General features: G+C 46.9%; 1 protein-coding gene across 1 annotated transcript; it reads right to left on the bottom strand.

Moving 5' to 3' along the window:
- Positions 1-18,686: 18,686 nt before the first annotated feature.
- On the bottom strand, positions 18,687-43,358 carry TNNI3 (troponin I3, cardiac type). Its single transcript, XM_073657778.1, has 7 exons — positions 43,204-43,358; positions 42,898-42,939; positions 41,710-41,841; positions 39,013-39,102; positions 20,568-20,753; positions 19,443-19,548; positions 18,687-18,860 (listed from the first exon to the last, which is right to left on the bottom strand). Exons 1-6 carry the CDS (start codon positions 43,276-43,278, stop codon positions 19,447-19,449), a joined length of 627 nt encoding a protein of 208 aa, XP_073513879.1. The 5' UTR covers positions 43,279-43,358; the 3' UTR covers positions 18,687-18,860; positions 19,443-19,446.
- Positions 43,359-72,089: the final 28,731 nt, after the last annotated feature.

Raw genomic sequence — 72,089 nt, 5'->3', positions numbered from 1 at the left:
AGGTCAGTATAGAAGGACTAATAGAACAAGTCCCACACACTGCTAGAAGCCCAAATATTTTTTCAGAGCTAAATGAAGAAAAAAATTATTTTTAATTTGCAACCTGATGGAGGTCAGTATAGATGGACTAATAGACCAAGTCCCACACACTGCTAGAAGCCCAAATATTTTTTCAGAGCTAGATGCAGAAAAAAATTATTTTTAATTTGCAACCTGATGGAGGTCAGTATAGATGGACTAATAGACCAAGTCCCACACACTGCTAGAAGCCCAAATATTTTTTCAGAGCTAGATGCAGAAAAAAATTATTTTTAATTTGCAACCTGATGGAGGTCAGTATAGATGGACTAATAGACCAAGTCCCACACACCGCTAGAAGCCCAACTATTTTTTCAGAGCTAGATGCAGAAAAAAATTATATTCAATTTGCAACCTGCTGGAGGTCAGTATAGAAGGACTAATAGAACAAGTCCCACACACTGCTAGAAGCCCAAATATTTTTTCAGAGCTAAATGAAGAAAAAAATTATTTTTAATTTGCAACCTGATGGAGGTCAGTATAGATGGACTAATAGACCAAGTCCCACACACTGCTAGAAGCCCAAATATTTTTTCAGAGCTAGATGCAGAAAAAAATTATTTTTAATTTGCAACCTGATGGAGGTCAGTATAGATGGACTAATAGACCAAGTCCCACACACTGCTAGAAGCCCAAATATTTTTTCAGAGCTAGATGCAGAAAAAAATTATTTTTAATTTGCAACCTGATGGAGGTCAGTATAGATGGACTAATAGACCAAGTCCCACACACTGCTAGAAGCCCAAATATTTTTTCAGAGCTAGATGCAGAAAAAAATTATTTTTAATTTGCAACCTGATGGAGGTCAGTATAGATGGACTAATAGACCAAGTCCCACACACCGCTAGAAGCCCAAATATTTTTTCAGAGCTAGATGCAGAAAAAAATTATATTCAATTTGCAACCTGCTGGAGGTCAGTATAGAAGGACTAATAGAACAAGTCCCACACACTGCTAGAAGCCCAAATATTTTTTCAGAGCTAAATGAAGAAAAAAATTATTTTTAATTTGCAACCTGATGGAGGTCAGTATAGATGGACTAATAGACCAAGTCCCACACACAGCTAGAAGCCCAAATATTTTTTCAGAGCTAGATGCAGAAAAAAATTATATTCAGTTTGCAACCTGATAGAGGTCAGTATAGATGGACTAATAGAATGATGCTATGCCCAAAAGATTTTACTTCACTAGGTGCAGTAAAAAAATTGGTATTCTATACACAGGTGTTATATCTTGCAACACAGATAGGCTACTCCACTGACTAACACACTCTGCAATAGGCCAAAAAGGATTAGCTTTGCTAGATTCAGCCAAATGCTGTGAAAAAAACTTGCACAGCACTGGCACAGACCTGCCTGGCAAAAACTGATAGGAACTGATGTAACCTAGTCCTGAAAAGGACTCCAATTACAATTAGTCTTTACTCCCACAATCTATCTATTTAAGAGCACAGACCTCCCTGATAAAAGTCGTAGGAAATGCTGTAACCTAGTCCTTAAAAGGACTGCAATCACAACTATTCCCTACTCCCAAGCTATCTGTATATTTGTGCGAAAATTGGCTTGAAATTAACAAGGTATAGCGCACACAGCAACAGCGGTGCCGTCTAACACGCAGCTGCAGCAGTGAGAAAATGGTGGCGACGGGGAAAATGGCTTGGTCTTATAGGGCAAGGACATGTGACATACACTGCCAATGACACATGCCCTTGCTTGTGTGAAAAAAAGCACTTCGCTCCGTGTGTGCGCTGCTGATAGGCTGACAGATTGCACCTCCCCACTGCAAATGCGGGAAAGAGAAAAAAAAATGGAGATCTTCATTGTTCCTGCAGAGATCCATCCCCTGCCCCTCCCCCCACCCCGCTGTACACTCAAACTGCGTATTAACATTAATTTTCATCATTACTGAGAAAAAATCCAGTTATGATTTTGGTGCACGAACAGTTATCGAACATAACCTCGAACAGCCGAATTTTTCTCAAATTGTTCGTGTTCGCCGAACGGCTCGAACACCGCCCAAAACAGCTCGAATTTGAGATTGGCGAACAGTTCGAGTAGAACAACGCTCATCTCTACTCATTACTAATCCTAGGATGTTCAAGTACAATATGCGCAGAGATCATACCTATTATACCTCATCGCGATTCAGAGGCCAGTAAACATTTGAGACTTAGAGATGACAAATGTTTTTATTAGGAGCAGATATAAACTTTTAAAGTGGGTGATAACATGAAGAAAAGTTCCTGTGTTGACACCCCCTATGGGGCAGGGATTGGTTATTACTACATTGCCCCTTATGAATTATATATAAAGAATAATTACAGACATCCGCACCAGTAAAGGTAATGAAGTGAATCTCCTGTCTCTGTCAGTTACTCCTGCTGCGCCATCTCTTCTGCACTACAACGCCCAGCATCACCATCTGCACATACACTGCCCTGGGGCTGTGCTCTGCCTGTGGAGAGCCCCACCAACCCAGCTGCCCTAACACCTGTCCCGGAGGTCTGCAGCAGCGCTGGTACCCGTTACCAGAAACCACAGGTGGCGTCACGAGACAAAAACTGTTACCAACCAAAAAACCCTTTTTCAAGAGAGACCCCAGAGTACGGGCCCGGGAGTCGACTGCCGTGACATCCTAAACAAGGTAAAAGACCCGGGTACCGAGTCCCCTATATGCCCCTGGGCGAGACACTCTCTTCCTGGCGTCACAAACAGGAGTTCGTGCCCGTTGCCAGTGGGTACTGTGTGCCGTAATTGAGCTGTGTTTAAACTGTGGTGAATATCGCCGCCATTACCGTGTCGCCGCGCGGGAAGAAGAGGGGCGTAACCACGGGAACCAGAGAGGCATGACTGTTGGTAGCGCGCGAAGCCCAGGCCCCGCCTCACTCCTCGACGCCGAACCAAGAAGCGTCAGGTCCTGTAAGGAGACCGTCGTCAAACGTGCGCTCTGACGTCAGCTGCGAGGGAGACGCAAGGTCCTGGAAAGAGACCGTCGCCTGCGGAGCTGCGGCCTACCCGATCAAAAGTAAAGGAGGTAGGCTAAGGTTCACTAGTGGGGCGCAACCATGGCCGACGACCAGCAAAACGCCGGAGCACCGGTTAACGCTCCTGATGCTCAACTCGCGCCCGGCCCTGCTCAGGCCGGAGCAGCCGCCCCACCAGCAGGGGTCGCGATTCCAGTCATGCCCATGGCCCTGCCGTACATCCCCGGAGCAAAATGGCTTCCCCAGTATGATGGCGAACCAGACACCCTGTCAGGATTCAAAAGGAAAATATGCGGTGTACTGGATATGTACTCAATGACTGGTAAACAGAGAGCCGCTGTTGTGCTGGGGCAATTGACTGGTGCCGCAGAGCGGGAAGTTGAAATCTGGCCAGCCGCAGACCAGGAATCAGTATCCATTATATTTAAGAGACTGCAAACTGTCTTTGAAAACCGCACTGAGACAGATTTCCGGATGAGGTTCTACCACTGTATCCAGAAACCTGAGGACAGTATCCGGGACTATGCCTGGCATCTACAAGAGGCACTGCGGACCCTGAAACAGGTTAGTCCAGCCAGCATACATGATGAGGACAAAATGCTGACAGAACAATTCATCCGGGGGTTAAGGTCCCAGGAGGAGAGCAGAACCGTACGGTGGTGGGCCTTAGATCATCCAAATGCCACCTTTGACACCCTGAAGGACATGGCTATTAAGGGTCTGCAGCCCCTGGAACCATCAGATACTGCTATCCAGCGTTACCAGGGTGGGGCTGTAGCACCCCGAGGGCTCGGTTGCTACAGAGGTATTGCACCTCATCCAGATGTGCGATATCTCACTTCCAGGTAAGGATGGAGTGTGGTTCAGGACCCCGACACCTGCATGCATTACACCACATTTCCGGGGGGCAGGGCGACCGATATGCTCCAAGTAGAGCACGACAGTCCCTGTCCCTGGCTGGAGTGGGGGGAGGGAACACCGAGGAAGGGGGGACCCTGTAGTGCATAGGAGGGAGAGGGCAGTTCCTGGGTGCACCTAGAGGAAGGTATAAAAGGTGGGCACCATCTTAGTTCAGTGAGTCAGAGAGAAGAAGTTCAGTCAGTAAGAGGAGAGGACAGGGAGCAGAGGCTCAGACCGAGGTCTGCTCCGCAGGCAGGCCTGGGAGAGGCCGGAGCCTGGAGGAAGGAGAAGGAAGGAAGGAAGAGGAGCGGAGGAGGCTCCAGGAACAAGGAAAGAAGGGACCCCAGGGGTGTGTACTGGCGAGTCACCACCGCACGCCCGAATCTACCTGCGTAGAAGGGTCAGGCCAAAGGGGGAGACCGGTCCCCGAAACTAGTGGAGGCGGGGAACTACCCTCAGCTAGAAACCGGAGGCTGTGACATTTCATGTGGCGCAGCCCCTCGCTACACCCGCTAGGAAGGCACCATATAGGGTCAGGGAAACTGGCGCCAAGGTTTACCAGAGAAGGCCCGAGGCAGCCAGACAGAAGCGAGGTCACTGGCGGGGTATGACAGGCCAGAGAAAGGACACACAAAGGGGGTCCTGTGAAACGCTCCAAAGTTATCTGGGAGTAGGCCGAGCCCCTCACCTGGTGAACACAGTGCGACGTGGGACGTTATGACCAGCTGTAGTAACGTGGATAAAGAACTGTGAGTAAATACCCTGGACTGCATTTCAGGACTCTGTGTCGTTACTGCTGCTCCCGCGCACCATCACCCCCAACATCCGCACTTGCTGCCCTGAGGCTATACTCCTCCCGTGGGGAGTTATACTACACTCTGCTGCACCCACAACACCAGCCTCAGCGGTCTGCCCTGCAGCGGCGGTTCACTCTGACCACAATCCACGGGTGGCGTAGTCGGACATTTAATCATAAAAACCACATAAATAGACTGCCACTGGTTTGACCACCCTGAGCACGGGACCGGGTCACCGCCACAGTGACTACAACCCCCAGCATCCACAAAAAGGCCCGGTTCCGGGTTCCCCACACGGTCCAGGGGGCGCGTCAGGGCCACCCCAGTGCCCACAGCACCCACTGCTCCTTCATTAACGGCTGAAACAAAAATGCAAACAGTGCCCCCTAGCGAGCTGGACAGCCTGCGCTCTGAAGTGCGTCAGCTAAGTAAAACCCTGGCCACTGTCCTGAGCACCCTGCAGCTACAGACGGAGCCCGAGCCGGAAGGAAGGATCCTACTCGCCGACTGTCCTGAGGATGTCCCCTGGATGAGGAGAAGAAGGAGGACAAAGCCACCCCGTAGGAGGACAACGCCACCCCGTGGGAGGACCAACGACCAACGTCGCCCTCCAAGAGAATTCGTCTGCTACCGTTGCCACAAGGCAGGCCATACCACCCGGACCTGTCCTTTAAACAGGCAAACCCTGAGGCCGAGTGCCGACACCCAGGAGTAGACCAACCAGGCCCATCAAGCTGGTACCACCGGTTTGTAGGAGGAAGGCTTTTCCTGTCCATCGTGCTGGACGGTATAGCAACACCTGCACTACTGGACACCGGGTCGCAGGTAACCAACATACCTGACATCCTCTACAAAAGGTACTGGTCCCTAGATGAACTCCATCCGCCAGCCCCAAATCTCTCTGTGTATGCATCCAATGGCCTTCCTCTTAACCTAGTAGGGGTTAAGGATGTGACAGTGAAGGTGGGGAGAGCGGAACTAAAGGACCAAGGGCTGATTGTAGTGGAGTCTAACCCTGGTGATACAGACTTGTATATGATACTTGGTACAAATGTAGTTGGTAACTGTTTGGGAGAAGTGTTGTTTTTACTCCAACAGATGGCTGACACTGCCAAACCGGGGCAGAGGAAGGTGCTCCAGAAGGAAATTTGCGCCCTCCTGTACAAGAAACAGGTAAAACTAACAGGTGGTGAGATTGGTAATGTACGGGTGACAGATCCGATACCCATTGTGATTCTCCCAATGAGTGAAATGCTGATTTGGTGTAGGGCAGCAATCGGTCTCAAGGGACGGAACTACCAGGCGGTAGTGGAGCCCATTAGCTCAGAGCACAGTCCTACACTCCTAACTGCTAGAGGGGTAGTTGATGTACGCAATGGAAGGGTACCCGTACGCCTCCTAAATTGTGGGGAGGAGGAAGTTATATTGCCACGATACGCCACTGTTGCCAGATTGTATACTGTGAATAATGATGCCATACACACAGTGGAATCCTTGACCCCACCAGATACAGTGGAGGACAATGACTCCGAAGCTCAGCTGGAGGAATGGTGTCAACAGCTCCATGTTGGGACTGACGCCACTCCTGTCCATCAGAAACACGGTGTTTACAGAGTGGTTCAGGAATATGAACAAGTGTTTAGTAAACACCCACTTGATTTTGGAAGGGTTAAAGGTGTACAACACCACATACCCACCGGTAACCACCCATTAAGGAGCGTTACAGACCCATACCACCAACACATTACCAAAAAGCCAAAGAAATGGTGCATTACATGAAAAAGGCAGGGGTAGTAAGGGATAGCTGCAGCCCCTGGGCAGCTCCCCTGGTCCTGGTCAGAAAGAAGGACGGTAGCATGAGGATGTGTGTAGATTATAGACAAATTAATCGAATAACACATAAAGATGCATACCCTTTGCCCCGTATAGAGGAATCCCTGGCTGCACTAAAATCTGCCAATTGTTTCTCTACATTGGATCTCACTAGCGGGTACTGGCAAGTCTCTGTTGCTGAGGAAGACCTGGAGCAGACAGCTTTCACCACCCCGATGGGATTTTGTGAATTCAACAGCATGCCGTTTGGACTCTGCAATGCACCCGGAACGTTCCAGAGGTTGATGGAGTGTTGCTTGGGACACCGGAACTTTGAGACAGTGAGACAGTGCAACCGGCATGGATTTATATAGTGTGACCCGAGAGAGTGGTAAAAATAAAAAATAAATGTATACTTTACCCTCTGATGGCCCGCGCTGTCCTGCTCAATCCCTTCTCCCTCGCCGGCAACTTTGAATTGAAAGACCTGCCGACGTCAGCGTCACGTGACCCGTCACATGACTCTGACGTCAGCGCAGGTCCTTCAACTCACTGCAAAGTGCCGGGAACCAAGCAGGAGCGCTGCGCGGGCCGACAGAAGGTAAGTATACATTTATTTTTTATTTTATTCTTTTTTTACAGCTTTTTTAATGGTACCTGGGTGTGGATGAGACTCTCCTCTCCTCCACACCCGGGTACCATCCGCACATTAGAACGCGCCAATAGCGCAAGTACAAATGCAGTCTTGCAGAATTGGCGCGTTCTAATGCAAGTCAATGGCGGCGAAAACGCAGCGTTTACGCAAAATTAATTGACATGCTGCGGATTTTTGAGCGCAGCGTTTACGCTGCGGAAAAATCCGCATCATGGGCACAGCACATGCAGATTTCAATTGGGGAACATTACTGCCCTTCTACCATGCGTTTTTAATGCGTTTCCGCAACTGCAAAAACGCAGCGGAATGGCATTAAAAACGCAACGTGTGAACTCAGCCTTACCTACACGTAGACCTGAAAGGTTAACGGATAGTGTATGCACAAACACCAGTACCACCCCAGTGCTACGAATGTCCACATGCAGCACACAAGGCCAAATCCCTGCCAGGTATAGGGAATAAGTACAAAGTGCCTACATTGTAAATACCCAGTTGGGTAATGCCTACTGTTATTTATTGTGTGAACTGCAAATAAAATCTGCTCATTTAGTTACCCGTAAGGGTATAAAGACTTGTAGGCCGAGGACTATGAGCAGCCAAAAACTGTCCCTGTAAATAGTTGCACTTATCAAAGTGCCCCCTTATTTGTTTCATAAAAGACCACTGAACAAAAACCCATTTGGCGTGGCCGAAGACATGGTCCAACACCTAGATCACTTATGCCCTGTAGCCACGCCCAGGGCCTACGTTGAGGGTTTTCAGGCGGGTCCCTCATGCTCCTGTTGTTATACCTTCATCAGTGGAATGGACACCTGGTGACGGGACTTATTGTAACATTATTATTGTTGCTGTTATTATTATTGTTGTTACCTGTTTTAAAATGCTTCAGTCCAGGAGTACTGAATTGAACTAGGGGGGAATGTGGCACCCTGCTACAACAGGTACCACAGGACCCAAAAGGGTGCATGGATGGACTTCTCCACAATAGGCCCTCATTACAAACAGACACCTCCACCCTTCCACCTCATACCACCAGAGGGAGCCCTGTTAGGGATATATATATATATGGAGGGTGGAGTCAGGCAGTTCAGTTTAGTCTGAGGAGAATGTGCTGGCACTTAGACCAGTGAAGAAGCAGCACGGCTGCTGCTGTATTGAGGGCCCCGAGTGTGGCCAAGGCAAGGAGAGAGGAGAAAGGAGTTAAGGGGGCAGAGGAGCATCATAGGCTCACCCCAAGACATAATCAGGACACCGGGTCCACGCCTACAGGGTCCTCTATACCCAGTAGGGATTACCGGCATACCAGGAGGATTACAGATCCCTGGTCGACCTGAAGCTAAACCCTTTACAGGACTAGGAACAATGAAGGCCCCGGCGTCCAGGGATAGTTGTTGCCAGAGAAAAGTCCTACTACCATGCGACAGGTGAGAGAACGACACAACACAGAAGCTAGGCCCAGTTGCAGGCTGGCCAGGAGCTTAGAGAGAGGGAGAAACGGACCAGGAGGCCTTATACCCGCTCACTGGGGAGAGTTCAGAAGTGCACTCTTTCTACCGAGTACCCTGGACCGTACCTGACATCCGCACCAGTAAAGGTACTGAAGTGAATCTCCTGTATCTGTCAGTTACTCCTGCTGCACCATCTCTTCTGCACTCCAACGCCCAGCACCACCATGTGCACCCACACTGCCCTGGGGCTGTGCTCTGCCTGTGGAGAGCCGCACCAACCCGCTGCCCTAACACCTGCCCTGGAGGTCTGCAGCAACGCTGGTACCCGTTACCAGAAAGCACAGGTGGCGTCACGAGACAAAAACTGTTACCAACCAAAAAACCCCTTTTTCAAGAGAGACCCCAGAGTACGGGCCCGGGAGCCGACTGCCGTGACATCCTAAAAAGGTAAAAGGCCCGGGTACCGAGTCCCCTATATCCCCCTGGGCGAGACACTAATATCCTCGCAGCAGCACTCACTCTGCATGATATAAAGAGAGGAAAATACTTTACCGGACGACTGCAAATGATTTTAACTGACAATCAGTTTGCAATCAACAGAGGTGAAGGGTTGTCAGCAATTGACAGCGTCTTTCAAGAAGCCCCTATCACCAGGACAGGAATCTGACGACTATGTAGCAACCATTGCATCTGTGTATTGTGCTGTCATTGTTATAGCCCATGGAGGGGTGAAAGGTTCTGTCAAGTAACATTGTTTAAAAACCACCAGGATGAGTCTGTAACTAGAATCCCTGCAGCTGCCGGCGAGAGGATAAATTTAGCTTCTAGGGTGGATTCTGACAATGTTGGAGGATTATTCAAATCCATGGAGCTTAGCTTCACTTACCCACACCTGGCCCAGGCTATAAGTCCTTCCAATACAATCACACATCAGTGAAGCTTATTGGGTGGGAGTCATTGGGAAGGCATGAGGGATTCATCATTTTATCAAATGCAGAACATTTCCATTTATGAAGGTGTGAAATAAGGTTACACTGCTATGTAATTCTATACCATATCGTACCCTCTGTATAGTTCATAAAATAGTGAGTATTTGCAAATTACATGCTGTAAAAATGAGCTATGACATGTTTTTTCATTGCATGGACCACCTGGTGTTCAGAGTGTATAGCCACATGCAGGACCATGTAGTGAGCTGCAGGTCACACAGGCTCTGGAGCGCTACCCACATTCAGTTTTCTGCTTTCTCTTCGCCAATAGGACAGAAATCGGACTGCACTCACATGTCATCTGAGTGCAGCCCAATGATTTCCACGCACTTGTTCACTTGCATGACCGAGTGCAATCCGAATATCAAATTCAGGCATGCAGCAATTTTTTTTCCCCAGACCGAGGAAAAAATCTGACATGTGCACAGCCCCATAGACTAACATTGGTCCGGGTGCGATCCAATAATACGGCCGTCTGCACCTGTTTTTCCCTGCACAGCAATAGGCTATGTTCATACATGGCGTTTTTGTTGCAGTTTTTTTTTTTCCTGCAAAAAAGAAGCAGTGTTTTACTGGACCAGAAAAAGCTACAAGATTTCAGAAATCCCATGCACACACAGCTTCTTTTTTTTTTTCTGATTGAATTTGAGCACAGCAATATTTTTTACCCATTGAAAGTACTGCAGAAACGCTGCAAAAACTCAGCATAACATTTGTGCTGTTTTTTGGCATAGTTTTTGGTGAATAAAACGAAGTTTACTAACATAGACAAATCACACAGAATCCGCAGACAAAAAATGCAACAAATACGCAGCAAAGTTTTTGTAGGCAGAGTATTAGTGTCACTTGCTGCAATGAATGTTGGGCAAAGGAAAAGCTTTATAAGGATTAGTCAATAAGGTTGAAAAATGACAAATGTCCATCAAATTCAGCTGAGAGATCAAAAAATATAAAGGGAAGGGGTGTAAGGACAACCATAATGATTGATCCAGTCTGCTGAAAAGAGCAAATTTTCCCTCCTGATCCCGTCTGTCGAGCCACTGGATCATCATTCAGAACAAGAATCTTCTACAAGCACATAATTATATGTTATGTTCTTCTAAAAAAGCAGCTAAGCCTTTTTGTGAAACCGTTTTCTGCTCTGAAGATGCTCTATAGTTTACAAGTCATTGGCAGCGTTCATAAGACACCTGCGCATCTTTTTGAGCATTTTTGCTTACATTTTTCATTGTTGAATGAAGTTAAAAAAACACATCTGGAAAACGCTGGTAAAAAAAATGAGCCACAAAAAACGATGAAAAAATTAAAAAAAAAACAAAAACATTAAAGAAGAGCTCAGGAAATGACAAAAAAAATAAACAAAATCCTTCAGGATAAAAAAAAAGCAATGATGTTTCCTGAAATGTCTTCCTGTTGGAGAACTCAGCGGGTTCGTCTGCTCATAAAGACATTGTGTGCACGGAATCTAAAGAAACCTTAAAGGATGAACCTGTTTTTCTCCAGACGGAGGGAGTGCCCTCTTGTCTTTTAAATGACACCATTAATTATACTTTTCTTATGGGCCACATATGTACTTGTACAAGGTACAAGGTAATCATATCCCCCCTTAGACATCTCATCTCAAGACTAATCCTTCGACTCTGAGCATCGCTTTACATCTTTGCTAGTATCTAGCTGACTCTACCTTACAAATAGCTCATTCATATGTAACACAAGGTGAGGGAAAGACTAAGTGCACAAGGACGGGAAGGGGGGAAGGGAGCCCAACAACTAGAGAAAGGGGGAGTGGAGACCCCCAGGCAGATCTAATATCACCTTGCCTACCCTATCGTCCCTATATAGGTTCTGCACCTATCGCCGAGCAGGAACATAAGCCCTGAATGTTCCTAGAGCTTGGCCCTAGATAGGGAGGGGACGGGGTGAGTGCTAGTCAGGCCCCACTACAGACTAAAGACAGCAAGGTAGACAATCAAAGGGGATACACTTAGCTTGAGCAGACACCAGAGAGATAACACCAACTGTCCTCCAAAGGCACTAAGGAAGAAACTAGCCGACTGCTAGCCAACTCCCTGGAGACACAGAGAGTTTTTAACTACCAAGTAAGGGTGTGTTAATCAGCAGTAGAAGGTGGAGGTTGCTGCTGGTTCCTAAAGTAAGAAGGATGTAACTATACTACAAAGATGAGAGGATCAAGAAGGTGTCTGCAATGCCAAGCGCAGTGACCTTCTACAGCTGGATCCAGAGAGACTGTCTGTCGCACCTGACACACCCGTGACATGATAATTTTGATAAAATTATAATTGTCAAAAGTGTAAATATTTGTATTTGAACATTTCATATTTTCAATTTGTCACTTTCTTTTTTTCCTCTTTTGGTCTGACAATGTGTATGTAATTCCAGATGTGTCTTGATTTGGACAAGTGCATCTGAAGTTACACGAGCTTCCAAGAATTGCACTTTCCAATAGCTTTCGGCATCTGTAAAGTAAGCATGTTCCAAAATTGCAACCCACCCCTTCTCATTATGTTCATACTGTATTTAATACAAGGACATATAGAAAAGGATTGTCCTTTTAGAACAAATACAAAGAACCTGTTAGCTCTCCTGACGTTTCTTTTTTAGTACACGCTTTCTCATTAAATTACTGCACTTCAGGCTCTTTTCTTAGAACTTTATGTCTGAATACATTGACAGCTTGGCACAACCATTCTCTTAGTCAATAAATCATGTTTTTACCATGTCTGACACTGTCAGTACTAATTGTACCTTGTTACACCATTCATAGACCCTATCCATGCACAAAAGGAATGGAAACACCCAGGTGTCAATTCATTTATTTGTTTCGAGGAGATATAAAATAGGAATAAATCAGTGCAAAGTTCTAAAACATTTCTGAAAACAAAATGTACGTATTTACTAAAACAGGTGAGAACTGAGACTTCATAAAGTTATAAAGGTTACCTCTGTATGTCCTTATAAAAAAGTATAACAAGAAATGAGCCAGCAAAATATACAGGAAAGCTGAGAGGTAAAAATGGAAGGATATCCATTCTCAGGACCATAACGATCATGGTCGCCTGATTCAGCTGGTTGTGTGTCAGAGGACGCACATTCATCTGAAATGTATTGTGGTGCAGAGACCCGACAGTTCTCTGCATTGCAATACACGCCGCTGGCCAATCAGAGGCCGGCAGGTGATGTCAGTGTGCCCGTCATGGTTGGTGCCTGACAGAGACGTCATGCACCATGCCTGGCAATCTGAAGGCAGCTGATGACCCCTGTGCCAGCTATAGAAGAGGACACCACGTGTCCAGTGAGCGAAGGAAGGTAAGAAGAATCTCTATTTTTTTTTTTTAAATGAGTTGAAATGTAATGGGGAACATTGTTACTGGAAAGAGCTTAGGATGAGGGACATTATACCAGGAAGGGGCTCAGGATTCGGGACATTATTACTAGAAGGGTCCAGGATGGGGGATATTATTATAGGAAGGGGCAAGGATGGGGAACATTATTTCACGAAGGGGCCAGGATGTGGAACATTAAACTAGGAAAGGACCAAGGATTGGGGATATTATTACTGGAAAGGATTCAGAATGAGTGACATTATACCAGGAAGGGGCTCAGGATTGGGGATATTATTACTGGAAGGGTCCAGGATAGGGTGACATTATACCAGGATGGGGAACATTATACCAGGAAGGGAACCAGGATGGGGGGGGGGCATTATTACTGGAAGAGAACCAGAATGAGGAATATTATGCCAGTAAGAGGCCCAGGATGGGGACATTATACCAAGAAAGGGCCCAGGATGGCAGACATTATTACTGGAAAGGGCTCAGGATGGGAAACATAATTATATGGTGGGGGAGCACATATATCTTTATAGGATCTAGAACGCTACGAGGGTGCATACATCTGACAGTCCAGAATGGGGGATATTATTATAGGAAGGGGCCAAGATGTGGGACATTATTACAGGAATGGGCGAGGATGTGGGACATTATTACAGGAAAGGACTCCGGATGGAGGATATTATACCAGGATGGGGGACATTATACCAGGAAGGGGCTCTGGATTGGGTTAATTATTACTGGAAAGGGCTCAGGGTAGGGGACGAGAAGGAGCGAGGGCCGGGGCACAGGACAGAGATGGGTGAGTGGTGTCAGTGACTAGAGGAAGGGGACGGTTGGCTGCAGGCATTCAGCCATGTCACTTGTTTTTCTTCCAAAGTGCACCCCCCTCGGGAAGGCAGCGCCCTAAGCGGGAGCCTACAATGCCTATCCCTCGTCCCGGCCATGAATTTCTTTTGCCTTCTGAGCTCATTTCCTTACACAAAACCTTGAATGATTCTCCAGCTTTGTGATGTCGTAGATTCTGATTTACCTGCACACTGTGATTCACACACAGCGGGTTTGTGCTTCTCTGTCAGTAAGTGGATTAATGAATGAATATGGAGTTTACTTTTACTGGGTTTGTTTTTATGGCTCACAATGGCAGAAACGCTCCTCCGAGGTGGCCGGGCTTCTTCACTTGCATGGGCAAGACATTTATGAACCAGCCTTCCAGTGTCACAATGTAGCGCTGCCAAATGAATGAGTGAAGTATTATCTGGAGAGGTCTTTGTTCTTCTGGAGCAGGAGGTCACGTACCATACTTCTTTCTCAAGTACCTTTCTATCCATTCCCCATTCACCTTCAGAGGAAACTTTCTCTACCCTGATTTCAAACATTTATTTGGCAGCAGAAATTATTTGCTTTGTAAATCCATCCTGGAATGAATATTCTGTGCTCGTAGAACAACACCTTTGGGAGTCTGTATTTTTAGTGATGTTTATAGATCCTGAGTTATACAGGTTGCGGCTGTGGCATAGTTATGCTAAACCTGGCCTAGTATAACCAAATGTCCGCACCATGAGCTGGTGAAAGACAACGTTCACTAACCAGAGATAACCACAAGGCTGATCTGTAATCTCTGAATTACATTATACAAGACTCTACAGCAGTGTCTCCCCAAGTCCAGTCCTCAAGGCCCCAGCAGATCATGTCTTCAGGATTTACTTTGTTTTGCATAGGGAATGGAATTATCTATCTATCTATAGTAAAAAACCTGACCAGCACCTCCTACGTGTGAACAGGCGCCAGCTGCAATAACTGCATATGTCTCGCCCAGGGGGATATAGGGGACTCGGTACCCGGGTCTTTTACCTTGTTTAGGAGGTCACGGCAGTCGGCTCCCGGGCCCGTACTCTGGGTCTCTCTTGAAAAGGGGTTTTAGTGTACAGTTTGTCTCGTGACGCCACCTGCAGACCTCCGGGGGTGATGGGATGGCAGCTGGGATGTTTCTGCTCCCCACAGGCGGAGCGGGCCCCAGGGGCAGTGTAGGTGCAAATGGTGGTGATGATGGGGCTTGCAGTGCAGGAGAGATGGCGCAGCAGGAGTAACTGACAGAGACAGGGGATTCACTTCAGTATCTTTACTGGTGCGGATGTCAGGTACGGTCCAGGGTACTCGGTAGGAAGGGTGCACTTCTGAACTGTCCCCAGTGAGCGGGTATAAGGCCTCCTGGTCCGTGTCTCCCTCTCTCTAAGCTCCTGGCCAGCCTGCAACTGGGCCTAGCTTCTGTGTTGTGTTGTTCTCTCACCTGTCGCTTGGTAGTAGGACCTTTCTCTGGCAACCACTATCTCTGGACGCCGGGGCCTTCGTGGTTTCTAGTCCTGTAAAGGGTTTAGCTTCACGTTGACCAGGAATCTATAATCCTCCTGGTATGCCGGCAATCCCTACTGGGTGTAGAGGACCCTGTAGGCGCGGACCCGGTGTCCGGTTTGTATACTCGGGGTGAGCCTATGATGCTCCTTTGCCCCCTTAACTCCTCTCTCCTCTCCTCTTTGCCTCCGGCCACACTCGGGGCTCTCAATACAGCAGCAGGCGTGCTGCCCTCAGACTGCTCTCTGTCTGAACTAACTACTGAACTCACTGAACTGCCTGGCTCCACCCTCCATATATATATATCCCTAACAGGGCTCCCTCTGGTGGTCTGAGGTGGAAGGGTGGAGGTGTCTGTTTGTAATGAGGGCCTCTTGTGGAGAAGTCCATCCATGCACCCTTTTGGGTCCTGTGGCACCTGTTGTAGCAGGGTGCCACACATAATATACCAAAGGAAAGGACAGTAGCACTCTGTAAGGGCCAAAATATATGAAAAACTGGAAACATTAAATCTAGACTGCATTGTTACTCAGCAAGATATACTTACAAAAAATGAAGGTTCTTAGCGCGTAAACTGGCCAATTCATTGAGCCCATCAACCGCGGCAAGGTGATCTTCCTTTAATGGGTCCTATTCTACTAAAATATACCACTCTCAAACTATGAGCCTACAGTTTAGTGGACAAGTATGTCTCTCTTGGGGTGAGCCTACAACCTCAGGGCAAGTAGAACTGATTAAAATCACCTGCAGGTTATTTTAGTAGAATAGGACCCATCAGAGAGAGGTCACCTTGCCGTGGTTGATAGGCATACATGAATTGGCCAAGTGTTTTCATATAGTTTGGCCCTTTAGAATGATGCTTTATTTTCCTTTTGTATATCTATCTATCTGTCTATCTCCATATCAATCCATCTATCTCATATCTATCTATCTACCTATCTAGCTGTCTATCTATCTATCTATCTATCTATCTATCTATCTATCCCATATTTATCAATCTATCCATCTATCTATCTCCATATCCATCTAGCCATCCATTGGAGATGTCTAGACACACAATAACAAAGGCTAATGATATCTTGACAGTATTCTCTCACATTGTCATGTCTGCTTTGGCAGAATGGTAATTGATGCATTAGTGAAAGTCTCCGTTCACAGAATGTTACTGGAAGTAATAAGGTGAAGTGATACAACACATGTAGGATGGTTATCTGTTGGTATCTGTCCTCCTTCTTCTCCAGGGTCAGCTGTTATGGTGACACAATGACATATTGTTCCCTGCGGGCAGCGCTCTGACAATGACTGGTATGAGAGCCATGTAGCGGGAACTGTCATCTCTGCACTGAAGTCTTTCCATACACAGGACAGTGAATACATAACTAATCTGAATCTGTGGACCTCACGCTTACGGAATGAAGTTTCTGATCTTTTTCCAACTCCTAATGCCAAAGGAATGGTAAAGTTCATATAAATAATACACATACTACACGCACTGGCATCGGTCCACATTGAATTAGGGTATGTCCCCAGGAAACTTCATTATTCTGCATTTCTTTTAGATCGCTAAATGGAAAATGTAATTCTGCTTAATCTGTAAAACCCATAGAGATAGAGATGCTAGAGATAATAAACCCCTAAAGGTGACAATCCTATGTCAATGAATATAGTGTCCTCCCTTATACAGTAAATCTATATTCAATGCCGTGATTAAGAGCAGGTTAACTACTCAAAACGCGTAGTCTCTATACCTTATTTTATGATGTTACTCTGTTACAACATGTCTTTACTCAATATTCAATAAAGAAGATGTTATACTTTATCCATGTGGCAGGACTAAAGATGCATTTTTGGATTTTCTTCAGATAATTAACCCGTGAGTGTCCTCCCTTATACAGTAAATCTATATTCAATGGGGCTTACATTTTCTAAAGTCTTGTGAATTTGTTATTCGGATCAGATGCTAACTGTTTTTTGAGATTTACGAAGCTACTATAGCGGCTCCATTTAACAATTTATCTCATCTGGACAACCCTTTTTTAGCGCATGTTCACATGTGGCTTAATTGGAGCATGTTTGTTGCATATTTTACGCAGCGTATTTGATGCGTATAACACAGTGTTTTCCAGTACTAACAAAATCAACAAGATTTCTGAAATCTCATCCACACGCTGCTTTTTTTCCCACCCATATTTGTTTTTTTCCAATTGTTTCAGCATTTTTCCGATGCTTTTGCACCATTTTTGCACACATTGAAAACAATGACAAACTCCAAAAACGCTTATAAAACTTTTATTTTTTTTACTTAAAATTTGTAGTGTATGCCATTACAGACGTAATTTTTCTTAACTGTTTTAACATCTACTGTAGACAAAAGCAGAAATGAAATCCACATGGAAAATGTACCAAAAAAATGCATGAAAAATACAGCAAACAATACATGTAAATCACAACATATCTGTATGCAGCATTTTTCCTCTTGGGGAAGGGGTTTAAGGTTTTGGGTGCAGAAAAAAACACTGCAAAAATGCCACATGTGAACATAATCTTAAAGTCAAGCTACTTTGGTTATCAACTTATCGTTTGCCAAAGCGTTAGTCATTGCAGGAGAAATCTGGTATGACATGATATTATTCAAACAAATGAGTGCCCATGTGGTCAAATTAAGTCCCTATTTTTATATATTGTAAGGGATTACAGGTAAAATATATCTTGCCTTACCCCCTTATAAATTACTCTAAAGTGCCAGCCACAATATCTCTCTTTTTGTCTAACTTACTGTCCACTGCCTGTTGTTAAGTGTAATCCATCTCCAGCAGCAGAGCCCCCGAGACGCATTACTGGAAGAAGTAAGCAGGTCTTTGTCTCTGCTCCTGAGCTCCTGCCTGTCAAACTGCATACCAGCATAATAGAGAAGCCATTTTTCAGTTCAGGGCCAACAATTGAAAAACCAATAGTAGGGGCAATGCATACAGGAAAGTCAGGGTAAAGAAGTACCAGCACCTATAGTACTGGCAGTATGCTGATGAAGAGAAACACCTACGTAAAAAGAGTGGATGGCAAGTTACAGTTCAGGAGACATTCCTGGACATATTAAAAGTAGTTTTGCCTTGTTTTTAGGTTTGGGGGCAGCAAGACTAGGTTTTTCTAGAGGTGAAAAATTTGCAAGACTTTAGTAATTTTTAATGAAAGTGACAAAAACTGAAGGGTATTTGTACATGAAGTCATCATTTCATGTCACCATAAGTTGAATAGCACATTTCAGAGGATTCTTGTAATAGATGAACCCCCTTAGTATTTAATAAGTGCAGACTCATATACCATATTTTCGATATATACACACTTTGGGCGTTTTATTTGCAATGATTAATACAGAGCATAGACAACATGTGGATGTAACCTGATTATTCTCTCGTCACAAGCACAAAATATAAAGGAACAGGGGATCTTGGCCGGTCAGACAATTTCCGGTGTAACTTCATTATGTGTGACTTCTGACCTAAGAGAAATAACAAGCAAAGATAAAAAGGGATGATACGTAAAATAAATGTATAAAAAATAACAATTACCACCATACACAACGCAGGGATAAGACAAAGGGCTATTGTGACAGTAGAAGGAGGATGGCAATGTCGTGAATGATTAATTTTATATATCTGTTCTATACATCAATAGTAGTTATGAGTAAGCATGCTCGTTACTTGAGATTTACGAGCATGCTCGGGTGTTTTCCGAGTATCTTCAGCATACTCTGTGATGTGTTTTAGTCACTCCGTGCTCATGATTTGCGACTGTTTGACAGCTTTAATACATGTGAGGAATGCTTGTTTCTTAGGCATTCCTCACATGTATTAAAGCTGTCAAACAGTCGCAAATCATGAGCACGGAGTGACTAAAACATAGCGCCTGAGCACGCTGAAGATACTTGGCGAGCACCCGAGCATGCTCGCCAAAAGGGTTAACAGAACATACTCGCTCATCACTAATCAAGAGTAAAAACCTCTAAAATTGTTGTATTTTATAATAAAACTATGGTATATATAAAAAGGTTGAGAGTAAAAATATATAAAATCAATGATACCTTGTTAACCCTGCACGGCCCCGGACGATTCAAACTTCTTTTTCCTTCCCTCCATTCCACTGAGAGCATCGACGTTCTTTCTCCAGTCTCCAGCTTCACGTATTTCCTAGATGACATGCCAGACAGACACCATGATTACGGCACATTTATTGCTCAGGTACTGTCACTTGTCACTCTACAAGATTAAATCTGTGGGTATATTCACATTGGGTTCTGATGCGGTTATGGATGCGTTTTTGTTATTTTATTTTGCAGCATTTTGACTTTAATGCTGATTTGTATGTAGTTTCCACAAGAAATCTACATCAAAGAAGTTAAATTTCAATGTTTTTTTGGGGTAGAGGGAGACATGGAAAAAAAAACTTGCTTTATGATCAGCAGTGTGTTTTTGCTATACAATTCAACGCCAGCGCCTGATGTTTGTCCGAGGATGGAGGGTCTTTATACCAGGAAGGGGCCGAGGATGGGGGACATTGTTATAGGATGGAGGACATTATACCATGAAGGAGTCCATGATGGAGGACATTATACCAGGATGGGGAACATTGTTACAGGAGAGGGCCAGGATGGGGGACATTATTACAGTACGGGGCCACGGACAGGGAACTTTATACCAGGAAGAGGTCCAGGATAGATGACATTATTACTGGAAGGGGAACATTATACCAGGATGGGACCCATGATAGGGGACATTATACCGGGAATGGAGACATTATACTAGGAACAGGCCCAGGACAAGGAACATTATAACAGGAAGGGGCACAGTTTGGGGAACATTATACCAGGAAGGGGACTTTATTACAGGATGGAGGCCAGAACGGGGACATTATTACAGAAAGTGGCCAGGACGGGGGACATTATTACAGAAAGTGGCCAGGACAGGGGGACATTATTACAGGAAGGCGCCTGAATGGGGACTTTACTACATGGAGGGTGAACACATATGTCTTTAAAGGATCTAGAATGCTTCAAGGTCCCATACATCTGACCAACGTGCAGGGGGGCCCAGGTCCATATTTTGCACTGAGGCCCATGAGGCCCATCTAGTTACGCAACTGTTTATGAACGGCTGAAAAGCCCAGTCTCTGATTCTTAAAAGTAAATTTTGGAAACAGTCAGACTTACTTTATCTACATCATCTTTTTTGGCTTGTTTCACTTGCTTGAGATTCGCTCTTAGGTCCATGGCAGCTTTGTGCTTGGTGCCCAGGAGCGCCCGCATCATGGCATCGGCTGATAGACGCACTCTTCTCAGCGTTGGGCGTTTGAACTTTCCACGGAGGTCAAAAATCTTTTGATTCAAGTCCTCAATCTGTAAAGTCAAAAGAGACCATTTGCTGTTAAAAGGGCTCAATTATATGACTGATTATATACTATAAAAAAGTAAAAATAACAGAGTGTTTTCAAGAGTATTCCATTAACTTTTTTTCCCCCCAAAATTAATGATTGTATAATACGTGAACATGCCAGTTACTCCAGAGTGAGAATTGCTCTTTGTTAATGGCTCTCTGTCCTGGCTACCAGCGGGGGTCTTATCAGGGTTTTCCCTTTGGCTTATGCGAGTCCTAATAGACTTACCTCCTAACTTTGAAAAATAAAAAAGATGGCCACATACTGTGGAGTGCACCGGGGTAATTTTGTTTTATGCTGAGCCAGTACCCTAACCTCACCCAGTCCTAAATATATGTCCACACACAGAAATATTGCTCCTAATGAAGCCCATTCATGTTCCCATACAGTATGGTAGCCCTTTCATGAACCCACATTTCTCCCTAAACACAATAGCCCCACTTAGTAAGATGTCCACAGTACATTCCTCTACACATAGCATGACACCCACACAGTAGATTCCCCCACACAAATTATGATGCAATACACATAGTATAATTCCCCCACAATTCATTTCCCCACACACAGTGTTACGGATCAGGTTGGTGGAACCTCTGTGCTGCGGTGCAAGGAGGGACCAGAGGGGCGTGACTAGGTATCAACTCGGACCGACCAAGGCCGTACAGCGGCTCAATCGACTCCGTGAATCAGGGAAGGACCGAGCAGAGGGATCAGGTGCTACTCTGGGCCTGTCCTTGTATGAGAGCAGGTGACTCCCACAGGTAACTGGCAGGAGCCTCTGGGTAGGCACGGCAGGTAACAGACAGGAGCCTCCAGGTAGGGTGACTGATAGGCACGGCAGGTAACTGGTAGGAGCCTCCGGGTAGGCTGACAGATAGCCACGGTAGGTAACTGGTAGGAGCCTCCAGGTAGGCTGACGGATAGGCACAGCAGGTAACAGGTACATTCTCCGGGTAGGCAGGCAAGCCAGGCCCATAGACAGACTGGCGGGTTTGGATCGTAGGCAGACCGTCGGGCAGGAGAGTACACTTGGCAGGCGGAGACAGGTAGTCAGGCTGTCGAACAGGACTGGTAGTGAAGCTGGCGGACAGGACTGGTAATCAGGCTGGCGGACAGGACTGGTAATCAGGCTGGCGGGCAGGACTGGTAGTCAGGCTGGCGGACTGGACTGGTAGTCAGGCTGGCGGACAGGACTGGTAGTCAGGCTGGAGGACTGGACTGGTAATTAGGCTGACGGACTGGACTGGTAGTCAGGCTGGCAGAATGGACTGGTAGTCAGGCTGGCGGACAGGACTTGTAGTCAGGCTGGCGGGCAGGACTGGTAATCAGGCTGGCGTACTGGACTGGTAGTCAGGCTAGCAGTGGGATCTGAGGGCTGAAGCAGAGTTTAGGACACAAAGCTACAACCTTGCACGGGCGCCTCCATTTTGGAGGAGGTGCCTTTTATATGAGAGGTCCTCCGGCCATTGGCTGGCGACTCCTTAGGACGGCGCACGCGGCCCCTTTAAGTGGGAGGGAGCGTGCGCGCCCTAAACACAGTGCCCGGAAAGCTGCACGCGCCGGCAGCAGCAGCAGCAGCAGGAGGGCCGGAAGACGCGGGGCCGGGAGAGTTGCGGTAAGAGGGACGGCGTCTCTGCCTGTCAGGGGGCAGAGATGCCAATACTACACACAGTAGGATGCCCCCATAGACACCCACACACAGTATGATGCCTCCTACAGTCCCCCCACGCAACAGTATGCCCCTTATGGTTTTCCCCACACACAGTATTATGGCCCCCTACAATATCACTCACACAGTATGATGACCCCCGTGTCCACCCAATACAGTATGATGCCCCCAACACAAGCATCCCATTTGCCTGTGTGTCCAGCCTCTATGCTGCCAGTCTCATGATCTGAGAATGTCACCTGACCTGAAGGTCCCTCAGACTCTACCCAGATTGAACGCGGGAGTAGGGATCTGATGGATTCCTAATCCATCTGATGACACAGATACAGTTGAAGTCAAGACATATCCTCGACCTCCCAGGATAACTCCCCAAGCGTGGGAATATCTTACTGTATCCAGGATGTTTTGTAGTTATTCCAATATGGCATAATGGATTTTTTTTTATACAACCCATTTAAAGAGGACCTTTCACTGGATTTTTATTTTAAACTATGTACCTCCTCCTATTGCCGATGCTCCACTTATCCTGGAACAGGTTTTCTTTTTCTTCTGTGCCCCTCAATTCCAAAGTTATCCCCCCTGGTAATAATGGTGCAAATTTTCCCTTTAACTGCTTAGTGGGCGTTGGCTTTTTCTCCTCTGATGCTGGCCAATCAAAACATGGCCACACCCACAGAGAAGTGCTATGGTACTGTTAGAACCTTGCTGTTAGGTTTTTTTTCCTTTGCTGGTCACATGACCTTGTTGGCCTATTTAATCCTGCTCCGCCCTTCTGGCTTTGCTGGACTTCATTGTATATCTACTTTCTAGCTAGCCTGTGCTCTGTATCTAGCTCTGTTAGTTTGCTTGGCCTACGGACCTCTATGTTCTATCTATTTTGTTTGTTCGTCTGTCTGCTACTATTTCTGTTAGGAGGTGTCCCATATTCCTCCCAGTCCTTAGTACTTGTAGGGATTCCCTCCCCACATCTATAGGTCTCCGTACAGACTAGATTAGGACTTTAGCAGGTCTGATCGCAGGATCAGGTTCCCTGTTACATCGTAGGGATTCAGCTGAGTCCTATAGTAGGGACAGATCTCCTCTCTTTCCTTAGCTTTGGTAGCAGAACATAACAGTAAGTCCAGCCTGCAAATTCTCTAAGGAAAGATTTTTTTTTTTTGTTCCATCATGGTGTCGGTTCAGGATTTGGCTAAACACCTGCAGGGACTCTCTCTGGAAGTGGCCGAGCTCCGTCAGCACGTGAGTAACTGTCCTGGAGCATATTTCTTGGAGCCTAAGGTATGTTTGCCGGATTTATTTTTTGGTGAACATCGAGAATTTTTTTCATTTAAAAATGCTTGCTTATTGTATTTTCGTTTGAGACCCAAGTCCTCTGGGGATGAATCCCAGCGCGTAGGGTTCATAATGTCACTTTTGCGCAAAGAGCCTCAGGAGTGGGCCTTTTCTTTGCAACCTAGTGATTCATGCTTCAGATCAGTGGATAGTTTTTTTTCTGCTTTGGGACTATTATATGATGATCCTGACCGTGTCGCATCAGCTGAGACTGAGTTGAGACGTTTAAAACAAGGATCAGGTAATGTGGAAAAATATTGTACACATTTTCGTCGTTGGTCCACTCAAACAGGGTGGAACGATTCTGCTCTGAAAAGTCTATTTCTTGCTGGGCTCAGTGAAAGGGTTAAAGACCTGCTAATTGCTTATCCTACACCTGAAGATTTGCAACAGGCTATGCAATTAGCTATACGGGTGGATAGAAGACTGCGTGCTAGGGTTAATGAGAGCAAATCCTCTGCTATGTCAGTTTCTGGTTATGATAATGTGTGTACTAACAGTGGTGAACCGATGGAGATTGGATCGGTGGCACCTCGCTCTCAAGAAAAAGACCATCGTTTTTCGGAAGGCTTGTGTTTCTATTGCGGAAAATCTGGTCATTTGATTAAAGGCTGTGAGCTTCGTATGAAGAAAGAAAAAAAAATGGTCAGTCACGCCCGTATTGCCTGTTTAAATTCCAAGGGTATATTTTTAGCTGCTTCCACGATTGCTCAGGAAAAATTAATGGAATTTCGGGTGTTTGTTGATTGCGGGTCTACACTGAATGTAATTGATGGGGGATTCGTGGAAAAACTCAATTTAAAACCTGAACCTTTATCATCCCCCATTGCTGTGGTTTCTGTGGATGGCTCCCCTTTGAAGAATATTACTCTCAAGGTCAGTGAATTTCCTCTCACTATTTGTAACATACCTGGCGGCGTCCTTGCATAGTGGTCCATCTCCCACTGTGCAAGAGCGCGCACTTGTTCTCCTGTCCAGAATGTCTCTCTGGCTTCCCTCCATGCTGTCTGTTTGTGTCTGTTTCTGCTGCTTAAGGGCGGCGCCCGATCACTTCCTGCTTTTTGTACCTGCTGTGGGTCACACCCCTTGTGCGTCCTCAGCCTATTGCTGTCTGTCACCTGGTATATAGCTCAGCTGCTCCCATCTATTCCTGCCTGAGCATAGTGTTTCATTCAGTGTGTGCTTGCACTCTGAAGGTGCCAGGTCCCGTTCTGTGTTCTCTTGTCTGCCTATCCTGGAGGCTGTATTTCCAGGCCTGTCTGAACACGCTCCTAGCCTGTTCCTCCTGCCTTCTAGGGGCCGATTACCTAGACCCGTTCCTGTATCTTGTCTGACCTGTCTGAACACGCTCCTAGCCTGTTCCTCCTGCCTTCTAGGGGCCGATTACCTAGACCTGCCCCTGTATCTTGTCTGTCCTGTCTGAACACGCGCCTTGCCTGTTCGTCCTGCCTCTCTGGGGGCCGTATTCCCAGACCCGCTCCTGTATTCCGCTGCAGTGTCGGTCTCCTCCGTACACTCAGTTCCAGTCTGAACTCTCTCCTATCCTTTACCTGTTTTGCCTCTATGTCCGTTCCCTTCCTTTTTCTGCAGAGTCTGAACTCGTACCTAACTCCTGCTTGTTGTCTCTGTACTCCCGTTTGTGAGTTTGTGGTCCACTCGCTACTTCTCTGCTAGTACCCTGTGGGTGTCTGGCTCTGCCTTTCCCTTCCTGTCTGTTCCGTGTGAACAGAGCCCTGTCCCCCCTACTCAGCCTAGCCTGCTCTGACTCCTTTGCTCACCGCTCCGGCGGTTCTAGTCTGCTCTGACTCCTTTGCTTACCGCTCCGGCGGCTCTAGCCTGCCCTGCTTCTGCCCACTGCTCCGGCAGTCCTGTCCTGCCCTGCTTCTGCCCACTGCTCCGGCAGTCCTGTCCTGCCCTGCTTCTGCCCACTGCTCCGGCAGTCCTGTCCTGCCCTGCTTCTGCCCGCTGCTCCGGCAGTCCTGTCCTGCCCTGCTTCTGCCCGCTGCTCCGGCAGTCCTGTCCTGCCCTGCTTCTGCCCGCTGCTCCGGCAGTCCTGTCCTGCCCTGCTTCTGCCCGCTGCTCCGGCAGTCCTGTCCTGCCCTGCTTCTGCCCGCTGCTCCGGCAGTCCTGTCCTGCCCTGCTTCTGCCCGCTGCTCCGGCAGTCCTGTCCTGCCCTGCTTCTGCCCGCTGCTCCGGCAGTCCTGTCCTGCCCTGCTTGTGCTCGCTGCTCCTGCAGCCCCGTCCTGCTCTGTTCTTGCCCACCGCTTCGGGCGTTCCCTCTCTGCTGTGGTTGTCTACCGCATCTGCGGTTCTGTGACCCAGTCTGTACTGGGTCTTAACCTTTCTGTGCTCCAGCCCGTCCTTTCGGCCAGTACCTCCCTGCCTGCATACTCGCCTGTATCCACCCATCTGCATACCTGCCGTGTTTGCTTATATCCACCAGTCTGTGCCAGCCTAACCTGCCTGTTCCTGAGTCCCAGTGTGTACTGGGTCCTATCCCGCCTGTGTTCCTACCTGCTAGTGCCTCCCTGTCTGCACTCTAGCTGCGCTTGCCTTTACCCGCCTGCCTGCATACCAGTCGTGCCTGCCTATACCCTCCAGTCTGTGCGCCAGCCTAACCAGCCTGATCCAGTAATCCCTGTGTGGGTCAACCCCCGTGTCCGGAGTTTGACCTGGAGTAGCACCTGGTCCCTCTGCCCGGTTTCTCCCTGGTGCACTGGCGTCGTATGCCGTCGTGCCATCTTGGTCGGAGCGGCCAGATACTTAGTCACGCCCCTCCAGGCACTCTCCGGTTCATGGTCCAGTGGAATCACTACAATCACACGCACACGCCGCTCAGCCCGGGCGCGTGCATAACAGCATGCTCAGGCCATGGTTCCCGTTGAGCCCCACGGCCTTCGCTCTCTGAGAAGTTTTCCAGCGAATACATGCATTAAAATAAATAAATAAATATTTTTTTTTTCCTTTAGCTGAGTTCCAGGCGAATTACGCACCCGTCCAGATGGATCTATCTGCTCTCGTTCCCGCGGATCCGCTACGTTATTATGGGGATCCTAGACAAAGTCGTGCATTTGTGGAGCAATGCATGCTACACTTCAAGTTCTACCCTCTATGTTTTCCCACCGATCGGGTTAAGGTGGCATTCATTATGTCTTACCTGGCGGGTGATGCCTTGGAATGGATCAACCCCCTATATGAAACACAGGATCCGATCCTCCTGGACCTAATGGCCTTCCTGGTGGCCTTTCTAATGGTCTTCGATGATCCTAACCCGGAGGCTCCTGCTGAAGCTTCACTTCCCAATATCCCGGAGCAGCCCCAATGGGTAATGTGTGTGGGTAGCGCAATAGTCCTCCAGCCCAATGAGACTACTGCCCACCCAGAATCCTCACAGGGTGACTACGCTTTCCGGAATACTTCTCCCAACCTCAAGAGGCAGTCCAGACGTGCTAGACGTAGAGGCAAGCCGTCACGCCAGGGTCTGTCCTCCCTGAGACCTCCTGACCCCAACCTTGAAGTCCCTACTGAAGCTTCATCTCCCTGTATCCCGGAGAAGCCCCAACGGGTAATGTGCGTGGGTAGTGCACCAGTTCTCCTGCCCGAAGAGACTTCTGCCCATCCAGACTCCACACAGGAGAACTTCCTGCACCCGGCATCAGATGCTTCACCCACTTTAACCGGTGTGCATGTCCAAGGATGCTCCAAAGCTGTGGTTACCTCAGAGTCTGTGCACCTCTACTACCTGGCGGAGGACCCCCTGTTGCCTCCTGAATCCTCCGGGATACCACTCGATGACAAATGGAGAGAGAATTCTCTACACCCGGTACTCGATACTTTGTCCGCTTCGTCCTGTGAGCCTGACAATGGGTACCCCAAAGTGGTAGTTACCCCAGAGTCTCTACACCCCTCCGACCAGGCGGAGGACCTCCAGTTGTCTCCTGAACCCTTCGGGGTGCTACCTGGTAGCGAAAGGACAGAGACTCTCCTATACTCTGTACCTGATACCTCGCTCGCTTCGTCCAGTGAGTCCAACCTAGTGTACTCCGAAGCAGAGGTTACTCCTGAGTCTCTACACCCCTCCGACCAGGCGGAGGACCTCCAGTTGTCTCCTGAACCCTTCGGGGTGCTACCTGGTAGCAAAAGGACAGAGACTCTCCTATACTCTGTACCTGATACCTCGCTCGCTTCGTCCAGTGAGTCCAACCTAGTGTACTCTGAAGCAGTGGTTACTCCCGAGTCTCTACACTCCTCTGACCAGGCGGAGGACCTCCAGTTGTCTCCAGAACCCTTCGGGGTGCCACCTGGTGGTAAATGGACAGAGACTTTCCTATATCCTGGATCTGATACCTCGCTTGCTTCGTCCAGTGAGTCCGACCTAGTGTACTCTGAAGCAGAGGTTACCCGTGAGTCTCTACACCCCTCTGACCAGGCGGAGGACCGCCAGTTGTCTCCAGAACCCTTCGGGGTGCCACCTGGTGGAGAATGGACAGAGACTTTCCTATACTCGGTACCCGATACCTCGCCTGCTTCGTCCAGTGAGTCCGACCTAGTGTACTCTGAAGCAGATGTTTTCTCTGAGCCTCTGCACTCTTCTGACCCGGCGGAGGACCTCCAGTTGTTTCCTGAATCCTCCGGGGTACCACCAGAAAACAAAGAGACAGTGACTTTTCCTCATTATGTACCTGATAACCCGTCTATTTCTTCCTGTGAGCTTGACAAGATGTACCTCGAAGCAGAGATTACCCCCAAGTCTCTGTCCCCCTCCAACCCAGTGGAGGACTTCCAGTTGTCTCCTGTACCCTCTGGGGTGCCACCTGAAAATATGTGGAGAGAGACTTCCTTGTGTGCTGTTCCTGGTACTCCACCCGTTTCGTCTGTTGCTAAGGGTGGCTGGATGGGAGGTAGCATCCTAGCTACCCAGAGGAGACCAGTTTTTCCGGTGGACAGGGGAAGTGATCTCTTCGAAGTGAAGAATTGGCCCTCGAATTCCCTGCGGAAGATTCTGGCAGGTCTGAAGAAGAGGGGGCGTAAGGGGGGGGGTACTGTAACATACCTGGCGGCGTCCTTGCATAGTGGTCCATCTCCCACTGTGCAAGAGCGCGCACTTGTTCTCCTGTCCAGAATGTCTCTCTGGCTTCCCTCCATGCTGTCTGTTTGTGTCTGTTTCTGCTGCTTAAGGGTGGCGCCCGATCACTTCCTGCTTTTTGTACCTGCTGTGGGTCACACCCCTTGTGCGTCCTCAGCCTATTGCTGTCTGTCACCTGGTATATAGCTCAGCTGCTCCCATCTATTCCTGCCTGAGCATAGTGTTTCATTCAGTGTGTGCTTGCACTCTGAAGGTGCCAGGTCCCGTTCTGTGTTCTCTTGTCTGCCTATCCTGGAGGCTGTATTTCCAGGCCTGTCTGAACACGCTCCTAGCCTGTTCCTCCTGCCTTCTAGGGGCCGATTACCTAGACCCGTTCCTGTATCTTGTCTGACCTGTCTGAACACGCTCCTAGCCTGTTCCTCCTGCCTTCTAGGGGCCGATTACCTAGACCTGCCCCTGTATCTTGTCTGTCCTGTCTGAACACGCGCCTTGCCTGTTCGTCCTGCCTCTCTGGGGGCCGTATTCCCAGACCCGCTCCTGTATTCCGCTGCAGTGTCGGTCTCCTCCGTACACTCAGTTCCAGTCTGAACTCTCTCCTATCCTTTACCTGTTTTGCCTCTATGTCCGTTCCCTTCCTTTTTCTGCAGAGTCTGAACTCGTACCTAACTCCTGCTTGTTGTCTCTGTACTCCCGTTTGTGAGTTTGTGGTCCACTCGCTACTTCTCTGCTAGTACCCTGTGGGTGTCTGGCTCTGCCTTTCCCTTCCTGTCTGTTCCGTGTGAACAGAGCCCTGTCCCCCCTACTCAGCCTAGCCTGCTCTGACTCCTTTGCTCACCGCTCCGGCGGTTCTAGTCTGCTCTGACTCCTTTGCTTACCGCTCCGGCGGTTCTAGCCTGCCCTGCTTCTGCCCACTGCTCCGGCAGTCCTGTCCTGCCCTGCTTCTGCCCACTGCTCCGGCAGTCCTGTCCTGCCCTGCTTCTGCCCACTGCTCCGGCAGTCCTGTCCTGCCCTGCTTCTGCCCGCTGCTCCGGCAGTCCTGTCCTGCCCTGCTTCTGCCCGCTGCTCCGGCAGTCCTGTCCTGCCCTGCTTCTGCCCGCTGCTCCGGCAGTCCTGTCCTGCCCTGCTTCTGCCCGCTGCTCCGGCAGTCCTGTCCTGCCCTGCTTCTGCCCGCTGCTCCGGCAGTCCTGTCCTGCCCTGCTTCTGCCCGCTGCTCCGGCAGTCCTGTCCTGCCCTGCTTCTGCCCGCTGCTCCGGCAGTCCTGTCCTGCCCAGCTTCTGCCCGCTGCTCCGGCAGTCCTGTCCTGCCCTGCTTGTGCTCGCTGCTCCTGCAGCCCCGTCCTGCTCTGTTCTTGCCCACCGCTTCGGGCGTTCCCTCTCTGCTGTGGTTGTCTACCGCATCTGCGGTTCTGTGACCCAGTCTGTACTGGGTCTTAACCTTTCTGTGCTCCAGCCCGTCCTTTCGGCCAGTACCTCCCTGCCTGCATACTCGCCTGTATCCACCCATCTGCATACCTGCCGTGTTTGCTTATATCCACCAGTCTGTGCCAGCCTAACCTGCCTGTTCCTGAGTCCCAGTGTGTACTGGGTCCTATCCCGCCTGTGTTCCTACCTGCTAGTGCCTCCCTGTCTGCACTCTAGCTGTGCTTGCCTGTACCCCTCTACCTGTATTGTTCCTGAGTCCCAGTGTGTACTGGGTCCTATCCCGCCTGTGTTCCTACCTGCTAGTGCCTCCCTGTCTGCACTCTAGCTGCGCTTGCCTTTACCCGCCTGCCTGCATACCAGTCGTGCCTGCCTATACCCTCCAGTCTGTGCGCCAGCCTAACCAGCCTGATCCAGTAATCCCTGTGTGGGTCAACCCCCGTGTCCGGAGTTTGACCTGGAGTAGCACCTGGTCCCTCTGCCCGGTTTCTCCCTGGTGCACTGGCGTCGTATGCCGTCGTGCCATCTTGGTCGGATCGGCCAGATACTTAGTCACGCCCCTCCAGGCACTCTCCGGTTCATGGTCCAGTGGAATCACTACAATCACACGCACACGCCGCTCAGCCCGGGCGCGTGCATAACACTATTAATGGTGTTCACCATGAGAAATTGGATTTGGTAGTGTTGAATAACTTGCCTTCTCCAGAAATATTGGGTTTGCCCTGGTTAAAATTTCACAATCCTGTACTGGATTGGTCTACCAGTGAAATTAAATCCTGGAGCCATAAATGTTATGACAAGTGTTGTAACGGGCGTATTGCAGCTTTGGATAGGGGAGAATTGCCTGTTCCTATTCAGGATTTTTGGAGAGTTTTTTCTGAGAAAGAATCGCAGGTTTTGCCTCCCCATAGAGACTATGATTGTTCTATTGAATTTGTCCCTGGAGCGACTCTTCCTAAGAGTCGTTTATTTAACCTTACTATTCCTGAGAGGAAGGCTTTGGAGGAATACATACAGACAAGTTTGGCCGCCGGTCACATTAGGCCCTCTAAGTCTCCCGTGGCGGTTGGATTTTTTTTTGTAAAAAAAAAGGACGGCGGTTTATGTCCTTGTCTGGATTTTCGTGAGATTAACAAAATTACGGTACGCAATCCTTACCCACTGCCATTGATTCCTGATCTGTTTAACCAGTTATTGGGGGCCAAGTGGTTCTCTAAAATTGACCTTAAGGGGGCATACAATCTGTTGCGCATGAAGGAGGGTGATGAATGGAAGACTGCTTTTAACACTCCTGTGGGTCATTTTGAGAATCTGGTTATGCCTTTTGGTCTTACTAATGCTCCTGCATTTTTTCAGAATCTGATTAATGACATCCTTAGACCTTTGATCGGTAAAAATGTGGTTGTGTATTTGGATGACATTTTGATTTATTCGCCAGATCTGGAGTCTCATTGGCGGAGCGTACGTGAGGTATTACAGTTATTAATGGACAATTCGCTTTTTGCTAAGCTGGAGAAATGTGAGTTCGCTGTACAGAGAATTAGTTTTTTGGGCTACATTATCTCCAGCAAAGGTTTTGAGATGGATCCGGTTAAGGTTCAGGCTGTGCAGGAATGGCCTAGGCCTATTGGTTTGAAATCGATACAGAGGTTTTTGGGTTTCGCCAATTACTATAGAAAATTCATAAAAAATTTTTCTAGTATTGTCAAACCTCTGACTGATCTCACCAGGAAAGGTGCTGATGCGGTTCAGTGGTCTTCTGAGGCCATTGAAGCTTTTGTGTATCTCAAGGAGAGGTTCACCTCTGCTCCCATCCTTATGCAGCCTGATGTTACTAGGCCGTTTTTGGTTGAGGTTGATGCTTCCTCTGTGGGGGTTGGCGCAGTATTGTCTCAGGATAACGGGGATGGATTACATCCCTGTGCCTTTTTTTCAAAAAAATTTTCGGAGACTGAATTGAATTACGATATTGGTAATCGGGAATTATTGGCTATTAAACTCGCATTTGAACACTGGCGCCACTTCTTGGAAGGTGCGGAATTTCCCGTTCAGGTTCTTACGGATCATAAAAATCTGATATATCTTGATGCTGCCAAGCGCCTGAATGCCCGTCAGGCTAGGTGGGCACTGTTTTTCTCGCGGTTTAATTTCTCCGTTACTTACATCCCTGGTACTAAGAATGTTAAGGCGGATGCCTTGTCTCGCAGTTTTTCTCCCATAGTCGGTGCTGAGAAAGAGGAAAACATTTTACAAGAAGGTGTTGTGATAGCTGCTTTAGACTCCGTTTTGGAAGATGAGATTCTTAAAGCTCAGGAGAATGCCCCATCTAACACTCCTCATGGGAGGTTGTTTGTGCCTGGGACCTTTAGGAGAGATTTGTTTGTTGAGTGTCACGAATCTCGGTTGGCAGGTCATCCCGGAATCTCTGAGACCAAGAGACTGGTGGGTCGCAGTTTTTGGTGGCCTGGATGGCAGAAGGAAGTCATTAAGTGGGTGCGCCAATGTACTATATGTGCTAGATCTAAGTCCTCACATACTCCTGCTGCGGGGTTGCTTTGTCCTTTGGAGGTCCCCAGTGCTCCTTGGACACATTTGGCTATGGACTTTATAACTGACCTTCCCCCCTCTGAGGGTTTTACTGTCATCTGGGTGGTCGTGGACCGTTTTAGCAAGATGTGTCACTTGGTTCCCTTCGTCAAACTGCCCTGCGCTAAAACTCTCGCTAAGGCCTTTGTCAAGGAAATTGTCAGACTTCATGGCGTTCCTACTGACATTGTTACTGATAGGGGTCCTCAGTTCGTGGCTCGTTTTTGGCGTGCCTTTTGTGACAGGTTGGGAATTCATTTGTCGTTTTCGTCCGGATATCATCCTGAATCTAATGGCCAGACAGAAAGGAAAAACCAGGATGTTGAGCAGTTCTTGCGTTGTTTTGTGGCAGACAATCAAGAGGGGTGGTCTGAGTTTCTGCCACTTGCCGAATTTGCTCTGAACAATCATACATCTTCTTCTGCTGGTTGTTCGCCTTTTTTTTGTTGTTCTGGGAGACATCCGTCGTTTGGGTCGTTCTCCAAGTTGGGATCTGCCGTGCCTGAGGAGGAGAATTTTTCCGGTGATTTGGAAAGAGTTTGGACGGATGTGCGTGGTAATCTTCAGGAGGCCAACAGAAAATCTAAAGACTACTTTGATAGGAAACGACAGGAGGTTTTGTTCGCTGTTGGTGACATGGTTTGGTTGTCCTCTAGGAATCTGCGGTTGAGGATTCCTTCTAAGAAATTGGGTCCCAAGTTTGTAGGGCCCTTTAAGGTGCTTCAGGTTGTCAACCAATCTGCTGTTAGGTTGGAGGTTCCTACCTCCTGGAGAATTAATCCGGTCTTTCATGTCTCTCTGTTAAAAAAAGCTGTTGTGTCGGATGGTGACGCCTCTGCCTCTGTTCCTCCGGTGGTGGAGGACGGGGAATATGAAATTTCTCGCATCCTTGACTCTAGACGGTATAGAGGTAGTTTGCAGTATCTTGTGGCCTGGAAAGGTTTCGGACCCGAGGATAACTCTTGGGTGAGGTCAGATGATGTTTCCGCGTCCAGACTTATCAGAGCGTTTCACAGGAGATTTCCTGATAAGCCTGGTCCTAGGGGATCCGGAGGATCCTCTTAGAAGGGGGGGTACTGTTAGAACCTTGCTGTTAGTTTTTTTTTCCTTTGCTGGTCACATGACCTTGTTGGCCTATTTAATCCTGCTCCGCCCTTCTGGCTTTGCTGGACTTCATTGTATATCTACTTTCTAGCTAGCCTGTGCTCTGTATCTAGCTCTGTTAGTTTGCTTGGCCTACGGACCTCTATGTTCTATCTATTTTGTTTGTTCGTCTGTCTGCTACTATTTCTGTTAGGAGGTGTCCCATATTCCTCCCAGTCCTTAGTACTTGTAGGGATTCCCTCCCCACATCTATAGGTCTCCGTACAGACTAGATTAGGACTTTAGCAGGTCTGATCGCAGGATCAGGTTCCCTGTTACATCGTAGGGATTCAGCTGAGTCCTATAGTAGGGACAGATCTCCTCTCTTTCCTTAGCTTTGGTAGCAGAACATAACAGGTACACGTCCAGTTCATTGAAGACTAAATTTGCACCTTTATTTCCCAGGGGGGATAACTTTGGAATGGAGGGGCACGGAAGAAAAAGAAAAACGGAGCCAGAATCAGTGGATCTGTGACAATTGGAGGAGGCACTCGGTTTGAATTAAAAAAATCAATTGAACGGTCCCCTTTAAGGAAATTTTGAGAAGTGATTATACACTTTAGAATGCTCCCTGGATATTGTAATTGTGATGATATTTTACAAAAAATAAAATAAATTCTTCTGAGCAGATACTATAGGAAATCCCCTGCCTTACGCAGCTGAAGATATCTAACTAAGGAAATGACTAGCCTCATGCCATCTGACATTGGTATTTTTAAAATATGAATCCAAAATAGGAATTTCTTTAGGCATAAGAAAGAAATATTACACAGAGAGTGGCTTAAAGGGGCTTCAGTACTGAGCTTACAAGCTATTCTAATGGAATAATCAGCTGACTGAGGGGCTATCCTCCGCATTGTTTTGCAGCTGCTTCATTCACATGGGTCTCTTCAGAGCCCCCGTTTTTCGGGATTAGTCGGGGTCCCAGCAGTCGGACACTCAGCAGTCAGGAAGTTATCCGCTATCTAATTGATAGCGGATAACTTCAATATGCCTCCAAAATATCAAATTTACAAGTAAAGAAGAATAAAAGAAGGGCATAGAACAAAGGATCATAAACAAAATAATGTTCCCATGATACACCTAAGGCATGGTATACTACCAATACTGGATTAACCACTTTGCACTTTATAATATTGATGTTTAAAAGGAATTTGATACAAGGTTATTGCTACCACATCTGAGAACAGTGTAATGTAGAGGCAGTGACCCTGATTCCAGCGATGTGTCACTTAATGGACTACTTGTTGTTTTGATGAAATCCCTGTTTTATCTGCTGCAGGTCTAGCAGTTCTCTGAATGCTAAGCTTTATATAACCCCGCCCCCATCACTGATTGGCTGCTTTCTGTGTACACTGTGCATAGGCAGAAAGCTGCCAATCAGTGGTGGGGACGAGGTTATACAGATCTCCAGATTATGGAGGACTACATGGCAGGAGGTTTACTAGTACAAATCTCCTGCTGATAGACAAAACTGCAGCAAGCAACCCAGTAAGTGACACATCGCTGGAATCAGGGTCTCAGCCCCTATATTAAATTGTTCTCAGATTGCATAGTAAAAACCCTGTTAAAATATTCTCTTGAAAGTGTGGTTCATCTGCTGTTTGCTATCACATTGTTGCTAGCAGGTATGATGAGGTCTGCAGTGCTCTGGTCCAGCGGCTGTGGACTACTGACGTGGCCACTGGACCAGGGTTCTGCGAACCTTTTTTGCTCAACCCTACGGATCACCGCACTTAAATGGAATGCAATTTCAGTGTGAAAATTCCAAGATTGCTACATTTTGATTTTTAATACAGTTCATGAGTTTTTGCTATGTAATCTGAGAGCAGCATCGTGTAGGGGCAGAAATCCTGACTTCAACAATGTGTCACTTACTGGGCTGCTTGTCTTGATAGAATCCTTGTTTTCTCTGCTGTTGATCTAGTAGAGCTCTGAATGCTGAGCTCTGTATAACCCCGCCCACATCACTGATTGGCTGCTTTCTGTGTACACTGCATTGTGAGCCAGCTGCCAATCAGTGGTGGAGGCGGGGTTACACATCTGGACTGCCTGGCATGTGACACTTAGTCCTGCAGTGATAATCTCCTGCTGATAAAACACTGATTGTATTAAAACTACAGTAAGCAGCCCAGTAAGTGGCACATCACTGGAATCAGGGTCTCTGCCCCTACATCATGCTGCTCTCAGATTACATAGCACAAAAAAAGGTTTTGGTGGGAGTTTTTTTTTATAAAGTGTTGTTGTTTTTCCATACATTTATTGGATGCCCCTTTGTTATATTCATTTCTTTATTTTTCTACTTGCTTTGTAAATTGTGAAGTGCTGGAATCACCCAATTTTTGCCCCTTCCAAATTCTTGAATTTCAAACCAGCCTATGATACGGAGAACTGGCCGTATAACAAGATCCAGATAGAAGTGTTGAAAAGATGAGAAAACTCAACAATTGATATATTGTTGGCAATTTCTAAGGAGCGTTACATAAGCGTAGCAGCAGGCGATGGGTTAAGTGCGCTGCTCGCTCGATGAGACTGCTATCTAATAAAACACAAGTCATCGTTTCTCTCCGCTGAGGCTCCCGGATGTGGCGTCAGGATGTGGAGAAAGACAAGTGGGGCCATGTGAAGACGATAAGAGACGCACTTCTTGTTTCCGAAAAGGGGGAACCCAAAAAAGTCACTTTCTGGTGTCGGACAGATCTGCTGAGGATGACACCGAGGATCCAGTACAGTAATGGCATTATAATGGCCAACTGTGAGCGCCCCCCGGAGGCCAAATCGATACCACCCTTAATAAGAAGAATTCCCCAGTAATCAGCTGCTACTATGAAGGATGGTCACACATACATGGCCGGTCGGGACCACCGCTAATCATGCGGGGACACCTCTCTATAATATCCATAAATTGCAATCCGACATATGGAAAGGGGTCATCTATCCTAGACAAATCGCTGCCAAGTAAGCTTAATAAGAAATCTTTATAAATTCAGAAAAAAATGGTCCGAACAAGTTAAATGGTCTGACTGGTGCATAATAATAATATTAATAATAACTATAATCATACAAATATTAATAATAGCGAATAATAATCAAAATAGTAATATCTATAATAATAATAATAAAAAAAATAATACAAAACTATAATAATAGTAAACAATAATAAAAATAATAATAGTAGTAAATAATAGCACAAACTAATAGTAATGATGATAATATAAATAATAATAGTAAATAATAATCATACAAATATTATTAATTATAAAAACAATATTACTAATAATAATAACTGTAATAATACAAATAATATTAATAATGCAAAGCTATAATAATAATAGTAAATAATAATAGTAATGCAAATAATAATAAACTATAATAGTAAATAATAACAATAATACAAACTAATAATAATAATAGCAACTGTAATGCTAATACTAGTAATTAGTAGTAATAATAAAATAATAATAATTGTTCTTCTTCTTATTATAAAATATAATAATAATAAATAATAATAATAACTACTATAATACAAAATAATAATAAGAACTATAATAATAATACTAATAGTTAATACTAATAACTTAGAAAAATAATACAAATACAAATAATAACTATAAAAATAATAGTAAATAATAAAAATAACTAAATAATAATAATACAAATAATAATAAAAACTATAATATTAATAATAATCATCATCATCATAGCAATGGTGATAATGAAACAAACAATAATAAAAACAATAAATAGTATGAATAAGAATATACCACAATGATAAATAAATAACAGTAAATGGTAGAAGGGAAAGTCCACTCAATAACGTGGGCTTGTCCTTTCTCAGACGTGTTGAGAAGATGAATGTTTCCTTTTTTATCGGTTCCAATTTTTTAAAAATCCCAGAATGTCACGTTTTTATTACATTGAACTACAAGGTTTATCCAGGACATCCTCATACACGGAACCTGAGGTCCACCTAGTGGTTCATTTTGGTAACTACGGCGTATCAGTAGGGAAAGGAGACAACTGAGTGAGCTCTCATAGGAGATTATAATTTCTGCTACACATAGCAGGGCTGATGCACTGCTATGTGAAGCACAAGTGTTTGGAAGATCGCTGCTTCAAGTCCCCTAAGAGGATTATTAAATAAAGTAAATAAAATTTGGCATCGCTGGGTTCATAAAAGTCCGATCTAGCAAAATCTAAAATAAATTAATCCAATCGGTAAACGGTGCAACGAGAGAGTAAATCAAAACGCCAGAATTACGTTTTTTTGGCCTCTGCAACATTACAATAAAATGCAATAATAGGTGTTCAAAACATCGTATCTACCCCAAAATCGTATCAATAAAAACGTCGTAAATAATAAGCCAACAGTCCCAGATCCCGAAAAACACTACAGGTCTCAGAAATGGTGACAAAAGCAAAAAAAAAATGTCATGCAAATTTCAGAATTTTTTTTCACCACTTAAATAAAAAAGAACTATCCATGTTTGGTATCTGTGTACTCGTACTGACCTGGAGAATCAGATCACCAGGTCAGTATTACTATATAGTGAATGTGGTAAATACCCCCCCCCCCCCAAAAAAAAAAAAAATTGTGGAATTACACTTTTTTTTGCAATTTCTGCAATTTTTGGATTTTTTTTCCCATTTTCCAGTACACTTTTGGGTAAAATGAACGGTGTCATTCAAAAGTACAACTCGTCCCGCAAAAAACAAGCCCTCATACGGCTATGAGGACGGAAAAATAAAAGAGTTATGGTTCTTGGAAGAAGGGGAAGACATTTTCCTAAAAACATAGTAGTCAATATTATGTAGTACCCTAAATGCCCAAGCTTCATCTTTAAGCAGGAATGGGAATGTGACCGCTGCAGTCAATCACTGACCACCGCGATAACCAATGCGTCACCGCTGCAGTCAGATGTCATACAACCAGAATAAGATGCATGCAGTACAAAAAAAGTATACATTTAGTTTATGGAACTTTAACCTCAGTAATGTTTTTGTTGACTTTGGCTTCCATGTCATATCTTTCTTCATCCACAACATCAATCTTTCCATGGAGTTCTTTGCACAAAGCCTGCAAATATAAGAAACTTTTGTTAAAGAGATGACCACCATTTACTTGGATTATGGCACATTAGCTATGGTGTCCAGCACTGAACTGTTTTCATTGCTTACAGTTACACTGACAGCTGCCTATTGCCACCACTAGAGGGAGCTGACTAGCTTTATAAATTCATGTGAAGTTAGCACCATCTAGTGGTGGCTTCATGTAGCTACCCTAAAATTTTTAAAGGAGTTGTCCGGGACTTTAATATTGATGGCCTATCCTTAGGATAGGTCATTAATGTCAGATAGATGAGGGTGCAACACCTGACACCACCACCGATCAGTTGTTTCCGGTGTCGGCAGGAACTGCTCGGCACAGATTTGTTGACTGTATAGTGGCCACGGCTGGGTACTGCACATCTGCCTCCTATTCAAATTAATAGGGGGTGGATGTGCAGTACCAGCCTGTGGCCTCTATTCCCTAACACAGTATGATACCCCACAGCCACCCCATACACAGTATGATGCCCCTCCCCACACAGTAGGATTCCCTAAAAAGCCCACGTACATAGAATGATATCCCTACAGTCCCCCTACGCATTTGTTGGTAGGTTACGATTTGTAAATAAATCTTGGTTGGTATAAAAAAGTCCCCCTACACAATAAGATGCCCCCACAGTCCCCCACACACAGTATGATGTCCCCACAGTCCCCCACACACAGTATGATGTGTCTACAGTCCCCCACACACAGTATGATGCACCTACAAACAGTATGATGTCCTCACAGTCCCCCAAACACAGTAAGATTCCCCCACACACAGTAAGATGCCCCCACACACAGTATGATGCACCCACACACAGTATGATGCACCCGCAGTTTCACACACACAATGTGGTGCCCTCACAACCCCCCAGAACAGTATACAGCATTTATTTATTCATTCAATACATAGAGATGTACTGGTATTTAGCGATGTATCTCTATGTATCAGTACAATGTGTCTATAAAGAAGAAGAAGAACTTTATATATAAATATAGCCTTTATCCTCTATAATACAGTCTGTGGCTCACAGCTTTTTACCATGCAACATTGTGAGAGTTCAAATTCAGGGAAAGACCAGATATCAGGAAAAGCAAAGCGTTATCAGTACATCTGATGACATCAAGTATCGCCACAGACTGTGCAGGAGCTCTCGGATGCCCTAATCCTGGTCTGGGAGGAAATACCAAAGACATCATCTACCATCTGATTGGGAGCATGCCCAGATGGTGTCAGGAGTCAGGAGAATATATATAGTATATAAATATAATAATATGTTGAGTATCTATACATATATATATATATATATATGGGCGTGGAGAAGGATGAATATGCATTCTCTTTAGTAGCGGGCACACAGGATCGCTGAGCTGCTGACACTGTGCACACACTGTTAAAGAACAGGGATATTCACTCCTCTCCACTCCCACAGTCCCGGTGTGAAGAGGAGTGAATATCCCCGCAGCTCACCTCAGCGTCTAAGGGTGCATGGCAGTGACGTCATGCGCTGTTCAGAAGCGGAGGTGGGCTGGTGCTGGAAGAACTGGAGCAGCGCTGGAGTAGAGGGGAGGAAGGTGCGTAGAAGTGTTTATTTTTTTAATGTGTACAGTGATGGGAGGCCATGTATACCAGGATGGGGGTGCCATACATACTAGGATTGAGGATAAGAGGGCCATGCATACCAGGATTGGGGATGAGGGGGCCATACATACCAAGATTGGATCTGAGGGGCCATGCATACCAGGATTGGGGATGAGGTGGCCATGCATACCAGGACTGGATTTGAGGGGCCATGCATACCAGGATTGGGGATGAGGGGGCCATGCATACCAGGACTGGGGATGAGGTGGCCATGCATACCAGGATTGGGGATGAGGGGGCCATGCATACCAGGATTGGTGATGAATGGGCCATACATACCAGAATTGATGATGAATGGGCCATGCTTACCATGATTGGGGTGAGGGAGCCATGCATACCAGGATTGGGGATGAGGTGGCCATGCATAGCAGGATTGGGGATGAGGTGGCCATGCATACCAGGATTGGATCTGAGTGGGCCATGCATACCAGGAATGAGGATGAGGTGGCCATGCATACTGGATGAGGTGGCCATGCATACCAGGATTGGGATAAGGGGGCCATGCATACCAGGATTGGGGATGATGGGGCCATGCATACCAGGATTGAGGATGAGGGGACCATGCATACCAGGATTGGGGATGAGGGGGCCATGCATACCAGGATTGGGGATGAGGGTGCCATGCATACCAGGATTTGGATGAGGGGGCCATGCATATAAGGACTGGGGATGAGGGGGCCATGCATACCAGGATTTGGATGAGGGGGCCATGCATACGAGGATTGGTGATGAGTGGGCAATATTTACCAGGACGGGGAAATTTACCAGTAGCTGCTGCATTTCCCACCCTAGGCTTATACTCGAGCCAATTATTTTTCCCAGTTTTTTGGGTAAAATTAGGTGCCTCGGCTTATACTCGGGTCGGCTTATACTCGCGTATATATGGTATATATATATATATATATATATATGTACACAAGTAAAACCTAGCCTGTAAGTATTTTTCTTTACCTGCAGTTCAGAACGAGACAGTCCAGAAAGCTGTAGTGCCTCGCAATGTTCGGACAAGAAGCGCTCCTTCTCCTGGGCTCGCTCTTCTTCTTCATGTTCCATCTCATTCTTAGCAATCTGCAGCATCAGACTCTAAAGCAAATAATTGTGAAAGTCTAATAAAGAATATTACCAGGACAAGTCACACATGTGACTGGGTAAATCAAATGCACTCTGTTAAAGGAAAATGAAATCTAAAATCCATCTGAACTCCATTTTCTGTTGCTGTTCACTGTTATCAGCCATTGAGAGGAGAGGCTGAGCACAAACAGGGTGTCCTCATTTATCTCCAGGTCTAAGAATCACCAGATACAATTCAATGCATATGAGCTACTGACATTAAATGCTGCTGAGCTGACTATAGATTTAGTGCTTATTTAAAGAGTTACAAAATGTTCCTTTTTTTTTAATAATTTAAGCAAAAAGTTATGAAACTTTGCAAATTACTGTATTAGGGATATTGTCTTCATTCCTTTAAAACAATTTCATGTAAGAGTCTATTTACCAGCATTCAGCTGCATTGATGTCAGAAATTATAAATTTGGAGTACACATGATGGCAGTGATAGAGGAGGAGACAGGCACTGTCATTTTCACTGCCATCCTCTGTACTCCAAATTTATAAATTCTGATATCAATGCAGCTGAATGCAAATAGACTGGAAAAGAAAGGGCTTGGAAGCAACTTATATGCAAAGTTGTTAAAGGAATTAAGAGAGTTCACCTTATAAAGTGATTTTCAAAGATTCATAACTTTTCATGCTGGAAAAAAAATATAAAAAAAACAAAACTTTATTCTTTAAATGTCTTATACTTGTTTTTATTTTTTATAACAACCCAAATTAATTAGTAATAGTTTATATTTTTTGCCGCTGTTGACACACTCAGGTAAGTGTGATCTATAGAACAAGTATTGAATTTCTCTACAGCGCCACCACAGGAGAAATGAAGCAACACACAGTTCCCATTTAAATAAATGGGCCATCTTTGAATAGCATGGATGTGACTGGTCTTCTGTCGAGAAAGAGACAGTCTTCTTAGTCACCTTTGGTGAATAGATGAAGGATTGCTGCATAGCAAAAGTCACACCATTCAAACAAGTCCTGGTCAAAAATCTGGCATTTACTCCCATTATATATTTATATTACTACCTTCAGTTGCAGTTTCCGAGATGCCGAAATCTTTGGTGTTCGCTGAGAAAAAAAAATCATATTACTTTATTTACATAAAGCTATCACCAAGTTTCACAATATAAACTTCAACCATTTGTAACTTGATCTTAGACCTGATGAAGCTGGTGTACTACTTTTTGGAAATATGTATAATTCTGCTTTAGAGCTACAACTGGGCTCATTACAATTATTATCAGCTTATTTCCCCATAATTTCAGCTGAACAGACACACACAACATAAAATGCACATTGAAACAGACCAAAACATATTTCATCTTTCTTTACCTTGGCATATGGTTCAGTGGCATAGGAGCGATAGTTTGCTGATGACTTTCTTCGGAGTGGTGGTGGCGCTACCATTGGAGGAGGAGGTGCAGGTTTTGGTGGCTCTGGCACAGGTTCTTCTTCCTCCTCTTCTTCCTCAACATACTCCCCTTCCTCATACTGTTTGTAATAGAACATTACAATGTAGTATTTTATCAGTATCGGATACATTGTACCTGGTACCTAACGTTTTGTGAAATTCAGGCTACTACTGGGGGAAGTCTACTAAGAAGTATACTGTAACTCGCATTGAACTCAATCATAAATTTTCAGAGTTCCTAAACTCCTACTAGCGGTAGCTGAAGGCAGTGAAATATCATTATCTAAATATCAGGGGTTTTCTCTTTTTCTATGTAATCTGAGATCAGCATGATATAGGTGCAGAGACTCTGATTCCAGTGATGTGTCACTTACTGGGCTGTGTTTTGCTGTTTCAGTACAATCAGTGTTTTATCAGCAGGAGATTATCACTACTGGACTAGGTGTCTCCTGCCTCTTTGTTCAGCCACGCCCCCACCACTGATTGGCAGCATTCTGTATAAAGCAGCCAATCAGTGATGTGGGCGGGGTTATACACAGCTCAGCATTTGAGCTCTGCTAGATCTCCAGCAGAGAAAACAGGGATTTTAATCACAAATGCTGTACCCAGTAAACTAAGTGATACATCGCTGGAATCAGGGTGCCTGTCTGTACATCATATTACATAGCAAAACTTGCTGAAAGATTTAATATTTAGATTTATCTTTTGTTCCTTCACTTTGCATTTTAAAAATTGATAAAAATAAACTATCATCACTTCTAGTTTTGAAAGTTTTCTTACTTTGCAGCAGTTTTTCTACCAGTGACCAAAACTTTTGCACAGAACTGTATATATACTCAGCAGGTAAGTGAAGCATTTGGATGCGTCATCACTGAACAATGTCTTCTGTGACTCATACGAGCAGAAGCCTCCATACGTTATTTTACATCTTGCTGAACTAGTGAAATGTCAGCTTGGATCGAAAGTGAAATTCAATTTCTCTTTTTTCCACCTTTCATTAAATGAGTATTATAAAAATAGAAACGCGTCGTTCTTCATCTTATTAGAGAAAATTACAGCCCCAACTATCAGTTCCTGTCTTACGGCTGGATGCTGACACGCCGTTATTATATGATAGACGTTATTACATTTCTGAGCTGCAAATAAAAGCTAAACAGGCATTAAATATATTGAGGGTAATGAGAAATCCAGTATTTTGTACAAACCTATCATTTCTATCACACATAATCCTAATTAATTCTATATTAAGCTTTTTTCCTTTAAAGTAACCCTCCAGTCCAAATCGAAAAATTTGACTATTCTGTCAACCTACTAAAGGTGTGCTTACACTGCATAAGTATCTTCCTGTGTAAACAGATTTCCGATCACCCAATGAACGAGCAAAACTCGTTCTTTGGGTGAAATGATCTTTTGAGCTGCACAAATGATCATTGTTCTCGGCAGCACACGACCTGTATAAACAGTATCTGTGCAGCTGAGAACAATGACGATCTTTTACTGATCAGAAACTGGGTCAGCCGGTGTTAAAAGGCTAATAAACATTTTGCCGGTTGGCGACCGTTTAACGCTTGGCCATAGCGTCGTCCCCTTTCCTGCCCCCAGATAGGACAAAAAAAACATCAATGTCAGAGAAGTCAAAGACAGTGCCAACCATTTTGGAAAGACAGAAATAGGGTTCTAGAAAGGAGGTGCCCCAGCAGGATCTTCCAAAATTATGGCACCAGGTAAGTTGATAAATTTTGCACTTGAGTGTCACTTTAACCTCACCAGGAGAACACTACTTGGTCCTAAGAACCAAACAAAATGTTTATTAATTTAAGTTTTTGGGGGGCAAGCTAGAGAAAGAACCATGTTCTGTTATGTTTTTATCCATAACAGTAGACATATTTATTATACATGGACATCTGAACAAGCCACCAGTAGACCATACCACCGGCCAGAGAAAGGCACATTGATCTTTTTTTGTGGTCAGTGCTCACCTGCTTCCAATGGTCCCACCATGGACTTACTTGTAGATATGAAACTGTATAGACCCAATGGAAGCAGCCAAGCTCTGATGAGACAGAAGTGCTCGGGGTTGCTCCCATTAAGGCCTATAGTATAAAAGTCCGGAGTTGCTCCTCACTGCACAACCACAGTGAGGAGGAACTCAAGACCGCCCTTCTGATGATCATGGACTTGGATCATATTTATTAACCATTATATGTATAGATTATAAATGGAACAGTTTATCCCAGCTCCAACAAAATGGGCAAAACAGGGGCTCAGTGGGGGAGGAACAGGGGCAGAATGGAGGCTCAGTGGGGGCGTGATGCTACAAATCCTATAATTCATGATGAACTATGGCATTCCATGTGCCTGAGATTTCACTCCAGTACTTGACTGGAGTGAGATTTCTGGCGTAATACACAGAGGTACATGACACTTGTCAGACGCTCCAGATACATGAAGAGGTGTGCACCTCTTCACGAATCAGGAGCATCTGACTCCAGCACACCCCCTAATTAAGAATGGTGTTAACCATGCCTGTCTTGATCAATCGGGGCCTTTGTGTTGTATTTGTAATACAGATATATAATTTAAAGAAAATTAAGGATTACTTGGGCAGTGTCAAATCCAAGAGGAGTGACAATCGGTAAGTTCACAGAGCAGAAACTTCTTTACTTCCGTGATAAACATACAATGAGTTTCGGGGATAAATCATTCTGACATAGACTCCAACCTAAACTAAATGAAAGGGACGGTTGGTCCCCAAAACAAATTGAATGTTTAGCACCAAAATAAATAAGTTTCTGCTCTGCTAGCTTACCGCTTGTCTCTGCTCTTGGATTTGGCATTGCCCAAGTAATCCTTAATTTTCTTCCAATTTCATATATGTATGGCTGGTTACTGAATCTGGAAGGGACATCGGAGAGGGAAGGCTTGGCTGTCAGTCATCACATGGTTTCCTGGTACTTCCTCAGGGGTGCAAATGTTTGATCATCAAGTCAAATGATTTGTAAGCTTGCCTAAAAGTCATGGTTCCTTGCAGCACATCGTCCGGTTTAAATAGGAAATGTGCAGCCAAGAACAAAGATATTGTATTAACGTATTACTATCGGTCTGTGCGCATGGAAGTGCAGTTGGCCTAAATTGGCTTCACCCGCACCAAAAAAACATAGTCTGCACAACTTTTTAGTTAACTATCCTTTTTTTTTAATAAACGGATAACTATCCTTTTTTTTTAATTTGAAGTTTATAGGAAATCTATCATAATGGATAGTTATCTGTAACAGATCCGTTTTTTAAGCACTGCACATGCCCAGAAGGCTACAGGTGTTCGGAGACACCAAATGGATCAGTTACAAATGGTATAAAAGTGGATGCAAAATGGAACCCACTGTGCATCCATTATTACTCTGTTCGTAACAGATCCATTTTTGTTTCATACTATATTGGATCTGTTACAAAGGGATAACAACTGGACATGTGAACGGAGCCTTACATGAAGCCTAACAGCGGTTGTTTAATGGATGCAATTGGTCAGTCTAAATGCAGAATAAGTAATATGATAAAGACACATGCTTTTCACTATTAGCTAACGGCATTATGTAAAAGCAAGAGAGAGATCTCTTACTCTAGAGGGCGGGCCGAGAATACACTGTAATTATTGCAAACTCCATATAATCTAGCCTGTAGACATCTTGAAGACCTGCGCAGGAGCTGCTGATGGTACCTGTCCATGATTATTGGCATATTGGACTCTGGGATCTTATTTGCAGAACACAAACTACCTACAACTTGTGCAGATGAAGAAAACAATACAAGACACTATCCAGGTGGTATAAATTCACACCCTTCAATCATTCCGTTTAGATAGGAGGTCATGTTGCTGTTGGTGATAAGCTTCTCACAGGGGCTTATCAATAAATTAACAATTTTGGGACAAAACCATAGGGTTATAGTTTCCAGACAAATTCCAGCAAATGCTCCTGTGTATTATTCTAGGACCCACCCTCTTGGCCAAAAGACAAGTGTTTAAGTACATCCTAACATTGCGTAGAATGAGGATCATTCCTTTATTTACCTGGATGGATTTAGGAATTTTATCTGTTAAGCCCATCTAGGATGACTAAAAGAACTTGAAGGTCCTTTCTCTACCACCATTCCTATTTCGTCTTCATATCATGACCCCACCCCTTCATCAATCATCATCATCATCGTCTTCTTACCCTTAATCATCAACTTCTCACTCTCCTTCATCATGATCTTCATCATAATCATCTTCTTTTTCTCCTTCATCATGTTCTTCTTTTTCAGCATCATTATCAAATTCTCCTTTATCATCATCTTATTATTCTCCTTCATTGTCATCATCTTCTTCATCATCATTACTTTATCGCCTTGATCATCATCATCATCTTATCATTCTCTTCTTGTCCATCATCATTATCTTCTCCTTCTCCATCATCATCATCATCTTCTGCGTCTTCATCATCTCTTTTTCTTCTCCATATAGCTACTTAGACAATACCTCCATCACTTTTTTCCAAGGTTCCTTGGTTCTACAATGGATTGGATGACTCATGTACCTACCCATTTGCAACCATAGACTCAACTTTGATGAAGGATAGACTTTACAGAACTTGAGTACATATATAAGGTCTTTACAATAAGGTTTCTAAAAGAGCAAATAATTTCTTATTCTTGCTCTTAGAGGAATAACTTGGAGAGCTGAAATCAATGCCTCCAAGTCATATTGAAGATCAAAGAGAACCACAAAAAATACTTACAGTCACCTCTTCCCTGCAAGATAAAAGAGGAAAAAAAACATGAATATTCATCGATGCTTAAGGCAAAAGATATATAAACTATTACGTAGCCCTAACAAAAGAAGAATGTGGGTAGTTATTACACAGGATGCAAGAATTGTATAGGAAAAGGGATCAATGAGAGTCGGAGAGCAGTTTAGACTCTGAAAAATGTCTAAGAAAGCTAGATAGGAAGCCAAGGTTTAGCAGCAGCATGAATGCAAAAATAAAGTTTAATAATAGTACCGTACCCAAACCAGGGATAACACTAAAGCAATAATTGGAACTGACCAAACACTGATCAAAAACACTGATGAAATGCAGACCAATTTTGAGAAGAAGAAAAATCACTGACGTGCAAAGGAGCCCTTACTGGTGCTACCATCATTACTGAGGTTAGTGATTACTGCAGTAATGATAGGGTCAAAGGATTGTCACTTCTCAAGGTATGGGAGAGTCACTAAGCTAAATGTGCCTCATTTGAAACCCACATTTACTAAACGTTTTGGACATTTTTTCCGATTTGCTCCACAGATGGAGCATAAGTTAAGGCGAAACTGCTCGCCTCCCGTGATATGCTCTTATTTTGGAAATAAAGGAAGCTTTTTATGAGTGCTGTAAGTTCTTATCTATTCTTGTGCTGCAAAGTTAAGCTAGAAAGTCTAAAGATAAACCAAACTTTATTAACGAGCATGAGCCACCTTCTTTAAATATAATGAAAGGTGTAGTACATCAGGTGAAGGCCTCTGTTGGGTCAAATTTTGCTATAGGGTCAAATTATTTTTTTTTTGTACATATTGTAAAGGTTCATTAACACTTCAGGATTATTGTGATCAAGCGTTCCTAGGAATACTTGGTTCCTAAAAATTGTGTATTCTAAAGAGGCTGAGGATCATCCAACAAAAGAGCGAAGCGCACAATTGAAAGGTGAAATGATCATTTGGTTTGCATAAAAGATCATCGTTCTCAGCACAGCATCTGAAGAGCGGTCTACCGGTGTAAAGAAGAATTAAATGACCTCCAATCAGCAAACAACTTGCTTATCAGTGGTCATCTAGTGCCTTACATAGTGAAATGCTAAGACCTTGGGACAAAAAAATTATACATTGAATTACAGCTTTACTAGTTAAATATATCACACCAAAAACAATGAAAAACAGAGGAAAGAGACTGCAGCTCAATACATTAATAATCACCTAGAAAATGAAAACTACTAACTGACTGAATCTCCAAATGCACAAAAAATTGACAAAATCATTTTCAATTTTTACATATACTCCTAAACATTGAAATTGTAACACCGAGAAGAAAAAGTCGTGGACTTATGGAAATCACAGGATGGATAGACAAGTTACTGATCTGCAAATGATGACAAAATGGAAACAAAATGTTGAAACATTTCAGTTTGGAGTATGAGTGCCACTTGCAGAAATCCCAGCACTTACAGCATCGGCTGCTATCAGTGAGGTTATTACAGTAATGGTTGTCTGAGGAATGTTCTGCTGCTTTGTATGCACTTGGGAAATCATCAAGATCTGCTGCTGACAGCTCCCTATGCAATTGCTGACCATTGTGCTTTATGTAAGACAAGTCCGGAGATTCTACAGCCATGGAAGCAGGTTTAGGCCACGCAGGATGCTCATTGTAGCACCAGCAACATGCAGGCTGTGTTTAAAAACAGCTCCTGGGACACAAAATGGCCGCACCACTGGTTCCACCACCAAATCATCATAACGCTGAGCTGGAATGAAGACTAAAGGGGTCTGGCTACTGTACAATATGTCAACCCACACCATTATCCTCGGAGTAGGACTGGTGTTATGTTCCCTCGTGAAAGCCTCTTTATGGCTTTGTCCACATGTTCTTCAGATCAATCTCCAGCTATTATTGCATCTAAGACAAAAGAGGGACTGAATAGGATAGACCTCCATTTCAGCCTCCATTGCCAGAGTGTACTATGATAGCTGTGAAGATCTGAGGTTGTGGGTTGTAATAATCACCTAGGCAGGTTAACAATGCAATTATTTTTTATTCCTTACGTCCATGGTCTTACAGCAACTCCAGGTAGATGGCAAAAATACAATGCCCCCAGTCCACAAGATCACAACCCGAGGCTGGTAGTTCCACTGCCCTCATACCAGGCAATATCCACTGTTTCCCAACTTTTGGTTGACCCACAGCTTTTATATCTCCCGCCAGTGTGGTCTGTAGTCACAATCCATGCTCCCCCAGACTATGGATACCACGACCGTAGCACGTGTATCCAACTCCAGCCAGCAACAACAGTCCTTAATATAGTTCCTCACATCAAGATGATGGACACCATGACCGTAGCACATATATACAGCTCCAGCTGACAACAACATATAGTGCAATTCCAACCGGTGTTCTCCAAATATCTTTGTGGGTTCAGTGATGGGCACAGGAGTAGACCTGTATTTGACCTGATGGAGCCATGATTCCTTGGGCTGCTCCTGTAGACTCACTCTGAAGTGGGAGCCAGAGACTTTATGCCCACAGCTCCCATTTAGGACATTCTTCCACAGGATTGGGGGTAGATGGGGTGAGGTATTTTCCTGATCTGGAGCCCATTACCTGGGACTGCATGTGAGACCCCCTGTGGTGACGGCTCTACTAGGTCTACTATCCCATTCCACATAATGGGACTAGTGGCTGGGAGAACAATAGCTTAATTGAGTACCCTGAGACACTAACAAGAGTAATGGAATGATTGCTTTGCCTGATTACAATCTCGTGTTTGGCATTAGGTATTCATAAGATCTAGCCTGCACGTCTTCCTCTGCTTACTGTCACTGAAAGGAAACATTGATTCCTGAGGCTGAACACTTTCCCGGAGAGATTTGTGCCCTTAAATTGACGAGCAAGCAAATCTCTAATAAAACACAATAAGATTGACGTAAATGGTGCTCTGTGCTGGAAAAAGTCTGCATCCCTTAGAGCCGTGGAATCCGTTCTATGTGCATTGGTCCAATAGTCTTTAGTCCAAGGCCAGCTCCTCACAATAGCCTTTGAGAGTGGTGCCGTGAAGTCAATAGATCACATGTAGCTGGAGGTCTGGCTTGTGGCCCAGTGTTTGGTTTGTGTAGACACTATTTGATACTTTAGGCTTGGTATGTGATGTCCAATTTCACCTGTGGTGCAGAATGGACCACGTTGAGCCATTCCTCTAATCTGATGATCCATCCGTGCAGAGGTTCACCTCTGTGCATCTTTTGCTGTCATTCCAGTTGTTCTCCCAACCACTGGGACATGCAACGTTGAACAGTGCTGATTAGTGATGAGCAGGCACTAAAATGCTCGGGTACTCGTTGCTCGAGTCGAGCAAATTGGAATACTCGAGTGCTCGGTCCGAGCAACGAGCTCAATGTAAGTCTATGGGAAACTCGAGCATTTTTCCGGCGGCCCCCCCAGCGGTTTGGAGAAGGCCTAAAAATTGCCCAAATCGATGGGGACAGTGCTCAAATGACATGGGAACAGCATGGGGAAGACCCCTTGAAGCATCTCTGACTCCCAGGTCACTGCTGTCAACAATGTTGTCAGAGTATTACGCCACTTTTACAGACTCAAAATAAAACATACAAAAACAAAACAAAAATGGATTTTTCTGAGAAATATGTTAAGGAACATCCTTTCCAGGGTAATGACTTGTATATAAGGTAAAATAAATAACCAAAACCAAAAATGCTCCTCCACACCTTGAACTATGTTCACAGGCAGTGTTTTTGATGCGTTTTTGCACTTTTGCATTGCTTTCAGCGGTGAAAAATACATTCACTGATAAATGTCATTTTAACATTTTACAACCTTATCTGGCCATGTGGTGTGTGAGACATGATCAGACACCTCCATACAGTGCAGAAAAGGCATGGGAACAGCACGGGGAAGACCCCTGGAAGCATCTGCGGGTTCAGTCGCCACAGAGGTACTGCATCTCACCCAGAGGTGTGGTACCCCACTCTCAGGTAAGGATGGAGTACTGCCCGGGACCCAAACACCTGCATCCAACAATACACTACTCCAGACCGGCAGGAGGGGCAAGATGCACTGCTGCGCTGCTGAGCCCTGACCCTGGCTGGAGTGGGGGGAACCAAGAGAGGAGGAACCATGTAGTGGGTGTGGGTGAAGGAAGAAGTTCAGGGGAGCACTTGAGAAGGAGGATATAAAAGGGGAAGCCATCTTGGGTGTGTTTGGAGTAGTGTTCAGTTCAGTGGAGTCAGTTCAGTCAGAGGAGGATAGTGAAGGTAGCAGGAGCTCTGCTCAGGAGGAGCGGCCTGAGTGAGAGAGGCCCAGGAGGTGAGACTGACTGAAGAGAGGAGAGGAGCAGGAAGGAAGGCTCCAGAAGGAAAGAGTGGATCCTAGGGGTACGTGAAGTGCTGGAGGCCACCCGTACGCCCGAATCTACCAGGACGTGGAGGGATCAAGCCATCGAGGGGACCGGCCCCTAACTAGTGAGAATTGCAAAATTCAGCTAGAAACCGGAGGCTTCTACATTTCCAGGGTGTAGTTGGCACAACCGCAATTAATCACCAAAAAGGTAGCCGCACAGGATCCAGGGAACTCCAGGTTGCCCGCCAAGATCTGAGGTTACCGGCTTGGGACACTGTTTGCGAGGTGCAGGGCAGGAGGGTGAGAGCCAGAGCAGGAAGACGACTGAGAAAGGCACACAGAAAAGGGTCCCGTTAAGTGCTCTTGAATTACCTGAGGGATTGCTGAACCCCACCCGTGGTGAACGCAGGACGACGTGGGTGGTTGTAATCTGCAGTTGTAACCAGGAGCAACGTGATAATCATGAGTAAACCCTGAAGACTGCACCCCACTGTCTCTGTGAATTATTGCTGCGCCATCATCCCCTGCACTACACTGCACAACAACAGCTACCTCATCATTAACCATCACAGCACCGCCCTAGAGCTTAGCTCTACCTGTGGAGAGCTGAACCAACTCTGCTGCATTACCAACAGCTCCAGAGGACCTGCTCCGCAGCGGCGGCACCCCTTTTATTGACAGCCCTGGTTCACGGACCGGGTCACCGCCACTGTGACATCTCCCCTAGCAACGACAGGCCCGGCTACCGAGTACCCCATGGCCCAGGGGGCGCGTCATAAGTACCGGGAGACTAGGTCACAGATATATGGAGGAGATAGGTTGTGGATGGCTTTGCATGCCAAGGTTAGGGTTTTGAACTGGAGTCTCTGGGCAATGGGGAGCCAGTGAAGGGATTGACAGAGAGGAGAGGCCAGGGAATAGTGAGGGGACAGGTGGATTAGTCGTTAGATGGGAGGCCACAGAGCAGGAGGTTGCAGTCGTCGAGACCGGAGATGATGAGGGCGTGCACTAGTGTTTTTGTAGATTTGCGGTTGAGGAATGTTTGGATCTGGTAGATTTTTTTTACTTGGAGTCGGCACACTCCTCGCCCTGATTCTCCTTCCTCCCACCTGTCCGAGTGCCCTGAGACAACTGATCCCACACTTGGACACTCCGAAGAGCTGTTTTGTTCATCTTTCCATTTATAGATTCTGGCCTCTCGCTCGGTCCGCTCGGAAGTGGAAAGAGCTTGGAAATGTGGTTTGAAGGAGAGATTAGAGTCCAGGGTTACCCCAAGAGCTGTTCACTTTTCCATTGATAGATTTGGGCCTCTCGCCCAGTCAGCATCAAGCAGGGCAACAGAAGATCGCATGTAGCGATTTGCGCAGCCATGGTCTCCCGAAGGTGACGGTGGGAAAGTGCAATTACTGTCGCAAGAGGTGGATAAGCATGAGACACAATGGACAGAAAGTCAGGAGGAAGACCAGGGTGTGGAAGTGTAAGACGAAGCGGTGGACGATAAAGTTACTGACCCAACCAGGCAAGGGGACATGCACAGCGAGAACAGCTGCATACAGGGGGAGGGAGGCGTAGCACCACAACAGGCAGGAACAAGCAGTGTGGTAGCCACAGACACAAGGCGGGCAACCGTTTCCAGGGAACACCAACGTGATGGAAATTGCCAGTACAACTTTTAGGTTTTCCCGAGTCTGGTTCTTTTTTAAAGACTGTTGTTTAGATAACCCCTAAAAGGCCATGTGCAACATCTGCCAGGACAGCATCATCAAGAGCACCAAAACTACCAGCCTGACCACCACCAACATGCTCAGGCACATGACAGAGAAGCACCTGACTAGCTGGGTCGAACGCCAAGGTCCAGAAACAGTGTCTGCAGGTGACACCATTGCCTCTTCCGCTATTGTGCGTGTACGCCAATCCCCTGACCATGGCGCATGCGAAGATGCCTCCTGCCCTTCACCTGTCGTTGCAGACTTGCAGCCATCACTGTCCACGTCTTTGTCCCAGCGCAGCGTTCAGTTGTCCCTACCCCAGTCCTTGGAATGCAAGAACAAGTATGCAGCCAGAGGCTGCAATAGTAAACTGACACATTTCTGGACTGCTTGCTTGCACTTGAAATGTTGCCTCTTAGGCTCGTGGAGGCGGAAGCTTTCCACAACCTCATGGCGGGGGCGGCCGGGTGTCCATACTCGGTCCCCAGCCGCCACTTTTTCTCCCGGTATCGTCTACACCTTCCACAAACATGGGTTCCAGAACATTACCCGTGCCCTCCCCAGTGCACTTAGTGGGAAGGACGCCTAACCACAAACACATGGACAATAGTGATGAGCGAGCATACTCTCAAGTACTCGGTACTCGCCTGAGCATCTCAGTACTCGAGATGCTCGGCGCTCGCCGAGTACTTCCGAGATGCTCGGGCGGATGCTCGGGTCCCCTCCCTGCATGTTTTGCGCTCTTTAGAGCGCCAATGAACATGCAGGGATTGCCTGCCACTCACTGTAATGCCGCAGCCATGTTGGTTTTGCATTACAGTGATTGGCTGGCTGCACAGCTCATCAGGTCTATATCAGACCTGGCATCACTGTGCTTGTCAGTCTACTTCGCAATCAGGCAGTGTAGGGAGAGGTGCTGCTGAGCTAGGGAGAGATTTGGTTGTTTATTAGTTAGTGTAGGTATTCCACAAGATTCTCTACACATATCCATCTCAACTAACAGTCCTTCTGAGGACTAATCCAGCTGCAGAGATATCAGTGCAAAGCAGGCAGGGTATATAGCAGACTGCAGTGCATATAGCAAGAGGGTCCATTCCAGTTCTGTCTGCTGGTGCTTTTACAGATATTTGTAGAAATAGCCCCAGGTATCAGGGGCCAGGAATCTTTTTTTTATCTTAATCCTGATTATTTGCTTAAAAAGCAATCCAGAGAACACTGTTTTTCTACGTCATTTGCTTGTTGGCACTGCAGAATACAGCCAGGTCCTTTCCATATTACAGCACTAAAAATCAAGCTATTTAAAACTGTGGTTTGTCCGTCACACGGATCACAAATAAGTTCGCTGAAAATTCTGCCATTTCTGGCCTCCATTAAAATTTTGTTTCAGTGTGTCAGCGAACTTATTGACACAAGGTCACTGTTAAAAATAGTTACCTACAGACCAGCTATTTAAAACTGTGGTTTGTCCGTCACACGGATCACATATAAGTTCGCTGAAAATTCTCTGCCATTTCTGGCCTCCATTAAAATTTAGTTTCAGTGTGTCAGTGAAGTTATTGACACCAGTTTGCTGTTAAAAATAGGTACATACAGGCCAGCTATTTAAAACTGTGGTTTGTCCGTCACGCGGATCACATATAAGTTCGCTCCAAATTCAGCCATCTGTAGTGAGCATGGAAGATATTGTCCTCAATTTAAAATGGGCAAGGAGCGTGGCAAGGGACAGGGAACTGGACGTGATGGTGATGGTGCATGCAGAGGCCGAGGCCGTGGGTAAATTGAAATTGTGCCACAACAAACACCCACATCTTCTCGCCCGACCTTCCTGTCCCAATTACTAGGGAACCGCAACACATCACTATTGAACCCAGAGCAGTGTCAAAAGGTTGTTGGTTGGATAGTGGATAATGCTTCCAGTCACTTTGCCACCAACACCACCACCCTATCTTCCACATGGTCAAGTCTCAGTAGCCGTGAGTCTGGACCGCATATTCCTCAGCCTGATCCTCCTTACTCCCACCATGCCGAGTGCCCGGAGACAACTGATCCCACACTTGGACACTCCGAAGAGCTGTTCACTTTTCCATTTATAGATACGGGCCTCTCGCCTGGTCCACTTGAAGGGGGGCAAGAGGAGATCGCATGTAGCGATGCCCAAATATTTGAGCAGCCACGGTCATATGAAGGTGACGGTGGGAAAGTGTCACAAGAGGTGGACGATGATGAGACACAATTGCCAGAAAGTCAGGAGGAGGACCAGGGTGAGGAAGTGGAAGACAAGGTAGTGGCTGATATAGTAACTGACCCAACCTGGCAGGAGGACACGCAGAGCGAGGACAGCAGCACACAGGGGGAAGGAGGCAGAGCACCCCAACAGGCAAGAAGAAGCAGTGTGGAGGCCGCAGACAGAAGGCGGGCAACCGTTCCCTGTAACACCAACATGACGGAAGTTGCCAGTACAACTGTTAGGTCTTCCCGAGTCTGTTTGTTTTCTAAAGACTCTGCCGATAACCCCAAAAAGGCCATTTGCACCACCTGCCAGGCCAGCATCAGCAGGGGTAACAAAACTACCAGCCTGACAACCACCAGCATGATCAGGCACATGGCAGCAAAGCTCCCGACTTTGTGGGCTGAACCTCAGGGTCCAGGAACAGTGTCTGTGGGTGACACCACTACTTCTTCCGCTGTTGTGCGTGCAAGCCAATCCCCTGTCCATAGTGCATGTGAAGATGCCTCCTGCCCTGCACCTGCCGTTGCACACTCTCAACTAGCACCATCAGCAAGCACGTCCTTGTCCCAGCACAGCATTAAGCTGTCCATTCCCCAGTCCATGGAACGCAAGCACAAATACGCAGCCAACGCCCCACATGCCACACTACTAAATTCCCACATTTAGCGACTGCTTGAGCTCAAAATGTTGCCTTTTAGACTTGTGGAGGCGGAAGCTTTCCACAACCTGATGGTGGCGGCTGTCCCTCGGTACTCGGTCCACAGCCGCCACTATTTTTCCCGGTGTGCCGTCCCCACAATACACAAGCACGTGTCTCACAACATTAGCCATGCCCTCAACAATGCAGTTACTGGGAAAGTCCACCTAACCACGGACACATGGATAAGTGCTTGTGGGCAGGGACAGTACATCTGGCTGACGGCATACTGGGTTAACATAGTGGAAGCCGGGACCCAGTTGGACCTTGGGATGGAACACATCCTCCCGACGCCGAGGATTGCGGGTCCTAGGTCAATCAGGGTTGCCCCCACAGTCTACAGCTCCTGCACCTCATCCTCCTCAGCCTCCTCCTCCTCTTCAGCCTCCATCTTCAAAATGACCACATCAGTCACAAGCTGGAAGCACTGCAGCATTGCCTCAGCCAAGCGGCAACTGGCTGTGCTGAAGCTAATATGCTTAGGTGACAAACCGCACAATGCTGAAGAGTTATGGACAGCTCTGAAAGAGCAGACAGATCTGTGGCTAACATCGCTGAACCTACAACCAGGCTTGGTCATGTGTGACAATAGCCTGAACCTGGTGGTGGCTCTGAGGCGAGGCGAGCTCACACATGTACCTTGCCTGGCCCATGTGCTTAACCTCATGGTTCAGCGGTTTCTCAAAACCTACCCGGAGCTGCCGGATCTGCTTGTCAAAGTATGCCGCCCATGTGCCCATTTTAGAAAGTCCTCTACTGCTTCTGCCGCCCTTGCCATGCTTCAGCAGCGTTTGTAGCTTCCGGCTCACTGACTGGTGTGTGATGTCTCCATGCATTGGAACTCTACAGTGCAGGTGTTGGGAAGGATTTGTGAGCAGAAAAGGGCAGTTGTTGACTACCAGCATCAACAAGACCGTCGGTATGCAGTTCAGACTCCACACATAAGACCTCAGGAGTGGACATGGATGCCAGACATCTGTACCATCCTCCAAAACTTTGAGGACTCTACCAAGATGGTGAGTGGCGATGACGCCATAATTAGCGTCACCATCTCACTTCTCTGTCTTCTGAAACGCTCTCTGCTCACAATCAAAGAGGATGCATTGCAGGCGGAGCACAATGAGATGGAGCAAGGAACCATACAGGGGGATTACACACAGCCCAGCCTCATCTCATCCCAATGTGCATTGGGTGACAATGAGGAAGAGGAGGAGGAGGAGGAAGAACAGGAGCTAGTTTCATGCGCTATAGATGGTACTACCTGCATAACTGTCACACCGTCTGTTCAGCGTGGATGGCCTGAGGACAGGGAGGAGAGCATGGTCAGTGGTCCTCTTAGTGAGGACACAGAAGTCTTGCCTGTTAGCAGTTTGGCACGCATGGTTGAGTTTATGCTACGCTGCCTTTCCCGTGACCCTCGCGTTCTCAAAATTTTGGGTGACAGTCATTACTGGTTGGTGACACTTCTAGACCCACGCTATCTCTTATTCCTGAGGCGGACAGGTCTACAAAAATGGGGCAGTACCAGAACGCCCTTGTTGTGGAACAATTAAAAAAACTCCCATCTGAAAACGCTGGCGGCAGAGGTCACAGTTCGTTGGACAACCAAGGAGTACAAGTGAGAGAGACACAATTCCAATCCAGCAGAGGCAGGGGAACACTATCAAAGTACTGGGAGAGTTTTCTCAGCCCCTCCCATCGCACAGGCCCTGAGGTGCGGGGTACTCTCACAAGGAGTGCAAAGTTTGGGAAGACGCTGAGGGAGTACCTTGCTGACCGTACCAACGTCCTCCGTGATTCCTCTGTACCTTATAATTATTGGGTATCCAAGCTGGACATGTAAAATGAACAGGCTCTCTACGCCTTGGAGGTCGTGGTCTGCCCTGCCGCTAGCGTTTTATCAGAGCGGGTTTTTAGTGCCACTGGTGGAATTATAACTGATAAGCGCATCCGCCTGTCAACTGAAAATGCTGACAGGCTGACTCTTCTAAAAATGAACAAGGGCTGGATTGGGCCAGACTTCTCAACACCAATGAATGATAGCAGCGTAACATGAATTCAAATCCAGTGTCTTTTTTTGGGAGGTGTATTCCCATGCAGCTTTTCACACCCACATATGGGTATACGCTTCCTGATTTTGGCTATTTGCTTTTGTCCGCCTCATTCTCCTCATCCTCCACCACCATATCACCAGGGTGACCGTGGTCCGTGATGCAACACCCACAAATTTTTTTTAAAGGGTGTTTATGATGCCCGTAAAAAATTTTTTTATACAGTATGTTCATGTATACCCCCCAGGGCACTTAATGCATGGGCATTACAAGTATAGAAGACCCACTCCTTTCTAATGGGAATATTTTTTTATGAGGCCCTCCTCCACGTCTTTTCCAAGGTGCATTTGAGTGCCTCCCAATTTTTGGCAGCCCTTGCATTCACTGCATAGGCCAACACTATGGGAGACCCACTTCCTAATAATGGGAACATTTTTTCATGAGGCCCTCTATGTCTCTTCCAAGGGGCATTGGAGTGCCTCCCAATTTTTGGCAGCCCTTGCATTCACTGCATAGGCCAACACTATGGGAGACCACTTCCTAATAATGGGAACATTTTTTCATGAGGCCCTCTATGTCTCTTCCAAGGGGCATTGGAGTGCCTTCCAATTTTTGTCAGCCCTTGCATTCACTGCATAGGCCAACACTATGAGAGACCCACTTTCTAATAATGGGAACATTGTCTGCAGGAGGCCCTCTGACCTGCACATCTCTTCCAAGGGGCATTTGAGTGCCTCCAAATTTTTGGCAACCATTGCATTCACTGCATAGGCAAACACATTGGGAGACCCACTTTCTAATAATGGGAACATTGTTTTCAGGAGGCCCTCTGACCTCCACGTCTCTTCCAAGGGGCATTGGAGTGCCTCCAAATTTTTGGCAACCCTTGCATTCACTGCATAGGCAAACACAATGGGAGACCCACTTCCTAATAATGGGAACATTGTTTTCAGGAGGCCCTCCTCTAAGTCTCTTCAAAGAGGTATTGGGGTGCATCGAAATTTTCAAAGGGGTATTGGGGTGCGTCCAAATTTTGGGCAGCCCTGCCACTCACTGCATATGCAATAACAGCATACGAGACCCACTCTTTAATAATGGGAACAACAAAGCATAGCCGGCTGAAGGCTCTCTAAGAATAGTAAAGGCCCTATAAAAATAGGCTTTGTGACTCTCAGAGTCCCTCCTTCATAAATGAAACACGATGTGTCTGATGATGTGTCACACACCACATGGCCAGATAAGGTTGTAAAATGTTAAAATGACATTTCCCAGTGAATGTATTTGTCACGGTTGAAAGCAATGCAAAAGTGCAAAAACGCATCAAAAATGCTACGCGTGAACATAGCCCAAGGTGTGGAGGAGTATTTTTGTTTTTGGTTATTTATTTTGCCTTATATACAAGTCACTACCCTGGAAAGGATATTCCTTAACATATTTCCCAGGAATATCCATTTTGGTTTAGTTTTTGTATGTTTTATTGTGAGTCCGTAAAAGTGGCGTAATACCTCTGACAACGTTGTTCACACCAGTGACTTGGGAGTCATAAATGCTTCCAGGGGTCTTCCCCATGCTGTTCCCATGCCATTTGAGCACTGTTCCCATCGATTTGGGCAATTTTTAGACCCTCTGCAGACCGCTGGGGGGAGCCGCCTGAAAAATGCTTGCGTTTCCCATAGACTTACATTGGGCTCGTTGCTCGGGTCGAGCACCCGAGTATTCCAATGTGCTCAACCCGAGCAACGAGCACCCGAGCATTTTAGTGCTCGCCCATCACTAGTGGACAAGTGAATGTGGCCAGGCACGGTACATCTCACTGACGCATTCCACTGGGTTAATATCGTGCTCGGTCTCCTAGAAAATGACCAAATTATTCATGATGGTCGGATTATCCATCTCCTTAGCTTTGTGTTACTTGGAATGCAAGCGCAAGTATGCAGCCAACCACCCACTCACAGGCCGCAATACTAAACTGCCACATTTCTGGACTGCTTGCTTGCACTTGAAATGTTGCCTCTTAGGCTCATGGAGGCGGAATCTTTCCACAACCTCATGGCGGGGGCGGCCGGGTGTCCATACTCGGTCCCCAGCCGCCACTATTTCTCCCGGTATCGTCTACGCCTTCCACAAGCACGGGTCCCACAAAATTACCCGTGCCCTCCCCAGTACACATAAGTAAGAAGGACCGCCTAACCACAAACAAGTGGACAAGTGAATGTGGCCAGGTATGGTACATCTCACTGACGCATTCCACTGGGTTAATATTGTGCTCGGTCTCCTAGACAACGACCAAATTATTCATGATGGTCGGATCATCCATTTCCTTAGCTTTGTGTTACTTGGAATGAAAGTGTAACACGGGTACTTTAGATGCAGTGACAGAGAAACCCAGAGCAGCCAATACGGGGTTAATAAACAGGGGAGGTTTATGATAACAGGGTCAATCTCCACACAGGGAGTAACACGGGAAAATATGGGGGAAAAGCAAGGGAAAAGCAGGTAAAAGTCTATCACTGACAGTTCACAGTTTAACTGGATGTAGCAGAGTTGAACCAGTTATAATCAACAGTTTTTTCACTTAGTTGACTCTTGCTCCTCACAAGGCAGTTGCCAGCTGATGCCGGTGTTGATTTTTTAGGCTTCCCCGCCCAAACAATGCTCCGTCTTCTGGCGGCAGCTGGCGGTCTCCGGTTTTACCCGCTGAGCCCCTAGTCTATAACATGGCACCTCACGTGCCCGGCTCCACCGACCCTGCATCTCTTCTCTAGTTGGCTAGACTCCTCCGGTCCACTGCACTTGGCTCTTGCTCCCAGTCCTGGAGCCAGGACCCTGGACCCTCTCACGCTGCTCTGCTGAGCAGGACCCAGCTCCGCTTTCCCACACAAAACGTCCTCGTCTGTTTCTCTCTCTACCCACGTCACCAGTCTCTCGGTCACCTGACCTCCCAGCTCTCACTCTGGACACGCCCCCAGCTTCCCAGTCACCTGACTCCCGTGCCCGCAGTCTGTCTTCCCCCTGCAACCAGAGGCACGGCCCCGGCAGTTCCGGATCCCTTGCTCTGAAAGCACTTACACCCCGGTCTTCCCCCTTACACTCCCGCTCTCCTTTAACTCGCCATTCCACGGGCGAGAGTTCCTTCATCAAACGTTCACATTCTTGTACTTCCTGGATGATACGGTACCATATGAATTGATCTTGTACGTAACGGTGAGGAGGCACTCCTGCTGTTGTCCGTTCTGACCGGCGTAACTCAGTTTGACCAATGGGGGGTGCAGGGTCACTCGGATTTCCAATCTCCGCCTGCCCGGTGGCTTCAACCGATGTTGTTCCCTCGCCGCCTGCACTGGGGACTGCAGGTAATCGAGTGCTGGGGCTCGGAGGTAGAATCAACAACTCTTCTTCATCCACATCGTGGCTTGGGGCAACTGTGACAGGACCCTCTCTAGAAGCCGGTGATTCTTCTCCATCCTCTTCATCTTTAGACAGACAGGGTCACAGCATACTACGATGAACCACTCTGGTAGGGTCTCCTTCAGCCCCCTCGGGTTGAACTTCATACACAGGTCCTTCAGCACCCATCCTGTGCTTCACTCGGTGCGGGATCCGTGCCCACAGCCTACTCAATTTGCCCCGGGGCCGCCTGTCCCGAACCAACACCCGCTCCCGGGGCCTCAGAGCTGTCCCTCAAAGAGGCAATGTCTCATGATGTTTGAGCTCCTGAAAATTTTGTTGTACCAACCGTCGGAGGGTCTGCAGTCGATGCCGATGTTCCCGGACCCAGGAAGACACCCCCGTCTGTGGGTAGTCCTCCTCGGGGTCCAGCTCTAACTCGGTAATCTCGCGCCCCATTCGCCCGAACAGCAAGGTATAAGGAGTGAACCCCGTCGTACTATTCACTCGGTTGTTGTAGACCCACACCAGCTCGGCCACAAACTCAGGCCACCGTACCTTCCGATCTTCCTCCAACGTGCGGAGCATTTGGATCAGTGTCCGATTAAAGCGTTCACAGGCCCCATTTCCTTGAGGGTGGTAAGGAGTAGTCCATGACTTCTCAATCTTGTACAACCGGTGCAGCTCTTCCATCACCCGGCCTTGGAAGCAGGCGCCTTGATCGGAATGAATCCTCTTTGAGCAGCTGTACACCCGAATGAAGTCTCGGCAGATGGCCTGCGCAGCGGACTCGGCGGTCTGGTCTCTGGTCGGGGTCACTACCACAAACTTTGTGAAGTGGTCTGTCATTACCAGGCAATGTTCATACCCGAGATGCGCCGGTCCAACAGTCAAATAGTCGATCATCAGCACCTCCAAGGGGGCAGAAGTCACAATAGTTTGTATGGGGACTCGCTGCTCCGGGGGCTTAACCAGCTCACAGCTCCGACATCTTCGACAAGTGTCTTCTATTGTTGCTCGCAGTCGGGGATGATACACCAGCCTCTGCAACCACTGAAACGTCTTCTCTGGTCCAAAGTGAGCCCCTCGTTCATGAGCATCCTTAGCCACTACTCCGACCAACTTTTCTGGGATCACCACTTGCCAGGTGGTCCCGAACTCTCGCAGTAGCTGCACCAGTCGGTACAGCAGCCCGTCTCGCAAACACAGTCTCTCCCATTGTCCCAGCATCTTCAGTGCTCCCGGGGACAGGGTACTCCTCTCTTCTCGACTGGGGACTTGCTGCAAAGCCACCCATTGATGTAATTGAGCAACTTCTCTGTCAGTCTGTTGAAGTCGGATCCAGTCATCTCTTGGCCGCCCTAGCACTTGTTCTTCTGACGTCTCTCTGATCTGTCCCTGCGCCGCGGCCAGCGATCCCACGAAATTTCGGAAGCTAGGGGTCTCATCCGCCTCCAAATCTTCATCGCGGTCATGATACGGCCGTTCATATGTCACTCTGGAGAGGGCGTCGGCGTGAGTATTCTCTGCCTTAGGCTGGTAGGCGATCTTATACCGGTACCTGGCCATGCGGGCCACCCACCGCTACTCCAGGGCCCCCAATTTCACATTCTCCAGGTGGGCCAGTGGGTTGTTTTCTGTTCTCACCAGTACTTCGGACCCTGATAAATACTCTGCAAACTTCTCGGTCATTGCCCAAACCAGAGCCAGCAACTCTAATTTGAAAGAGCTATAATTATCTGGGTTCCTCTCGGAGTCGTGAAGGGAGTGGCTGGAGTACGCAATCACGCGCTCTTTCCCCTCCTGTACTTGGGATAACACGGCTCCCAGACCATGTAGGCTCCCATCAGTGTGAAGTATGAAGGGTTGGGAGAAATCTGCATAGACAAGTATTGGGGCCTCGGTCAGGGACATTTTTAGGGCACGGAAGGCCTCTTCCTGGCTGCTTCCCCACCGAATTGCCTGATTCTTGGAGCCCGCCGGCACTCCATTAAGTAGCTCCAGCAATGGGTTGGCTATGCGGGTGAAGTTCTTCACGAATATTCGGTAGTACCCGGCAAGTCCCAGGAAGGCCCGAACGTCTTCGGGGTCGGCCACTCCTGTACGGCGGCCACCTTTTCCTGGGTGGGCCTGACTCCTTCACCGGACACAGTATGACCGAGATATTCGATCTGTTTGAGGAACAGGTGGCACTTCTGGGGCTTTACCTTTAGGCCATGACTCTGTAGGCGACTCAGTACTTACTCCAGACGCTGGAGGTGCTCCTCGAAGGTGGTGGCATAGACAATTATGTCGTCAAGGTAAATCAGTGTCGCCTCGAAGTTCAAATTGCCCAGGCACCTCTCCATCAGATGCTGGAACGTCCCGGGGGCGTTAGTCAGGCCGAAGGGCATCCGATTGAACTCGAACAGTCCCATGGGTAATATGAATGCCGTCTTCGCATGGTCATGTTCGGCCACAGGCACCTGCCAGTACCCACTGGCCACTGGCCAGATCCAAAGAGGAGAAGTATCTTGCCTTCCCTATGGCCGACAGGGACTCTTCGATTCGGGGTAGTGGGTAAGAGTCCTGTACTGTACAGGCATTCAGTCGTCTATAGTCCACACAGAACCGCAGGGTCCCATCTTTCTTCCGGACCAGGACAATCGGGGCTGCCCACGGACTCTGACTCTCCCGTATCACACCATTCTGTAAAATATGGGCTAGCATCTCCTTAACCTCTTTATACATCTGGGGAGGTATCTGCCGGTATCTCTCCAGCACTGGGGAATCTCGTGGGTAATGGCTTCGGTGCAACCAAAATCACCCTCATGGCGAGCAAAGACTTCCTGGTACCGCTCCAGCACCTCCTCAACCTGCTGCACCTATCGAGGTATAAGTCCCGTCAATTCAGCCCACATTCGTTCTAGGATTCTTCGTCCCCCCTTCGCACTAGCCCGGTGGGATTCCGGCGGAACGGTGACCGCCAGAGTCCAGGGGTCTTCTCATACAGAGGACAGGTGTACCACATCAGGTCGCACCAACTTCTCTGGCAGTCCCAGAATTTGGGCTATTTCCGCCCTGGGAGGGAGTGTGAGATCATCTTCGCCCAGATTAACACACCGCACTATAACGTTACCACCCTGAACGGTGGCCAGTGTTTGAGCCACCAAGAGTCCAGGGGGTACTTTGTCCATCGATGTTGGTTCTATCTGAACTTCGACCCCCTCAAGAGGTGTGCAGGCCCGTGCGGGTAACGTGAGTACAGTTTGCCGGTAAGGTGAGCGCCGCAGCTGCTGGCACTATTATTTTCCCCAGGATCTTCCCTTCACTCGACGTCTCCTGAGCCTGGGCTGCTCGGATTAGTTGTTGAAAGACCCTCCTTTTGGGGAGTTCCCACTGGTCTAGAGGAATCTCCTTCGGCTCACTAAGCAGGATTTGCCCGATCTTTTTCAGCACATTCATTCCAAGGGTCACCGGGGGTCCATTTCCGGTTCCCCCTGCGACCAGGACGACTCCTTTTTTCCCACATCTTTTCCACACACTCGGATCTTCATCCACACCACCCCTGCGACCGGGATGGGTAATTGATTAGCTGCCGTGAGTCTAATTACTGGTCCCCATTCAGGCCGCGCTATCTCTGGAAATCGCTGTTTAAAGTAGGCTTCTGTCATCGTAGTCACCTGGGATCCCGTGTCAACCAGGCAGTGAAGAGCCCAACTGCTTATTTTGGCCCAGACAGTCGGGCTGCTGGAAACTAGGTCCTTGGGACTTCCTCTTTTTCTTTCCCCTTCCTCAGGCTCCATGCTGTGTCCCCCGAACACGGAGCCCACTAGTTTAACGGCTGCCGCGACAGGGGCCGCCCTCGGCTAGCACAGCCCCTGGCGTAATGTCCTGCGCCTCCACACTTCCAGCAGGTCGTGTCTCTGTCTGTGTAGGGCTGCCTCACTTCTCGACGGAACTCTCCTGCAGGGGGGGTCCTGAATTCAATTCTTTCCATAACTGGGGAAATCGATCTGGGTATCTCTGGTGTCGGGGCAGGGGCTTCTTAAGACTGGGCCATTCATCTCGCATCTCCTGTATCTCCTTCCGCATCTCTCGAGTCCATTCCAGTTCAGCTGCAGATGGGGTGGGTACCTCATTACTCCGGACCATCCCTGCCAGGGCCCTCACCCTCATCTCCTGCTCTCTCACATGTGCCTCCGCCCCCATTTCTAGAAAAGTCATACGTGGGTTGGTGCTCCGGCGCTCCCGCAAGGCCTGCTTCAGCTGCACATCCCTGAGGCCTGCCACAAACTGGTCCCTTAAGATCACGTCAGGGGCGCCCATTCCCAAATTCCCCATGTCGTCTTTTCTAGTGATATAGGCATGCACCATCTGTAAGGCATTAACATACTGCGTCACAGTCTCCCCCTCCTGCTGCACTTGGTGAAACAGCCATATCCTCAGCTCTCCTACATTGTTGGGATCCCCATGCATCTCCTCCAGTATCCGCACCACTTTTTCTACAGTATCCCGGTCATGGGGAGGGCGGTACATCACGGATTGTCGGGCCTCGCCATCCAGGGCTAGTAAGGCTATTTCAGCTTGCATAGCTAGGGTCATTGGATGCATATGTAACATACTCCTAACTCTCTCAATCCATTCCCACAGCATCATATTGTCCCCGGTGAACTTTGGGAGATTGCTAAGCATGGCCCCCAGCGGCAAGCTAGATTTAGGAGCTCCCAGGATGGGGTGCTCTGCAGTGTCTGTGTCTAACGACTGCATCCTGCCGACTACGCCAAATGTAACACGGGTACTTTAGATGCAGTGACACAGAAACACAGAGCAGCCAATACGGGGTTAATAAACAGGGGAGGTTTATGATAACAGGGTCAATCTCCACATAGGGAGTAACATGGGAAAATATGAGGGAAAAACAAGGGAAAAGCAGGTAAAAGTCTATCACTGACAGTTCACAGTTTAACTGAATGCAGCAGAGTCGAACCAGTTAGAATCGACAGTTTTTTCACTTAGCTGACTCTTGCTCCTCACAAGGCAGTTGCCAGCTGATGCCGGTGTTGATTTTTTAGGCTTCCTCGCCCAAACAATGCTCAATCTTCTGGCGGCAGCGGGCGGTCTCCAGTTTTATCTGCCGAGCCCCTAGTCCATAACACGGCACCTCACGTGCCCGGCTCCACCGACCCTGCGTCTCTTCTCTAGTCGGCTTGACTCCTCCGGTCCACTGCACTCGGCTCTTGCTCCTAGTACTGGAGCCAGGAGCCTGGACCCTCTCACGCTGCTCTGCTGAGCAGGACCCAGCTCCACTTTCCCGCACAAAACGTCCTCGTCTGTTTCTCTCTCTACCCACGTCACCAGTCTCTCGGTCACCTGACCTCCCAGCTCTCATTCTGGACACGCCCCCAGCTTCCCAGTCACCTGACTCCCATGCTCGCAGTCTGTCTTCCCCCTGCAACCAGAGGCACGGCCCCGGCAATTCCGGATCCCTTGCTCTGAAAGCACTTACACCCCGGTCTTCCCCCTTACAAAAGTGCAATTATGCAGCCAACCACCCAACCACCTACAGGCCACAATACTAAACTGCCACATTTCTGGACTGTTTGCTTGCACTTGAAATGTTGCCTTTTAGGCTCGTGGAGGCGGAAGCTTTCCACAACCTCATGGCGGCAGCCAGGTGTCCATACTCGGTCCCCAGCCGCCACTATTTCTCCTGGTATCGTCTACGCCTTCCACAAGCGTGGGTCCCAGAACATTACTCGTGCCCTCCCCAGTGCACTTAAGTAAGAAGGACCGCCTAACCACAAACACGTGGACAAGTGAATGTGGCCAGGGACGGTACATCTCACTGACGCATTCCACTGGGTTAATATTGTGGAATCCGGGACCCAGTGGGACCCTGGGATGCAACACGTCCTCCCGACACAGAGCATTGCGGGCCCTGGGTCAATGAGGGTTGCCCCTACATTCTACAGCTACTGCACCACCTCCTCCTCAGCCTCCATGTTCATCACTTGATTCATTTTTTCAGGAGATATTCCAGATTATGTACTTAAACTTCTTGTGTGCCAATAACAATAAGCAGGACTGTATGCTTAGGCGACAAACCGCACACCATTGCAGAGTTGCTGAAAGCTGTATCAGAGAACCTGGCGTCGGCTTTGAAGTTAGGCAAGCTCGCATATGTACCATGCCTGGCCCATGTGCTCAACTTAGTGGTTCTGCGGTTTCTCAAAACCTACCCGGATCTGCCAGAGTGCCATGTGAAAGTACGCCGCTTGTGTGCCCATTTCAGAAAGTCAGCTACATATTACTTTGCTCTGGCAGGGCTTCAGCAGCGTTTGCAGCTTCCAGCTCACCAACTAGTGTGTGATGTGATCACGCGTTGGAAATAAACGTTGCAGATGTTTGGAATGATTTTGAGCAGCAGAGAGCAGTTGTTGAGTACCAGCTTCAACACGTCCGTCAACATTCAGGTCAGCCTCCGCACATAAGAGCTGATGAGTGGTCATGGATGTCTGATATCTGTGCCGCCCTCCAAAACTTTGAGGACTTCACCAAGATGGTGAGCGGTAATGACGCCATAATTAGCGTCACCATCTCGCTTCTCTGTCTACTGAAACGCTCGCTGCTCACAATTAAAGAGGAGGCATTTCAGGCGGAGCAAGGAACTATACAGGTTGATGCTACTCAGCCCAGCCTCATCTCATCTCAATGCGGATTGGGTGATAATGAGGAGGTGGAGAAGGACGAGAACATGAACAGTCGTCCTCTTGGTTAGAACACGGAAGTCTTGGCTGTTGGCAGTCTAGCACACATGGTCGACTTTATGTTCCGCTGCTTTTACCGTGACCATCGCATTGTATGCATTTTGGGCATTACAGAAAACTGGCATGGCACAAGAGAATTCTTGGAGACGGAGGTGTGAGGTTCTGATTAAGGAGGATGTCAATCTTAGATCAGTTGCAGAATGGAGGATGAGATATAGGGCGATGCAGAACTGTGCAGAGCTTGGTGGGTGAGAGAGATGAGTTTGTATTGTATTCTGTAGTGATTGATTGTTTAACCTAACCAGTGAAATGACTGGCACAGGGTAGAGGTGTCGGTGAAGCGGCTTGATAGAAATACGACCCTGGCTGCTGCATTCAGAAGGGATTGGAGAGGAGACAGTTTGTTTAGAGGAAGACCGTTTAGAAGAGAGTTGCAATAGTGAATAACAGCGACAGTAAGAGTTTTTGCAGTATCAAAGGTGAGATAAGGTCTAATTCTGGAGATGTTTTTAAGGTGCAGATGACATGAGCGAGTGAGTGATTTTCCACATTGAATAAAGGAAAGTTGTGTGTCAAATATTACTCAAAGACAGCAGGCGTGCCGAGTGGGAGTTATGGTGGCACCACCTAAAGGAAATTGCAAAGTCAGGTAAAGGTAGGTTAGTAGAGGGATGAAAACGAAGGAGTTCATTTTTGGAGATATTAAGTTCAGGCTTTTGTTGAAGAATTATAACAAAAATATTCTCATCTGACAACACTGGCAGAGGTGACAGCCAGACAGTTCATTGGACAACCAAGGAGTACAAGCAAGGAAGACACAAACGAGATGCAGCAGAGGCAGGAGAACGCTGTCAAAGGTCTGGGACAGTTTTTTCAGACCCTCCCAGCACCCAGGACCTTATGCGTGGGGTACTCTGACAAGGAGGGAAAAGTGTTGGAATATGCTGAAGGACTACCTTGGCGACCATACCAGCGTCCTCCATGACTCCTCTCTGTCTCTGTGCCTTACAACTGTTGGGTATCCAAGCTGGACACGTGGCATGAACTGTCTCTCTACGCCTTGGAGGTCCTGGCTGCTAGCGTTTTGTCAGGGATGGTTTTTAGTGCCGGAGGGGGCATTATAACTGATAAAACTGATAGGCGTGTCCGCCTGTCAACTGAAAATGCTGACAGGCTGACTCATAAAAATGAACAAGGGCTGGATTTGGCCAGACTTCTCAACACCACCAGATGATGGCATCAAACATAAACTCAAATCCAGTGGTTACTTTTTGGGGGTCTATTCCCATGCAGCCCTTCACACCCAGACATGGGTATACACTTCAGGAATTGTTCTATTTTATGTCACCCTCCTCCTTCTCCTCATCCTCCACCACCATATCATCAGGGTGACCGTGATGAAACACCCACATATTTTTTTTAAGGGTGTTTCTGATTAGAGATGAGAGAAAATTTCAGTATTCGTTTCGGATTACAATCGCCATTTTTGCAATATTCGCCAATGTAATTGTCGAATATTCGCCGAACATTGCCGAATGCCATTGGATTCAATGGGTGCCAAAACCAAAAGCATATACAACACCTTCAAACGGGACCAAAAGCTGCCAAAACACATCAATTTATGGGCAGACACCAGGAAAGTGCCATCAATTGACCCAGAGTACAAGTAGTATAATTATTATTATTTACTATTATAGCGCCATTTATTCCATTGCGCTTTACATGTGAAAAGAGGTCACTTACTGGTACAAGAACAGAAAGGACCATGCCCGTGAGGACGCACAAACAGTCTATAAGGGATGGGTGAGGATACAGTAGGTGAGGGTACAGCTGGTCGTGCAGAGGTATCGTGGAGCGAAGGTTACGGCAGGTTGTAGGCTTGTCAGAAGAGGTGGGTCTTCAGCTTCCTTTTAAAGGTTTCAACAGTAGGCGAGAGTCTGATATGTTGCGGAACAGAGTTCCAGAGTAGAAAGGATTCACGTGAAAAATCTTGTATGCCATTGTGGAAAGAGGATATAAGATGGGAGTAGAGAAGGAGCTCTTGTGAGGATCGGAGGTTGCATGCAGGTATGTAACGGGAGACTAGTTCTCAGATATATGGAGGAGACAGGTTGTGGATGGCTTTGCATGTCATGGTTACGGTTTTGAACTGAAGTCTCTGGCCAATGGGGAGCCAGTGAAGGGATCTTAGAGATTGCAATCTTATAGATTGCTGGAGCCAGTCCACAGTAAAAAAGCAGCCATAGAGTGTCCGGGAACCTTTCCACAGACTTTTCTTAGCCAGGGCTGCTTCTCTGCAGGGTTAGACTTCTCCGGGGGGCCTTGGATTCTCCTTCAGGAGAGTTCATAGCGCAAACTTTGCAGGTCGTGATGATGATAGAGGCCACCGTCTCATTAGCTTGCTGCTGGTACTTTTCTGTGGGAATCAGCTTGCCTCCAGTGAGCCTGGAATATTTCCAGTGGTTTGGTATTGGCACCCAGTACCAGAAGCGAAGCCATCCACAATTTCCTTCTCAGGAATTTTATTTAGTAGACTGAGTGGTTGCACAAATACATTAATTTCTCACAAAGGAGCTGAAGATACTGAGTGGCAGTAGGTGCAAGTTTCTCCAGCATGTTAGATATCAGAGGGTGAACAAAGAGGGCAGCACAGTAGCTCAGTGGCTCAGTGGTTAGCACTGAAGCCTTGCAGTGCTGGGGTCCTGGGTTTATATCCCAGCAAGGACAACATCTGCATGGATTTTGTATGTTCTTCCTGTGTTTGCGTGGGTTTCCCCCTCTGTAAAAAAGCAGCCATAGAGTGTCCAGGAACCTTCACACAGACTTTTCTTAGCCAGTGCTGCTTCT

Source organism: Phyllobates terribilis, unplaced genomic scaffold (assembly GCF_046119375.1).
Source record: "Phyllobates terribilis strain yellow unplaced genomic scaffold, ASM4611937v1 Scaffold_12__6_contigs__length_324123572, whole genome shotgun sequence".
Taxonomy (NCBI): domain Eukaryota; kingdom Metazoa; phylum Chordata; class Amphibia; order Anura; family Dendrobatidae; genus Phyllobates; species Phyllobates terribilis.
Note: the sequence above shows the minus strand (reverse complement) of the source record. Positions and strands in the feature narration are given on the sequence as shown.

Bases quoted from the DNA above. Each gene is read 5' to 3' on its own strand.
- TNNI3 (XM_073657778.1), bottom strand. From the start codon at position 43,278: ATGGTAGCGCCACCACCACTCCGAAGAAAGTCATCAGCAAACTATCGC. The intron at 20,754-39,012 runs GTTAAAGTTCCA...TTGACTTTACAG, and splicing joins TCAACAAAAACATTACTGAG to ATTGAGGACTTGAATCAAAA. The intron at 19,549-20,567 runs GTAAGTCTGACT...CATGTCATCTAG, and splicing joins AAAAAGATGATGTAGATAAA to GAAATACGTGAAGCTGGAGA.